This window comes from Ornithodoros turicata, chromosome 2 (genome assembly GCF_037126465.1).
Source record: "Ornithodoros turicata isolate Travis chromosome 2, ASM3712646v1, whole genome shotgun sequence".
Lineage (NCBI taxonomy): Eukaryota > Metazoa > Arthropoda > Arachnida > Ixodida > Argasidae > Ornithodoros > Ornithodoros turicata.
Window position 1 is genome coordinate 76,594,184 of NC_088202.1, and position 72,089 is coordinate 76,666,272.

The 72,089-nt window shown below is 46.4% G+C and overlaps 2 protein-coding genes across 2 annotated transcripts; both read right to left on the minus strand.

Annotated features, from left to right (window-relative positions):
* Positions 1-9,109: 9,109 nt before the first annotated feature.
* Positions 9,110-10,129, minus strand: LOC135384797 (uncharacterized). Its single transcript, XM_064613983.1, has one exon. It carries the CDS (start codon positions 10,127-10,129, stop codon positions 9,110-9,112), a length of 1,020 nt encoding a protein of 339 aa, XP_064470053.1.
* A 2,071-nt stretch (positions 10,130-12,200) lies between these two features.
* Positions 12,201-15,788, minus strand: LOC135384799 (uncharacterized). Its single transcript, XM_064613984.1, has one exon. The coding sequence runs from the start codon at positions 15,786-15,788 to the stop codon at positions 12,201-12,203; it is 3,588 nt and encodes a 1,195-aa protein (XP_064470054.1).
* Between the last annotated feature and the right edge of the window lie 56,301 nt (positions 15,789-72,089).

Consider the following 72,089-nt stretch of genomic DNA (forward strand, 5'->3'; position numbering starts at 1 on the left):
GACCTTCCTCGGACGTTGATGGCAACAAGACCATAATTAAAGATCTAGTAAGCTATATTTTATTGCATATTGAATTCAGTACATGGAGTACCATTTGAAGTCATCATGCAATCTGTATTTGTGCCCCTGTATCTGTTTGTATTTTCTGTTTGCAGTATATTTGAAATTTATGCATGATTACTTCTAGTCCGGTAGAGTTTAGTTATGACAAACAAACGGGAACACTAATTAATGACAGCAGCCATTAAAATGTACAACGCAATATGAAACTGATTTTCTTCTCAAATGACCTTCAATGGAAGATCCTATGATGGCACTTTCTGGATCGCCTCCGGACAACCCATCGCGGACGAGGACGCGATCACAATTTGAGGACGTCCTGAGGACCGCGAGTCTTCTTGGGGCCCTACTATATATTGAGGAGGTAAACCCGTGTTGGTCTTCACACTACGAATTGACAACGAACTGGGTGCAGTGGTGGCTATAAAATGTTATGCAACAAAGCAAAGTCCCTTATCAGCGAGATTTACATTACCTAATAACGGGATGCGCAAGCACAATGTGTGAAATCCTAGGGATAACCCGCATGTAAAGCAGTGATATAGAAACGTTGGGCTTCGGAGAATGTTATATACATTTTTACCTTTCCACCCTCTCCTTTTGCTGGGTGATGAGGCTATAATTCCTTTTAACAGAGTCGTTGACTTTCTTAGAAGCCATAAAGCTTTGAATCTGCTAGAGTCATGAATAACAGTTTCATTCCACATTATAGCTAAACACCATCTCTATTTTTAACTAGTCACATCATCACCACTGTTTTGGCGCGTTATGGCCTCAGTTGTAGACGCGCCAATTAAACATAAATGAACAGCAGCAGCAGCAGCATTCACCTTACCCAGCCATGATAGGCATACCTGAGTTAGCAGCAAAGAAACAGTCCATTTTGCTGTGCTGCAGACTCGCAACTGAAAACATCACGATAACAGAAAGCAACCGAACCTTCCTAATCGGAGTGCAGCTACAACGCTTTACTTCGACTGTAATATCTTCCATTGTTCCCTGGCCTTGAAGCCGGTGAGTGTGCGCTATATGATGTTATAGGGCCTCATTACGGACGACATCAAATGTAGAGGAGATGTCATATCTTCCCACACAACCATGATCAGTTCTGCGGACGTAGACGACATGTGCGACGCGGAGATAGCCACCCACACAACCACGACGGAACCACGTACGTCCATACTTGAGCCAAACGTCTTCGCCGTTCTGGGACCAGCTGTGGACGTCCGTGTTGAATCCGGCTTCGTGCTATCTCAAAAGTACGGCAAAGGTACCTCGTGAAATGTACCCCGTGACGTACAAGGAATGGACGGCGCCCGGTATGCCGCCGCTCAGAAGATGACGCTCGCAGAAATATTTCGGATCACGTGATTTTCGTAGTGTGCGCATGCGCGCCAGGTTAGGCGTGCTCGCCGCAGTGGAGACGTAAGACAATTCAGCGACTTGCGTCGTTTTCGAGAGCCCGCGATCATCAACTTGCTCTTGTGCTCGTCTGAGGTCTGTGTTCCAGTTTGATAGGAAGTATTGGTTTGGTTTGGTTTTAAGAAAAAATAAAATGGAGATTTTGGCTTCACTAGTGCACAGGAAGTATTCATTTACGTTATTTCTACAGTTGTACCGTGTGTGGCACGCAAGAAACGCGCACAACAAAATGTGTAAAAGCACGCACTATCAGCAGTTATAACTGACTCGGGAGAAGGCGTTTCTTAGCTGCATCTTTGAAGTAGACATGTGCGCCACCGCGCCACGCCACCGACGGTGGTATGTTCGGTACACCTAAGTCGACGCCGTTTCCAAACCGGCGCGCCGAGCGCCTCTTCGCACCTGTTTTCCGATGCGAAAACGCGCATTGCAGCAAGGTCATGACTTTTTCACGTTCTTCTACCCACATTTCTCCACCTTACTTACTGAATGGCTCTCAACTACTTTGTGTCCATATATACAAATTCCTTAGCCTGCATTTGGAATCGACCATGCATTGGCCTTATCATATTGATAAAATTGTCTCGGAAGCCAACAGGACCCTTAGCTATTTTCGTCGCCGTCTAGCACTCGCTCTATCTCATGTTTAGCTTCTATCATATCCAGCTTTCGTATTACCCAAGCTAGAATATACGCCTCCACTGTTTGGGACCCACACCGGGAATATCTAGCACATACTCTGGAATCAGTTCAGAACAGTGCCGCATGTTTCATCACTTCCAATTATTCACCCGACTGTGGTGTTTCACAGTTAAAACGGGACCTTGGCATTGAACTTCTTTCCCGCAGACGAGCAGTTTCACGCTGGTGTCTTTTCGTCAAATTATTTCATAACACAAGTACACACGACCGTTTTTCCCCCCTGCTGATTACATTTCTTCACGCCGTGACCGTGCCCACAAGATCAAAATTCCACACTGTCGCACAAATTTCTTCATGCAGTCATTCTTTCCTAAGGCGATTCCCCCCTGGAAACACCTGCCGGAATCTCTTGTCTATATTCATGATGCGGCAAGTTTCAAGGCGACGATTATTCAACCTTACATAGCGTAACGCATTGTATCATATTCAGGTTCAAGCGGTCACACCTATACCATTACAATTCTCTCTCGTTCCTTCTGTCACACCAGCCACCGTCATCATTGCTTTTCTTTCCGTTTAATGTATTTTGTTATCATTGTAGCCTACCCTTATTTCTGGTGTTATTCCTGTCTGCGTTAGTCACATTATTAGTGCTGTTGTTTACGATCTGTAACGCCAAGTGTCCGTCACAACGGAAAAAAGAGCGAAGGTTTGCCCCTCCGTCATGTATAACCCCCGATGGGGGTCCTTAAAGGGACTATCGCATCCATCTCGGTCGATTCCGAAACTTCAGTACCACAATATTTCTCAGTGACCTCTGACAAGGGCCGCGAAAACCCCAAGTGAATAGGTCGCGTATGTGCTGAGCAATCTAATGAAATACATCGAGATAGCAGACGACGCATAATGAGGTCCCTCTCCACCGTCTCTCCACAACGCCTTGATAACGTCACGCTCAACAGCGCCAATGAGAGCGCTTCTTCCCGCAGAGCTGATCGGTGGGGCCGCGGGGCATCTGGATGCGAGGCGGCCAGCAGACACCAAGCGTAATGTCGGAATCGTCGTAATACGAAAGTGACGTCGCGTCGCTTCCAAGCGATTCTGGGGATTACAGCGTTGAAGAAATTGTGTTAGATTACGACCCTTACTCCACAGACCATCTGCCACTTGACCCTGCCGCAAGTGAAAGTGCAGGCAGTGAAAACGAACCGTCCGATGGCGACGACACTTTCAGGTGGCTTACCTGAAAGTGTCGTCGCCATCGGACGGTTATCCCATATCCCGGACGCCATATCCGATCGCTCATGATGATTGTGCACTGCCGGGCATTTTGACATTTGTCCACTTGGAAATGACAGATGCCTCTGCACTCGCTGTACTCCAGTGGAACCTGACGAACACAGGGTGTCGGTTGCCTCGGAAATTTCAGGGACAGTTGTATCGCCGATCACCTGCTCCTCAATGGCGTTTGTCTGCGGAGGGAGCTCGCTGGTTGACGCACCCATCTTTTGTCGTGATGACCGCCGCGTATTTTTGAGCGACTTGACAGTAGGTACAGTGTCAAAACACTTCTCATATAAATGGCGTGATTTCATTCCCATTTTATTCCGAGCACATGGATAATGCTTTACAAAACTTTACTGCTCCTAGTCAAATAAATAATTACTTTTCTTCTTTATTATTGTTTTACACAGGCGCCTCCGATTCACTGCGTATTGTTTCTTCACAAGCTGGATTTATGGGTACCTTGGCATAAGAAACCGAAGGCGGATACCAGGATGTCCTGTGCGCAGGATCAGGACGCTGTACCCATCAACTTCATATAGTGGATCATACGAGCAACATAAGTGTCAAGTGGGCCACTGTATGCAGACCAGGCATATCCATTGTAGGACTTATCGTTATTGTCATTGTTGTTTTTGTATGTTCATAAAAGCTGGTTTCCTATTGAGAAGACGTAACTGTGTACACTATCAAAACATTATCGATGGTTCCTGCTTTTCATAACCATATGTGGTGAAGAAATGTTGCATTGTGAAGTCACAAATTAGTGAGCGGTTATGCTGGTCATAGTGTTAGTCATATGTGCATGCAGTGACCGTTTCGAAAGTTTTAACCCTTTGTAACAGTTCAAGAAGCATGTCTCACAAGCAGTGGAGACTTGTAGTCAGATATTGCAAGTACAGTGGAATGTGTAAATAATTTTTATTGCAAATCATTCTGGAGTACAAACCAAGGTTATCACACGACGAGGACAAGCAGTGGTACTTGTGTAATGCATATTTTGAATACCACCTTTCAGCGTCACCATGGAGAGGTTTCTTTTGTACTACGTTTTGCACCTATGTTGGGAAAAAAAAAAAGAAACTGGTGCGTTTTGCCCTGAGCATGGATTTATGCTTCATTTCTAAATGGAGGATAGAGGTTAGTGCCAATGTGTGTATTACCACAGTTTTATCTCCTCCTGTGTACATGGAAGCTTTGTGAACATGATACAAATATTAAATGTGTCAAACAAAAGCTGATTACATTATGTCAGTAGATTTTATTTCCCTCCTCCGTGCTATCTTTTCAGTTGCTGTGCGGAGAGCTGGCATTTAGGTTCATGTTGACAGGGTGGTAACAGGGTCTTTCCTTCTATACAATATACGAGCAGTGCAGATGTGAAGCTTGATGTGCTGAAACAAGAAAAAACTTACTATCATGCACATATCAAAGCCCAATACCACCATATTCTTGAACCCTTGGAGTGTCCTCTGTGCACTGTAACTGGAATTGTACTAAAAGTCACAGGTGTGCATATATAGTTCATTAGACGCCGTTCATAGCCAGTTACTAAAATTGCATTTTAAAAAAGTTCATTAGAATCACAAACACAATTCAGAAAAGTGTTTGCAGCTGGACCAAAAACAATAATGTGCATATTGGAGGGTTCATAACGCAGTGTTTGTCTCTGCATAAAACGTGGTGGCCCTGGAAAGGGTCTTTTTTTTTTACTTTAGTTTCTCTGGCTCATTCAGTGTGTGACGCAGGGGGAAGCCTCACTACTAGAACCTAAAAATAAAAATTCGCTATATAACAACATCAAGCCTTCACAGTATGTGAGCAATATATATCACTCGTAGAGGCTGATACTCCGCATGAGCTGCCGGTTTCACAACATGAACGTTCACTCTGACTCAGAATTCAATTCATTCACTGTACAACACAGATATTAAACTTTCCTAATGAATAGAAGCTTGTGATACTCACCACCTGAAGCAGATTGCTGCTACCATTACCATCAAGCTGCTTCTCTCCACCTGAGATAGAAATTGAGCACTTGATGTTGGACAATATGATGCATAAAAGTATAATGCCGAATGGGGCCTTTCTGTTGGAAAGCTGCCTCATTGGCTCTCTCTTGCTCACAAAAATGATGGTGAGTGCATGCTGGGTTACATGAGCAAAGAAAGATGGGATAAACTTTTTCTTAAACTTTAGTATCTTTAATTGATAAATAGATAATTTGATAATCTTTTGAATATTGCAACCGGAAAAATTAGAGGGATGCCGTCAAAAAATTACGTGACGTGCTAGTGGGGCCTAAGGGGGTCTGGTACATCATTGCCGGCCGTGGTTTATACATATTCCGATGTACATTCGGAAACAACATCTGGAAACAAATGCTTACCTGCTCATCCGGTACGTCGGTGGTGTCCATTTGCTCATGGAACAACGTGGGCACAGCATAGGGCTTTAGCCTCTTGCATTTCGCTGACACTCCCATACGGGATTGCAATAGGTCCGCCTCCATGTACGCTTCGTCGGCAAACTGCGGGGAACAAACGTGCCGAACGTGCAATTCTTCTGCCACAACAAGAAGCCTGCCGGCAATTGCTGCTTCGAACTTTCGTTTGGCGTCCCTGTCCTTGGGTTCGTGAAACGTCATTTCTGGGTTCGCCCCAGACGATTTTTTGCAGTCAGGAACACCACGACGCGTTCCCGAACTCAACGACATGTTGCAATTTCACCACTGAGCGACATTCACAGCACTTTCGAAGAAATAGGTTGTTTCATACACGTAGCCATGCACGACGCCATCTCCAAAGCAGACGATGTCTCCGAGAGAAAATGGGGGAACGGCGCGCCGCCCTCGCATTGGTCCTGTTGGCTTCTACGTCACAATGATGTCATCGGAGGTTTCGCTGATCGAAAAAGCTCGTTTATTTAAAACACAAACATTTCTGCGCAGTGAAACTCGGTGACATCGATTGTCGAATGATGCCAAGCATTCTCGTAACCATTTCCTACCCATGTCTCCGGATGCGATAGTCCCTTTAACGCAATTAAATAAATAAATAAATAATAAAATAAAATAACAGAAATCAAATCATTTTAATAAGAGCACTAATATTCTGAATGTATTTCTGAAAGCATAAGCCATTTAGAATGGTTTATGAAACGCTTGGGGCATATTCTTTTGCACTTGTTACACAAGAACCAACATGTCAGTCGTTTCAGTCAACTCCGCGGTGTGATGAACAGCAGAAGGTTACGCTGCAGGCTACTTGAGAGATGCAGCTTAGGAAACGCCTTCTCCCGAGTCAGTTGTAACAGCTCTTACACATTTTGTTGTGCGCGTTTCTTGCGCGCCACACACTGAACAATTGTAGAAATAACGTAAATGAATACTTACTATCAAATTAGAACACAGACCTCAGTCGGGCATAAGAGCAAGATGATGATCACGGGATCTTGAAAACGACGCAAGTCGCTGGATTGTCTTACGTATCCACAGGGGTGGCATCCAATGTATTGCTCCGTAGACGAAAGCGTGCCGGGCGAACGCAATGCATCCTGGACAGGTCCTGGTCGCACGTCGCAACAAACGTCAAGGCACACGTGACCTTAAAGATGGCGGCGCCCGTGATCGGCGGTCAAACCGTTTGTAAACAATGCGGTTGTTGTTTCTGCACGACGTTTTGGATGTCAAGGTTGTAGCATTCTCATAGTTGAAAGTGTGTCCCGTTTTGCAGCAGTGGTCAACGAGTTCCGTCTTTAGCCTTGTTGCATTTGTCGCTCTTTCGACGTCTCGCCGGTGTTCCTTAATCCGGGTGCTGCGTTTGCGGCCGGTCTCCCCAATGTATATTATGTCACAGTCGCGGCAGTCTAACTTGAGCACGACACCGGTTTGGGATTCCGGGGAAATCTTGTCTTTGGGTTTGGAAAGGAGGTCACGCAATCTGATGTGAGGTTTACAGGTGGTCCGAATTCCTAATGCAAGAAGAGCTCGGCGGATGCTTTCGGACACACCGCTGACGTAGGGAACTGTAACAACCCCTTGTTTGGAAGTGCCTTCTCTCGGTTGATTTTTCTCTTCTATTCGTTTCCGCGTGTTTTTAATGAAATTTCTAGATAATAATCTAATCTAATTTCTAGATATCTCGAAAGCGTTCGATACTGTGAGTCACTCATCGTTGCTTTACAAACTAACTTTACTCAACTTAGACGCAAATGTATTTGCGTGGATTAGAAGCTACCTGACTGGTCGCTCGCAAGCTACGTTAATTAACAATTCTCTCCTCTTCTACCTGTGTCCTCTGGCGTACCTCAAGGGTCCGTCATAGGTCCCCTCCTTTTTCTCATATTTATTAATGATATGCCTAATAATATATCGCCATGCGTTCGACTCTTCGCCGATGACTGTGTCATTTATCGCGCCATTTCTTCCTCTGCCGATACTGTCCTCCTACAGCATGACTTAGACGCAATTAACGCATGGTGCTCGACCTGGCTTCTCTCATTAAATGTCTCCAATTGTGCTCATATCACATTCAAACGGTCTCTACCACACTTGGTTCGTAGTTACCTCCTAGGGACGTCGCCAGTCAGTAAACTTTTCTCATATAAATATCTCGGCGTGCACGTCACTAGCAACCTCTCTTGGTCGCACCATATTAACGCTATTACTAATGAAGCAAACCGATGTCTCGGGTACCTTCGTCGTAACTTGAAGTCAGCAACTAGTTCGGTTAAACACCAGGCGTTTACTACATTGGTCAGGCCGAAGCTCGAATATTGTTCATCTGTCTGGGATCCTCACTACGCCAACTTAACCAGTCTTCTTGAATCGGTACAAAACCGGGCCGCTCGATTCATCACAAATACTTATTCGTTTCCTTCCAGTGTATCATCCCTTAAACTCTCTCTCCAATTGCCGGAACTCCCTACACGCCGAAGATATTTCCGTCTTTGTCTCATTTTCAAATTCTTCCACAATCCCCAATTGCACCCTAACTTCATACGACCTGCCTCATACATTTCCGCCAGAGTCGACCATACCTTAAAAGTCACCCGACTCCGGTGTAGAACCCTTCATTTCTCGTATTCGTTTTTCCCATGGACCATAACCGAATGGAACTCTCTTCCCCTACTAGTTCAGGGGTCGAAGCGAGGTGCTTCGCACGGTCAAGTAACGTGTTTACCACGCTTCGTTTATGTTCGGGGGGATGGTGGGAATTGAAGTGCAAGAAACTGCCTGTGTCACAGGGTTTGCGATGTACGGTTGTCTCTATGTGTCCAGCTTCGGCTCGGCGCACACTAACATCCAGGAAAGGAAGCACGTTGTTCTGTTCTACCTCATACGTGAAACGGATTGAAGGCTGCACGTTGTTTAGTATAGAGTGGAGGTCATGTACGTGATTCCGGTTTAAGATGACAAAGGTGTCGTCCACGTACCGCCGGTAGAACTTGACCGGGAAAGATGCCTTTTGTAGTGCTTGATCTTTCACGTGTTCCATGTTCCATGTGTTCCATGTTCCATGTGTTCCATGATCAAGTTTGCCATGGTCATTGACACTGGACTGCCCATAGGGCAGCCTTCGATGTGTTGGTATACCTGTTCTTTGAACGTGAAGTATGATTGTTTCAGACAAAAACGTAGTAAGATGATGATGTCCTCCACCGTCAGTGATGTACGTGATGGGAGGGAGGAGTCATTACGCTATCGTGTTTCAGCGACTTCAATCACGGTCGCAACATGGACGTTAGTAAAGAGCGAAACGACGTCAAAAGACACCATGATGTCTTCTTCACCGATAACTTGATCACGTACTAGTTGTATGAACTCACGGGAATTACGTACGGTCATGTTTTTATTGCCGGTTACAGGTGAGATCAGTTCAACAAGGTACTTTGAAAGGTTGTAAGTTCGTGATCCAATGAATGACACAATCGGACGTAGCGGGCATTCGGGCTTGTGCACTTTAGGGAGGCCGTACAGTCTAGGAATGGAGTCATCTGAGGAAAACAAGCGGCGATAGGTTTCTTCATCCAAGCAGTCTTTTTTCTTGAAATTACGGAGGTGGTCGACGAGGGAGCGCTCCGATTTTCGGATCGCGTCGTGTGTAACTTTCTTAAAATGCGTGGGGTCGACTAGGATTTTGAGCATCTTGCCATCGTAGTCGATTTTGTCCATTACTACAGTGCCTTTCCCTTTATCTGCTGGGAGGGTGATAATCGACTCGTCAGATTTCAAATCCCGTAGAGCTGCTTGTTCCTGTTTGTTCAAGTTCGACGGTTGAACTTTTAGATTGGATAGAGTGGTCGCTATGCGGCTACGTGCTAAGTTGACTCCGGTGGTATTCTTCAAGTGGCGGAGTTTGTCTTCGGCTTCAATAATGAAATCAATAGTAGCGGGAGCACGTGGAGTCAGAGCAAAGTCGAGGCCCTTTGAAAGCAAGCTGACGTGATCGTCCGAGAGCCGCTTCGAGGAAAGGTTGAACACCGTATTGGGATTGCTTGGTGTGGAACTCCTGGGTATCAACCGTGATAACTTCTCATTGTGAATGTTGGTGCGTTTGGTTTTCTCTGTAGTCTCAGCATGCTTGCGTGTGACGAACACGCGCTGCATGTCATCTGGTTGTAAAATTCGTCGAAGCTCCTTCTCCGCTTGGTTCTGACGCAGCCGACAGATAGTTTGTTTCTTCTTGTTTTTCAGCACGCGTGCTTTTAGGCATTTCATGCTGAAATCCCGTGCAATCTTGTGACCGTAGGGTGTGTCGACCCGAGGTCGACAGCGAAGAGGATGAGGAATAGCGTTGCGTTGTAGACACTCACTGTTGAAACGTTGGTGACATTCCAGGCGGATGATCGTTGTGGACTGGTTGAGGTACCCACGTAGGTACCCTGCTCAGGTACGTGCTTACACAGCTTGCCAATTCACCAAGCCATTTAACCCACTTACACAAATGGCAACTGCATTCTGAAGTACATAACCTAAAACCAGAATCCTTACGTATTTAGATATTCGCTCTAGTTAAGTATGAAGTCGCGTTATGCTTTATATAGGTTTGAAAAATATCACATCAATGAGCATAGCATCTAGTGCATCATGAGCATTTTACACATAAAGCAACTAAAAACAAACATCGAAAACTATAAACCCCATGAACAACTGCTGCATGAAAGAACTACACGTGAGTCCTTGCATTAGAAATGATGAATATCCCAAACTGTGGAAGAACATTGAATGGAAAGTTTAAAGGAAAAAGTTGTTGGTTAAAAATGCTTTGTAAACGTGACATGAACAAGCTAATGCAATCTCAATCATGGTCAGCCGATGTAGAAAAAAAAACTAAAGTAAACAGCAAGCAAGACAAAAGCCCAATGTTGCAACTTGCATTATAAATGATCACTTCAAAGGGCACCAAAATTAAATGGTTGAAGCAAACAGTCGTTTGTAGAAAAGTAAATGTTTGGAAAAATATATGGCATGAACTAGGTGATCCTATTTCAACCATATTGAGCTGGCACACAAAAACAGCTGCAGCAAAAAAGCAGAAGTTTCACATGAGTAAATAGATCTGAAACATGACTGTTCCTTTAGTGAAAGAGCGCTATTACTGTGTTCAAAGCAAAAGGGTAGAAGCAAAATTTGGGGTACATTATTATTCCAACAAAAATTAGTGTTTGCCAAACGGGATATACTTTTACTATAAAAAGAGAAGGAGAACAGTTACGATAAAAATAGAACAGTTTTCCAGGTATTCACCCTGCTGTTACATGTAAGAGTGGCCGTGAAGTTTTACTTGAGGTTCAAAGGCGACTGAAAAGCATGGTAGCTCCACAACGTAGCAGCAGGGTGACGAAAAAGGAGAGCGATGTTCTCTTACCATATCTTAAAAGCTAAGTATACAACCGAGTGTTGGTTATAGTTAAGCATGATGAAGGCATGCTAACAGGAACACTTGTCCGTTCTATAGAACGGACAAGCACGCACGTACGCCATTCAACTTTAACCGACATGTGTTAGCCTATGTCTCTCCCAAGCTCTTTGAAAAGATTACTTCACTTGGAATCAGGATTAGTGAGTGGTGGCTAACGATATTCACGGCCACATCAACACGGAAGAGCGTAATGGCCTCCCTTCTGCATCATGTCATGGAACGGGCTATTCTGTATTGGGATGGCTGCGAGTAACGTTAGCCACTATACAGGGTGTTTCACCTAAAATAAAAAATTCCAGCTTGCGACGTACTCGCCGGAGGATTTTGGGGCTTTTGGCAATTACCTTCTGGAAACCTTTGCCTGCATTTAGGAAGGCTTTGGACCATTTTTAATTATGCAACTTTTTTTCAATCGAACTTTGGAAAATTACTAAGGGAACCTCACTTTTTTACAGAAATGTGAAGTCCTCCATGGATAACCACATACCCAATAAAAACTGCACAGTATTGCAACAGAGATAGTCTAAGAAAATTGGTAAATATTCTACTTTAGCCCGCCTGCTCGATTGCCACAAAGAAGAGCGTACAGGAGATGTGGGGAGAGGAGGAAGGGTTCCCGCCTCTTGCTTTATTATTATTTCCCCTGCTCTGACGTTGACGGTGGTGACAAGGCAAAACAAATGAAGGTAGGGACACTTCCTTCTCAAGGCATTTGTATAAGGAAGCAGGAGACGTCCGTAAGGATCGGTGGCAAACCTTTTAATGACAGTAATGGCGGAAGAGAAGATCGAGGGCGGAAGCTCACGAGCTCCCGTGTCCCTGCAATCCTGTCGTCTTCCTTAACACTCCCCGGCGCGGAAGTACAAGTCAATCAGCTTCCAATTTGTAGAGAAGTTGTACTGGCCGGCTTACGGTTTTCCCTCCTGGCAAGTTGATCCTACAGGATCTAACCCTTCCATCTGGGCTCTGTGTTACGTGACTCACACGTCCTAGAGGCCACGATGTTCGCGGCCTTGACTCCGCAGCAATGAGTACTAGGTCCCCGACGGCGACGCTGTGTGATGGTACGGCCTTGCAGACGTTGGCCGATCTCAGGAGGAGGATGTACGTTTTAACCCACTTCTTCCAGCATTGATGAGTCAATTCTTCCCTATACGTCCACCGGCGTCTCAACTGTTGCGTTGTAGATGTTGTTCCTGCTTCGGGTTCGCGACACGGAAGCGCGGTGAGCCTTTGCCCAATCAGAAAGTGTGACGGCGTGACGGCAGAAAGGTCGTCTGGATCTTCGGACAGATACGTCAGAGGCCGAGAATTCATCACCGCCCCCACCTCTGTGAGAACGGTAGAGAGTTCTTCGTAGCGGAGGGCGCTTCGACCCAGGACTGTACGCAGGCAGGTTTTGGTACTGCGAATCAGGCGTTCCCAAAACCCACCCCACCATGCTCCTCGCTCCACTATGAATTTCCAGGTGATCCGTCGTGCAGTCAAGAATACGTTTACCTGAGCGTTTTGTGACAACCAGGCAGGGGTGAGTTCGCGACTGGCTCGCTTGAATGTCCGAAAATTGTCTGAATATATAGTGGCGGGTACGCCCCGTCTTGATACGAACCTTGTAAGAGCCATTAGGAAATCCTTGGTAGTCATAGACTTCGTCAGCTCTAGGTGAACAGCCCTAGTGACGGCACAGGTAAAAATCAGGATGTAGCACTTTCTTCCGCCGCCTTTTGAACACTTGTAGTACAGTGGACCCGCAAAATCGGTGCCTGTCACTTCAAATGGTGCGGACTGTGACAAGCGGTCTCGTGGTAGCGGAGCGGTAACTTCTGTGCACGCCTGAACCTTTGCTCGTCGGCAAGTGCGACATCCATTTAGGATCCTCTTCACAGCCTGACGACCACGGAGAACCCAGTACTCTTCCCGAAGCGCGGCGAGTGTCTCCTGAACTCCAGCATGCAGAAGCCTGACATGAGCCCGGAAAACTAAAAGAGCGGTGAACGGGTGGTCAGCGGGAATGACGATGGGATGCCTCTGGGTTTCTTCAAAATCACTGTACTGAAGGCGGCCCGTCAAACGGAGAACACCATCGTCATCATGGAAGACAAACACATTTTGTAAGGACTTGTGCACCGCGGGATGAGAACCGAAATTTTGACGCTGTGCCGCTGTGACCCAGTATGTTTCCGCTGCAACTACCTCGGCGGCCGTCAATGGTCCCCTCCTTTCGGCTGTGGTATGCCTACAGTTGTGCAGGAATCTTGACACCCAAGCGGTAACTCTCAGCAGACGGTGGAGTGAACTGTATTTGGCAACATCCATTAGGGTAGTAGTAGCCAAGATGGGTACGCAGCACGCCGTCTGGGCCTTTGTTTCGTTTCGTACCTCGACGCAGGGTTCATCCGGAGTACGCCATGCTGGCGGCCAAGACTTTTGAGCCATAAGCCACGAGGGCCCCTGCCACCATACACTGTTGTTCAGCAATTGGAGGCATGAAGTGCCTCTCGTGAGAAGATCCGCGGGATTTTCTTTGCCGGGGCAGTGACGCCACTGACTAGGCTCCGTACCAGCCCGTATCTCCGACACCCGGTTCTGTACAAAAGGTTTCCAGTCGTTCGTCGATCCGTAAATCCAGTAGAGTGTTATCTCAGAGTCCGTCCATAACACCGTGGGTACGGTGGACAGAGATAACGTCGTCTGTAAGAATCTCATAAGCCTGGTCGCGATGACGGCACCCATTAACTCGAGTCTCGGTAAGGAGACCGTTTTGACCGGGGCCACCCGAGACTTTGCCAAAAGAAGATCCGCACTGTAATGACCGTCCCTGTCGAGCGTCACCAGGTATGCGGCCGCACCGTATGCTCGCGGACTCGCGTCGCAAAACATATGCAGCGCGATGCTGCCCTCCGACATCTTCCCGCCGAGCCGCCGTGGTAACGAGACGCGAGACAATAAAGGCACCTGCTGGCACCAAGACGACCACACTCCCATCAGGTCTTCTGGTAGTTCTTCGTCCCAACTCATCTTGGAGAGCCAAATCCGTTGTAGCAAAATCTTGGCTGTCAACACGAAAGGCGCCACATAGCCCAAGGGATCATAAATGCGAGCCACTGCTTGCAGTGCATACCGTTTGGTATTCGACCGTTGCTCCAGGAACTCCGATATTGACTTCAACGGATACCGAATTTCATCTGTCTCGATATCCCAAACGATTCCTAGGACCTTCCTTAGTGGCGACGTGGTCGAACTTCCTGTCCCATCGGCGTCAAAGGTAGCCCGGAGATGAGCATCATTGCTCGTCCACTTAACCAGTTTCATGCCCGCGTCGCGGAAGATTTGCCGCGACTCGTGGTAAACAGTAAGTGCCTCTTCCGGCGATGGCATACCAACAACGAGGTCGTCCACATAGAAATGGCTGGAAAGTAAGGACGCCGTGCGTGGGTATGTCTCTTCTGCTGCTCTCAGGTGGTGACGTATAGTGGCAGCGAGAAGAAAGGGACTGGACTTGGCTCCAAAAGGCACTCGTGTCATGCGCCAAATTTCTACTGGGGGCAACGGTTCGCCTGCTCGTGGCGTCGTGGCATACCACAGAAAACGCAAACAATCTCGGTCAGCACTGTCCAGCACGATCTGTAAAAACGCCTTCTCTATATCCGCTGTGAGAGCCACATGATAAGATCGAAACCGCAACAGCAATTGCAGAACGTCAGGGTTAAGGTTAGGGCCGGCGTGAAGAGCTTCGTTGAGAGAGAGAGAACCGTGAGCCTTCGACGAGGCATCAAACACAATTCGAACCTTTGTTGTCTCGCGGTCCCTTCGGATGACTGCGTGGTGCGGCATATAATAGAGAGGCCCGGCCACCAACTCCGGTTGTAGGACCCGTTCAGCGTGTTGAAGACGCAAATACTGACGTATGGAGGAATCATATTCTTCCAGCAACGTTTGGTCTCTCCGTAATCTTTTGATGGTACTATCCAGCCTCTGGACCGCCAGCTTCTTGTTGTCACCCAATGCTTCAGGCGCTTCCGACTTCCAAGGCAAGCGCACGGTGTAACGACCGTTTAACAACTGCGCTGTGGACCAGAACTTGCGCAGGACAGTGTCACCGTCGGAGTCGGACTGGTGGCGATCAATTATGCCCAAATGCTCTAACTCCCAAAAGGCGGAGAGTTGCTGGTCGATGACGTTGGTATCTTCCTGGTGCACCTCAACATGGAGAACATGAACCGACGGGATGTGACCGTGACCACCGCTGGCATTCCTGCCTGAGCCTTGAATCGTCCACCCAAACAGAGTTTCAACTGCCACCAGGTAATCTGATAAACGGGCGGTTGCTCCAGTCACAACTCCCCAATAAAAGTCCGCTCCAATCAATAATGAAATATCGGTGGGAGATGAGGGCTCGTCAGCAAGCTTTCTTGACGTGTTGCGCTGAATGCGAATCGAGAACAGGCAATCCATCGGAGCAGATGTCGGGGTATTCAACCGCCTCGATTGCCATACATGACGCCGAAAATTGGCTGCGCAAGAGAACCCGCACGCATCGATACTTCGTGCAGCTTGACGCAATGTTTCCAAGGGCCCCAACATGCAAATCTTCGGATCGAAGCAGTGTACATCCGAGCTTCGTCGACACATCCTGTCGAATAAAACTGCGTTGGCTGCCGCCATCCAGAAGTATGCGTGCGAGACTTCTCCTGCCATCAGTTCCTTCAATCCACACCTTGGCTGTTTGCAGAAGGACCGCCGCGCCTGGCAAAACGGCAGAGGATGAAGAAAGAGACGTCACAACAGTTCCCGTAGACGCATGCACCGTCGACGGCTCTTGTGCTGTAGAATGAGATGACTGCGGGGACTAAAGGTCCCTGGTTCGGTCCCGGGTTTCGGCACCAGTGTATAAGGAAGCAGGAGACGTCCGTAAGGATCGGTGGCAAACCTTTTAATGACAGTAATGGCGGAAGAGAAGATCGAGGGTGGAAGCTCACGAGCTCCCGTGTCCCTGCAATCCTGTCGTCTTCCTTAACAGCATTTATTTCGCACACATTCCTTTGAGAACATCATGCAGGCCTTATTTTCACTAAACCGGCCTCGGTGGCTCAGTCGGTAGCGTGTTCGCCTTCTGATCCCGAGATCGCGGGTTCGAACCCGGCCGAGGACGCCAGCAACTTGGTGGCAGGGTACAAGTTGCTTAGACACGCCGTCTTCCGCGAGGGACGTTAAATACGGGGTGCCGTGTGATGAGCTTTCATCGCATGTTAAAGAACCCTCAAGTAGGCAAAAGCAATCCACAGACCGACCGCTGTGGCGTCGCTCATGGTCTCAGTTGTCTCGCGACGTAAACACCCAATTATAAAATATATTATTTTCACTAATTTTTGTCGACTATTTCTGTTGCGATATTGTGCAGTTTTTGTTGGGTCTGCAGTTATCCGTGGATGACTTCATATTTCTGTTCAAAAAAGTTTCGCTTGCCGATTTTCGTAGTTCAATTGACAAAATAAATTTCCCACAATTAAAAATTGGCCAAAGACTTCCTCAATGGTGGCAAAATTTCGAGCAGGTAATTGCCGAAAGTCCCACAATCCTCCGGCAGGTACATCGCCAGTTAGAATTTTTTGTGACTTTTGGTGAAACACCCTGTATAGGCCCACCTCCTTGTGAAAGTCATCTTTTCAAAGAAATCGGGAGAGACATGGCCTAAGTTACCCACATTAAGCTGTTTGTGCGTGCTTGTCCGTCCTAGTGTTACACTCCGCATTCTTTCATCATGTTCACCCCTTGAAGCATTTTGTAGTTGTACAAAACCAGCATGACTGATGCATCAAGGCGGTTAAGACACTGTGAAGGCACTCCACATTTGCACGCAAGAAAACTGTACATAGCTGCCACTCTTGCTGTGATTTAGTCCTTCCACTCTTGCCACTTATTTAGACGTCCTGTCGTGGCGCTCTTTGGCGTGCCTCAGCCATGATTTTATGTTGTGCTCCACTTCGCTGCTTGTGGCATTCTTAAGCAGCCGGTTGGACATCACGATGCCTAGAAGAATTATGACACAGCTGTTAGAAAAATGACACGTCACTAGCGCATGTACTGTTTAACCTGATTACAGTCAAATTTTCTAGCAAAAACATTGCGTAATACTTACCGCAAATTTGCTGAAAAATATAACTAGGCCTGTCTTTTTCGGGTTATATTTTTTACCAAATTCAGGAATAAAAGTTATAACTTTCTTCAAAAATTCAGCACGAGACTAAACCCAGATTGCGTTCAATCGTGTTGAGTCAGGTGTGGACTTTCAGTTTAGTCGTCATGATGTTTTTATTTCGACGCTCTTCATAATCATACTGGTGTATTTACAATAAGGGTTTCTTTCACTGCTTTTCTTCGGTTATTGGGAATTTGGTATCCCCTGGTCCAGCAGTTCTCGAGGAAACAGCGCTACCTGATAGTCGCTCATTTGCTTCAGGGTGTATTGAGCGTAATCGGGTATAACTGTAAAAAGCCAGCTCGGTCATGTTTTCAAACGGATTATCCCACATGTTTGGAACGTTTTTGATTGATTGATTTTTAAAAGAAAAAAATGGAGATGTCAGTCTCGAGCCACTCGGGACTGGCTACTCCAGGACGCGTTTTAAATGAGCAGAGACAATAACCTCTTGTATGCTGTATGTATATTCAGTGACATCACACAACAAGCACTATGTTATCACAACCTTTTCCTACCATTCTTCGCGACATTCTCAAAATAATGGGGTGACATACCTTTCGAACTCATGGTCACTCAAAGTGATCGCCGGCACTTGGTCAACGCTCCAGTCACCGATGCCACAGTAACGCTACGATGATACACTGCAACCAAATGTTTTCCGTATTAATATTTCAGCTTTCATATCCCTGCCCACATAGACACTGCCCACATACGTTGACTTTGGTCAGACTTGGTGGGAATTATACGCTGTACCATATGCGAACTGGGGGAGACGCCACATCACTAATGTTACACATCCACGCGAAAACAAGACATTTTTATGACAATCTTTGAAATAATCGAATTATGGTTGTCCGAGCTTTCGAATCGGACACATTTAACAAATCAATATTGTTACATGCGTTCACTGTCGGCAATGAAAATCCCTACAAACCGCGCTTCTAACTAGACGAATTCTCATATTGCTTACAGATTCCACCGATGCTGTGCCGCTTCTGACGGCGACCCCTCCGAGATCCTCGTACCCTTGGCGTCGCTATAGAGATGAATAAACAACATATTAATAGAGACAAATTAACTTAAATGGTGAGCTTACCTGACAAAACGCGTCCTCTACGCGCTTCGCGTTCACCAGAAATATGCTGCATTGGATTGGATTGGCCAAGCAGGTGAACGCCAAGTACCACGACAAGGTTGTTGGACTGTGTGCAGCTAAACGCTCCAAAAGCGTAGTACGTGCTGCAAGCAAATTTACGCTGCGGAAACAGTCGGCACAATTAAGTACGCTGAGCCAATGTCCGTTCATGAAAGATAAGTTCTCTGTTTCTTTTTTCTTCAACCGGATTGGCCCGCCTGATTCAGGTTATACCTCTGGACACATCGTTTCACCGCGTAAACGTCAGCTGCGCCATCAAAATGACGGTGACCGGACACTGAATGCTTTATCGCAGACATGTGGATATTGCAAAGTGAAGATCGCACCACATGATGCATCTCTTGTCCCCAGCATTTCCGGTGCGGGACGTGTATGGGATGTACCATATGCGGTCCCGCTAAGATGTCCAGTGGACATCCATACAAAGTTTCAACGGGACGTCTTGTCGTTTCGGACATGATGGGAATGCGAGGATATCCTAAGGACGATGTGTGTTGTCTGGGACGTAGCTTTCGTGGTACTACGATCCTGAAAGGGTTGCCGCCGACCTCCTCGTCGTCCTCCTGGGGGATGTACCTCACCAGAAGACCATCCTCGCTCAGCTGATAGGAGTTGAACCTCTCTTCAGCGTCTCCGGCGTCCGCTGGGCCCGTTCTTTCCAGCCACCTTACTACTCGCTGACAGAGTCCGTCCGTCCTCTGGGCTTCCACGATGTCCTTCCGGCTCACGATGTGTCCCCACGCTAGCTCTCTGTCCGTCCCGGCTTGTCCAACCGCGGCTACGAGCTCCTGCGTGGTAACGACGTCCTCCAGGGGCAGAGGTGCTCGAGACAGCGCATCTGCCACTTTGTTAGAGGTCCCCCTCCGATATTCGATCGAGAAGTCGTACCGTTGCAACGTCAGACTCCAACGTGCAAGTCTTCCGGCGGGATTTTTCCATCTACTCAGCCAGGTGAGTCCCTGATGGTCAGTCTGGATTGCAAATTTCGCACCATCCAGATACATGTCAAACTTATTCAGTGCGAACATGATAGCTAGGCACTCTTTCTCTGTCACGGTGTAATTTCGTTCAGGTGATGTCAGCCCCAGACAACCACCAACTTTCCAGGAACATCCTGTGGACGTTCGTTTTGGAACATCTGGACATCCTAGGGATGTCCACAAAAATCCATATGACGTCTAGTGGACGTCAAATTTTCTCTCAAAGTTGCATCCATAGAAGTCCCAGGTCAGTCCACTGGATGTCCTTACTGACATTTCAAGGATGTTGTACGGTCATCCTAGCCCACCCTCAGAAATGTGATTTACAGCTACTGTCAAGCTGTGTATGTTGCCGAATTACATGCTGGCTCCACTGGACTACCCCTAGGTTATTCGAGGAAGTACGCTCTAGTATTACACTCCTTATATACACGAGCTCACTTATCCTGAAACAAAGCACAATTGCCGATCGGAATACTCCCAGACAATCATGTTTCTGTGTATAATGTCGTAATGTCTGCAATATAATGTTTTGCGATATAACTGGTAGTACAAGACACACCAAAAGTATTTTACGAACATAGTCAAATTTATTCAGCAAACACATGAAATCACATTCCTAGGAATGTCACTATAGCCTTGTGGTCTACTCCTATAAACTTAATGGAAGTGAGTAAATATCACAGCTTGTGCTTACATGAAGAAATAAATAAATAAATAAAGTACTTAGGGATTGTAATCATAAGGAGCACTTCAATTAAGTAAGTGTAACATAGTGCAGAACTGTAGCTTGTTTATCACAGCTCGATAAAACAAAAAAAAAAGTTGAAATGATGTGAGCATATTAGAACACATTTAGAGATATACACTCTAAATATTTTCACACCTTTAAAGGTGTAAAATTGGTGTATTCTCATGTATTACACCTATTTGACACCCTAGAACCTTGGCTTGAAAATTTTCGAGGGTGTAACTATAGGTGAATTACACCCTTTTATGAGACATTGTCAGGAGGGTGTGATGAGGGTGCAACAGAAGGTGTATTTGGAGGTGGGACAGGCTCCATTACACAGGCTAAATGTATTCCTGTTCCTGTACAGTGTTGGAGTGCTTGTGGTACTCAGAACTTAAGCTTATGATACAAGTTGTGATATCAAGACCAAATGCACTGTTACTCAGCATTTGGTACACTGTCATCTAACCCCTCAAGGTTAGATGACTGGAAAATATAAAAGTACCACTATGTGATAAAGCTGTATTAAGTGATACGTTTGAATACCTTCATGCCTACGTAATGTAGGATATGTATGCTGCATGGCATAATGTCAACCGAATAAAAGCATAACTATTCAGTTCCTGTGATTGTGTCTGATATGTATGATGCCCGCATATACCCACATCAATCACCTATAACATGTGTGCTGTGCAACATGTGTCTGCAATGTCCTATTTTTGCTTCACACAGGGTACAGCTGAGTAGTATACCTGGAAAGTATTACAAGTTCAGTGTGAGAAAAGTATATTCTTGGCTTTTTAAAGAATATTTTGCATGGCTGTGATCGAAGAGTGATGCCAAGATAGCCACAATGACACTCCAAAGTACCAAGCATGTGCCTTCTGTAAAAACTAGAAACACTATATTTTCGCAGTGAAGCTGTAATAATTTCCAGCTGCCTCTTCTATGGTTTGCGGGTTACATTACACCCTTCCATACAATTACACCCTTGATTTCTTGAGGGTGTTCTGTCACACCTTAAAAGGTGTGCGCCATGCACATGTTCTTTTACACCCTTTAAGGTGTAAAATTATTTAGAGTGTACACTCTTAAAAATGATCTTCGCCGCATAGCACGCTCCTAGCCAGCCATATTCTCAGATGATATCGTTATCTGCCCTGATTCGTTGAAAATGGGAGGCGTACGCCTTTTCTTGTGACATTTATGATGTTCATAATTGTCACAGAAAAGGAGTATGCTTCCCGTTTTCAACAAATCAGGACAGATAACGATATCGTTCGAGATGATGGTTGTCTAGTAGCGTGCTACGCGGTGAAGTTCATTTCTAACAGTGTAGGGGAGTCACCACATCATGACGGTACCCTACGTCATTGCCTTCTCTAAAACTCTACAGTCCAAGCTAGCATTCTCTCTTTTATTGGTGCGTGTCACAATACTGCAAATCAAAAATTTCACACAAAAAAGCACAGTTGAAAGGAACACAGAGTGGACACGGTTGTGTTTCATTTTATGTTTTCCACGTCTTAGTAGACATGGTAGAAGTGAGAACGTGTCGTGTTATCGTTTTCTGTTCCGTGTCTCTGGTTTTTTATCGTCGTTTTCACATTTTAGTAGACATATTCCCTTCCGCTCTCGAATAACATCCCTTCCCCGCGTAGCACGCTCTGCTCCAACCATTGCTACGAATGATAGGGTTGTCACTTCTGATTCGAGGAGAGAGCGGTACGTACGCCTTTTTGTGTCAAATTGGACATATGATAATGGACACAAAAAGGCGTACGCCGTCCTCTCTCTTGGAATTAGAGGCTAGTCCTATCGTTCGTGGCCATGGTTGGTGCAGAGCGTGTTATGTGGTGAAGTTCTGTGTGGCCAACAACGGTGAGCCTATTCTGCCATTACCCCCCCCCCCCCCTTCTGTCTTTAACAAAGGAGTTTTTCAAATCAGATTTTACGGTACAAACTTCGCTTGATAGCACGCTCCCTTGCCTAGACAGGCTCCAACTGAATTTTGTCAAAAATTTCAATCCACTACTCACAGAACATCGGTTCAAAATATGATTACGATAAAATATCAACAAGAATTTGTCTTGAGCAGACTGAAGTAAATCTGACACAAGATTCTTAACAGCACACTCTTAAAAACGAACTTTACCTCATAGCCTGCTAATCCCGAATGACAGGGTTCCCGCCCCTGATTTGTTGAAAACCGGAGGCGTAGACTTTTTTGTATCAATTATGCAATTGATAAGTGGTACAAAAAAGGCGTACGCCTCCCGTTCCCACCAAGTCACGAGCGAGAACAATGTCATTCGGGTTGATGGCACTGATAGCATGTGCTTTAAAGCATATGCTATACACTCAACGGCCCACTTCCTCAAAGAAGTCAAAATATGCGGTTCTTCATTTAGATTTGGCGTGAACGCACCATGTACGGCCGGGCTCGATTCTCTTCTGTCTTGGAAATCGCATTGAGTACTTTGTGCTTCAAACTGTTGAGCAGCAAACTGTTTGGGCGCCATTCATCATCTCACAATCAAGTTGTTGTTCAGCACTGTCTGACCTCGACGAATAAGTTTCCTCAATCTCCTCGGCGACGAGTGGCTGACTGGAGGGACTGCTGAGAACACAATTCTCATCACTTTCAACCAACATGTACACAAAGGTCTTGATCTTGATCCCGTGAACAAGACGCACGACACTCGTGTTGCTCGCGTAGCGTATTCAGGGCGCCAGCCGAAATCGCCGTCTTTTTTTTCAGCCCGTGTAGTGCCTTCATGTACACCCACCTTTTACCCTTAACTTTCTGCATCACGGCAACTTCGTGCACATTTAATAAGCCCACCTTCAAACTTAGAACTGCACAACGGAAAGTGCCACTGGAGAAAGCACACCGGCACAGGCAAGCGGATGATGATGATGAATGTGGCGCTATTGTCGATATCCATGGCGCTTTCCGCCTTGGTCGTGGCGGTGCAGTTAGTATAGCAGACGATGCTCAGCAGTGGACAGCAGGCAAGATTTCTTGCTCTTTGATTCCAGCAAACCTAGCGTGTATTCCGATTTGATACTGTCGCAGTTATATGCACATTAATTTAGGAGGTATTGAATAAATGAAGCTGGAGTAATATTTTCTCGCACGACGCCAATCCAAACTGAACATAACTGCTAATATTGAGCAACAAAAAGTTACGTCATGTAATTTCAGGCACATAGTGAATATTAGCTGTGACCAGAATGCACCACACCTTAAAACGGTTCGCCTCGTTGTCAATTTCACGACACGTCTGAAATATATATCTAGAGGACATCCAGGAGACGTCCCGCTTGCAACGTCACCCCTGGATGAATGTAGGAAATTTATGGATATTTTTGGATATCCATGGAATGTCAGATGGACATCCTTCATGGATCTGGACGTTAGGACAAAACATGGATGTCCTCGGGACGTTGGTGGTTGTCTGGGGTGCGGCTTGCAAATGCCACCGGCCGAAGTTCACCTTCGTGCTGTTGTAACAACACTGCGCCCAGTCGTCCATAATCGCTCGCAACACTGCGTCCATAATCGCTCGCGTCTGTCTGCATTACAAATGGGCGATTAAGATCTGGGAGATACAGACAGGTGATCTGCGCTATCGCTTCCGTCAGGGCGGAGAATGCATTCTCCTGTGCTTCTCCCCATGACCAGCGCGCACCTTTCCGCAATAGCCAGGTTAGTGGCTGCGTCATGTCCGAACACCGCGGTATGAATTGTCTATAAAATCCAATCCTACCAAGGAAGCGCTGCAAGCTCTTTACATCCTGCGGGCGAGGGTAGTCTAGGATAGCCTTTAGCTTGTCCTCGTTCGGGTGACCGTGCCGGACTCCACTGCAAACCCGAGCAGGTCGATGCGGTTAGTCGCCAACTGCATCTTTCGAGGATTGACCGTCAACCCAGCAGCTTGCATACGTCCCAACACCACTTTCAGGTGTGAAAGGTGTTCCTGGAATGAACGTGAAAAAATTACTACGTCATCCATATAAGTCATGGCGAAGTTGTACTTCGCATCGCCGAGCACCTCGTCCATCATACGCTGAAAACTAGCCGGGGAATTGGACAGTCCGAAGGGAAGCCGGACGAACTCAAACAGTCCCATATGACAGGTAAAGGCTGTATTTTCGACATCATTAGGTGCTATCGGTATCTGCAGGAATCCTGGACTGCAGTCCAAGATTGTAAACACACGGGTTGATCCCAACGTGTATATCATCGAGTCTATAGAGGGAAATGGACACGAATCTCTCACCGTCACCTTGTTCAACCGGCGGTAGTCCACGCACAATCTTGCGGTTCCATCTTTCTTCGGAGCGAGTACCACCGGAAAGGCCCACGGGCTGCGCGAGGGTCTCACAGCACCCGTCTCGATCATTTCGTTCAGCGCAGCATCGAGCAACTTGCGCTTGTGGACGCTAAGCGGCCGCGGGTTGCATCTCCAAGGCCTTGCGTCGCTGGTTTCTATGCCGTGTTCCAAGACTTCGGTCAAACCTGGTTTTTCCGTAAACATCCGGGAAAAGGGTAGCAATGCTTGCTCCAGCATTTCTCGTTGCTCTGAGGTTCCTGGAAACCCTTGCAGACCCTTATGCAAGGCAGCAGTTGCAACTACTGGCGTTTGGTATCCCGTTCCGTGATGCTCTCCAACGGGCAGTGATGATCCAGCGCCGCGAAGTACTGGGGCGGCTTGCTGCTTAGGTTCATCGCTGTTGCCAGTCGGTTCCCGGTTTCGCTTTGAGCAGTCGTCCTGGGTTCCCTCACCAGTCCGGTGTTGGTCCGCTCCAGGGGTTATCCACTCCAGGGGGCTTAATCGCTTCATCGTCGTTACAAGCTAACGAGTGGCGGGAAATTCAAAAAGGTGGGCACGTGACACATTGCGCGTGACGTGTACCACGGCCTTCACGTATCGCGCGAAGAGCGCCGTGCACGTGTGTCATCACGTGCCCACTTTTTTAAATTTCCCGCCCGCCTTTTTGAATTTTCCGCCACTCGTTAGCTTGTAACGACCGTAACGACGATGAAGCGATTAAGCCCCCAGGAATGGGTAGAAGGTACTGCTGCATGCATGCTGGTAGCCTCCGCGACGCAAGTCCAGGACAAGTCCCATCCGGATAATGAAGTCGCGTCTCAGGATCATTGCTCCTGCCAGCCCAGGAAGGTAAACAAAGCGTTGTCTGACCCGATGTCCATCGACAGTCAAGGTAAGGCGCACCGCGCCACCGGCAGGTACAACCGCATCAGAGGCGAGCCTTAGGCGAGTCCTGGTCGTCCGTACCGAGATGTTCCGCTCCCGGCACCAGTCGTGGATGGTGTCGCCGATAAGGGAAACAGCTGCTCCGGTGTCCACCAAACCTGCAACGGTTTGCCCAGAACGCGCACCACGATGAACGGTCCAATGTTGCAGATGTCATCTTGCAATCGTCACGCAAGCGGGACCAAGGCCACTGTATTATCAGAAAAGATAGCACGGTTAGAAGTAACCCAAGCAGCACAATGTACTCAAAATCGAGTGCAATAGGGGTGGACGGTATGTGTCTTATCAATGTTCTGTAGTTTCATGAATCTGTTCAAGGTCTTTCACCTATCCGTCCACCCCGATTGCACTCGACTTTCAGTGCATTTTGCTGCTTGGGAACTTGCCTCTTATCAATGTTCGCTCCGGCCGACGACGGGAATTCGTAATCTGCGGTTACCGCCGTCGGCGTTCCGAGTTTCCCTGGGGGGTTCTTTCGGGGGTGGCCGAAGTACGATGTGGGCAGTCCCGACGGATGTGTCCGTGTTGCCCCCAACCGTAACAACGCGGTCTCCCAATGTTTAGTCCATTAGAGCGCGGTGGGGTTGATCCCTCAGTCCTGTCGTTGCGCCGGTATCCTGACGTTCGGCGACGTTCGCTACCGGTCTGTTCTGCGCTCGAAGTCTCCTCAACAAGCCTCGCTCGGTTCCTTTGCTCGTGCGCAAAAGGATCGAGTGAGCGGTGTGAAGGACCTGCCGACGCTCCGCTATTCGGTCGTGCAGGCCATCGGGCATACAGCTTCGTTGCCTGTACCGGTCCGCCCCATGCACAACTAGGCTCAAGAGTCTGCTCCGGTCTAGGAGGTGGGCGGTAACGCAGTTCAGCTAGCAAGTCGGCCTGAATGACGCGCGCTTCTGTAGCTAACTCCGACAGGGAAGTAAAACTTGAATGGCTTGAACCGAGGCTGGCAGTGCCATATAACGCGTGCCACCTTCTCTTTTTCGTCTACGAGAGGGTCCGCTCTCCGATACAGTTCCCGAATCGCCCGAATGTATTCCAAAAGGCTCTCATCACTATGCCGCGTTCGGGCTGCAAGCTCTTCGCGCATACGCATTTCGTAATCCGGGGGCAAAAGTTCCTCCCGAAACAGCCGCTGAAATTCGGTCATAGACGGAAATGCGGGTTGATACCGGCGCCACACAGCAGCTGAGCTTACCAATGCAGCGGGTAGCATCCGGCGCAGGACGGCTTCGTCGGTTGCTCCAACGGCTGTCTGGTAAGCTTGCAGGTCCGCAAGGAAATCTTCGACGGACTTGGCGTCGCTGTAGCCCGAAAATATCGGTACCGTCAGGTTCAGGCGTAGCGGCGTGACCGGGGACGGCTGGGCGGCTGGCGTACTGCTACAAAGCTGCTGCGTCAGTAACGTACAGAGGGATGCCATCTGTCGAAGCAAGTCCTCAGCCACTGGCGCAGGCTCGTCCTCGTCACTGTCTAGGTCGAGCTTATTCCTGGGAAGCATCTCCGGTCGAAGAACCTGCGCTGCAACGCAGACGGCGGCAGAACGAAAAACAAACAAAGCAAAAATATAAACTGCCGGCAACTATGCTGTGCCCTCCGGGGAAAACGGTACGGCGAGTCGCAAACACCACTGTTTGCGCCAATTTTGTGGGAACCGCGGCCCACAAACCCGGGGTGGTTCCGTAATCGACCCGGCACAACCCCGAAGAACACGAACACCGCAATTGAACAAGAGAAACAGTGTTTATTGTCTTACGTGTTCAAGTGCAGAGTAGCGTCGGTCGAGTCGCCGCAAGACCCAGTCCAGGCAAAAACTCGGTCCCGCTGCCTTCCACCGTCGCTTAAGGCGGAATCAACCCAATGTATTCTCTATGGGCATTGCTTTGGGAAGTTCATCTCGAAAACTACTGCAGTAATGGAGCAGTACGCCGAGCTGGTAATACATGGGCAAATTCTGCACGTCATGACATATTTTTTATCTGAATACAGCAAATAGGCGAATTTAGACGATTTTTTGTTTCTGTGAATGCGAATACATGGAGTCCTATGGGAGCAGCAGAAATTACTTCCTCAGACCTTTCAGCGACGAAATAAACGCCTGAAAAATATGTCAGGACGTGCATCTGTGTCCCCTGCTGACAGTACAAGCTAAGTTGCAACGTTAACATTCGTATTATTCAAGATGAACGGGACAAATGTGTGGACATTTGTCGTCTGCTAGCATAGGCTGCATTGTGCTGCCCCCAGTGGGCTTCCGCTCCGGGAGAGGGGATACATCGAGATGGGAGGTGCGAGAGCGAGAGGGAAGGCAAACAGCTACGTGGCTACGTGCACTGCGTGAGGTTGTTGTTTCAACCTGCCTTGGCGACGGGCCAGAACGGCGCGTGTCTTATCATGGTGAATGACTTTGCCTGCTCTATCCGGCGTCAGCGTCGTGCATCGATATTCCTCACGCATGGCCTGTTACTGCGACCTCGGCTGCAATCAGTAGGACATAAATTGGCGTAATCGTGGCGTAATGCACGATACAAATAGGTGTTGAAGAGAAGGTACGACTTGTACTTTCTGTGTGTCAGTTGCGTGATGTTTTCGGGAGTGCGCTTGTTTTATTACAGTGGTTCACGACCCAGTGTATGCTTCAGCCCAAATATGGAGCGATATATTTTTCAGTATTCATACCTGAATCTGGCATAGTCAAGATGTGCTGACATGTCATGCAACCAACACAAGTCGATGTGTGGGTGATGAGGTGTCGAGGATGTAACTAAGCGGCCGCTACGGGAAGGATCGCCGTGAAATGTGGCTTGAGAACGAGAAGACGTGCCTTGATTTTGAACAAGTGTGTCGGAAAGACGCGTGAATTGTGTACCATTATTATTGTGTAGCATTCCACTCATGAGGACTTTTCGAACGCCGTGTGCGGCTGTGTTATATACAACAGCAGGTTCTGTTCGTCATAAATCAGACCATCTGTTTATGGAATTTTATCGTGCATGTGCTTCTCTTCGTTCCTAAGTCCATTTCTATGTACTCTGGGTCATTCCTAAGTGTCGGTGCGATCTGTACTAGTTGTCAGAGGACAAAATTAAAGCCAATCAAATGGATTGTTCATCTGCATAGACAAGTGTTATTCATTTCTGCTTAGTTGCACCACGTACACACAGGTGAGCGCAAATAACATGCATGCGGGTGACCGTAAGTACAAGAGGTACAAAAAAATCCAGCTAAAGTTGTTGACACTGGGCATATAAGACGACGGTTGATCTTGCTTGCGCCTTGCTCGTTATGGATGTCCGTTGAGTTTTTCCGGGTCTAGCTACAGGATTTGTGTGAGACCAACCACACGACTTCATCCACAGTTATTCGCATCACAGTTATCAAATTTTCGGCCGTGAACTTATGTTGAATTGTGCGATTATGATACGTGAAATAACAGACGCAGGCAAGTCATGGGGATATTCCTGCCGTCACCCTATCTCCATGGTGTTATTTGCACAACATTTCGATTGGGGGATGGGTGAGGGCGGATATATTTATTGCAAAAAGAATGAAAGGGAAGCGCCAGCCAGGGCACAATCCGATTGCTCCCGCAATGCGCTCACCAACAGGAGCGTATGAAGTTGTGCATGCATTAGATTGCATTGCATGCAGACTGAGTCAGACGTGTACAAGGTACTCGAAAATGTATTTAAGTAAATACAATAAATACTAACGTTAGATTGTAATTAAGATAGAGTATAAGTACACGAAAATCGAAGTAATTAAGATAGAGTAAAATACTTCAAATGGTATTTGAAATACAATTAAGATACTATTTATCCTTGAACGCAAAAAGTCACTGGTCAATGCGGCAAGTCGCTGCTATGTGACATGAATCACCTAAACCCCGCGCAATACGCTAGCCGCCGCTGTGTGATAGAACTCGTTTAAAGACAAGTCCCAAAAAGATGACAAAGAGGTACCACATAACTCCACTAAGTATACGTGACCAAAACAAAGCAAACTTCTAGCAGGTCCCTGCCCGGCGAGGTCAGAATTCGGCGTCAGGGCACACATAATTGAACCCTCACCCGCCAAGGATTAGTACACACAGGGCAAGATCTCTAAATGGAGGCTTCCAGGAAGGGCCAATGTCCGGGTCAAGCCCTAGGGACTCAGGAAATTTCCACTGAACAAGCAAGATAATGAAAGACGAGACACAGAAAGTTTGAGAGGGAGATCCAAAATATGTAATTAGGTTATTGAGTAAAAAATACCATGAAATCCATTTTAAATAGCGTACAAATACACAAAACAAAACGTATCAAGTAGAGTGCCAAAATACCGCTAATTGTATTTAAAAGACAGTATTTTAAGTACAGTACACCAAATACGTATAGGTCTAGACTGACTGTATACACACACGATATCTACACTCGCTGCACGCGAATAACATTATTATGCAGCTTGCCAGGATGATGAAGTTGACACACAATTAAAAAAGTTCGTCCAGTTCGCTTATGTCCACTGCTTTATCCCGTAGTTCCATGTGTATCGTGACTCATGGATCAACTAGCTCAGGAATCATATATCCTACATAAAAGTTCTTAATGTTAGGCAATATTTTTTGCCAGAACGCAAGGTTCCTCTCGATGGTTACAACTTGCAGGTCCGTCGGCGACCACACTGCGAGTTTGCAGTAGCTCCTCTTCGCAATGTTTAGCTGAGCTTGTATTTGATAGAAGTAGTACTTGTGTGATTCTGGAAGATATAAGCTGCCGTCTTTCGATCTTTTTACGCCGATGGAATGGTTGCGAGCGGTTTCTGCGATGGTCATGTAATTCTGTGCTGTTGCAGGGCATTTTATTTCGAGGATTCCGTCGTTGTCGATAAGGCGGTCAGGAGTGGTGCATACGTAAGGTATATCAGGGTCGACGAAAAGGCCACATTTTTTCACTTCAACGTTCGGGTATCTGGCTTGGAATGCTGATGCTGCGTCTTCCTCGTGGTCGATGCCGTACTGACAATCTTTGCTGCGGAACGACTTGGGATACATTATGGCCTTCACTAAAGAAGAGTGCTTGAATGTTTTTCTATGTGGGCGACATATACTATGTATTGAGGGTGATGGTATCCTCATCTTTCTTTGTGAGTGCCATAGATCAGACTTGTTCTGTTCTAGTGTAGACTTCTGCAGACTGTCAGCTTCCTGGCTGGTCATCTGTATGCCACGCACAAAGTCTTTGGCTTTCTCAATAAAAATTGTCCTGTCCAGATCTGGCTTTTGAGATTGTCCTCCATAGTCCTTGTCCCCAACGGTGCTTGCGAATTTGGGTGTTCTCGATATTGGAGCCCTGTCGAACCGCAACGCTCTTTTGCATTTTCGTTCGTTGCGCTTTTGTCTTGATGTTATTAGTTTCTTCAGAGCGGATGATGGACTTTTCGCGACGAACTTGCGCAGATAGAAGTCGTGCCATCTCGCACCTCTCATGTTGTATGCAACAGCTGCGACGCGACATCTGTTACCGTAACTTTTACCCTTTGCATAGTCAACGCGTTTGCCACCGACTGTACGCGCCACCATGCTCATGTAGGTCTCAGCGGCATTACTTGTTGCGTCGAGGAGCAGCATATCGGATCTGTCTGCGAATACGTCTACTGCTTGCTGGATTTCAGTCATCATGTTGGATCTCAGAAGAAGATTGCCCTTTTCCGTTCTGCTTTCAAGTTCCACAGCATCGCCTCTCTTGACGGAGCAGTGCTCGCTGGGAGAGCCGCTGTGGATACCAAATACGTGGTATGGGCCGTTCTTCAGTTGATGGCGCAGGCTACTGACCGCAGCAGGCGATACTGCAGTGTTCTCTTGTGCATGACGTCTTATTGTGGATCTGGCAAGACCTTTTAGGGCTTTGATGTTAGCAGTAGACAATAGCTTCCTGGCGTCTTTGCCTTCAGCTGTGGCGAATGTTTTAGTATCCTTTGCTAGATTATACAGCCGTTTGGTATAGTTTTTTACCATGTGATTGACGCATTCTACCTTTCTCACTGAACGGCCGTAAGGAACCTGTTCCTGGACTGCAACGAAAACACTGCTATCTCCGTCTCCAATCAATGTAGTGTACCTAAGGGCATACATTTCTTCACTTTCTTTGAATCCCTGGACAATAATGTCTCGCTCCATGGACGTTGAAGACGATTTCCAGTTGCAAGAACACGAGTGGGGTAGAGGCTCCTTATGCTCCGACTCAGCACGTCGACAAGTTGTGCAGAACTTGTTGCGTACTCCGATGTAGAGAATCTTGCGCGTGTAACGACCGACAATGACAGCCACCCGGTATTCGCATTGTACCCATGGCCGAAGGATCGCTTGCTCCATCCTCCATCTACAATGACTGGGATGTTCCAAAAGCCGTCGGGATCGCGACACTCTTTCCGTTGTTTGGCAAGCTCAACCTCTTCGGCCGCGGCTCTCTTCATAGAGTCTAATGTCGCTGATTGAAGGTTTTCCCCAACTTTGTTCTCACATTTCTGGTAGAGCTTATGCGAAAGGAATGGGAGGCCGACTGACGCTGTTAGCTCTTGCGCCTGCGTGTACCCGATCCCGATGGAAAGGCACCCTCTAACAAAATCAAGATTTATGCTGTCGTTTGTGACGGTCATTTTTTCCGTCCGCACGAAGTGAGTGAAACTGCACAGAGGTGACTTCGAACAACGATACTCCAGAGTGGCGATAAGTCCAACTCTGACTTCTTTGTACAAGTGTATCTCACCACAAAATAGACAGTTTTGCTGGTGGCGTGTGCACCCTAAGTAAAAAAAAATTGCTTAGTATTAGTTAATAATATAAAAATATGTATGGAATAAAAGAGGTCACCCTGTACATTGTTCCAAAATGCATTGTCGAAAGCAGAGGCTGTCCGCGGGAACAGGACAAATCTCTCGCAGGCGCCTGTTGTTCTTCCATTCTGACCTTTGTGGTTACATATGCGAAGTGGGCTTACTTTTTCCAACCTCTTCAACCTCGTTTATGAACCATTGATGCGTTTCATTAGTGCAAAAACAGTACGGAAGAACAAGATTACTTCGTGTTCACTCATTTTCCAGTGCACTTGAAAACGCTCACACATTCCGTGAACTTCGCATTCCATCGTCATTCCATTATTACGTGTATGCGTGAGTGTATGTGTCAATGTGTGTGTATTTTATTTTTTATTTATTTGTTTTGTGTTCCACTATTCTTAAACAGGCACGCACACTCAGAATGAGGTGAGGCGCATGGCACGTGAAATCATAGCGATAATGCGCCGCTGTGCAGCATGTACTGTGTGTCCAGCCGTAGTCAGAATGTGGTGGTTGTTTGGTTCCCCAAATTCGCTATCTCCAACTCGTGGGCAGTTGAAGAGAAAGCCGGATACCAACATAGACAGGAGACATGGCCAGCGACTATGTCCCTTCCTACCTTTATCGCTGCTCACCAACTGGGACTGCAGCAGACAGGTAGAGAATACTGGGCTTTCTCTGTAATACGCCACGCAAAGCTACTTGATAGATTTGTACCGCCTAATCCGCATGCTGTAAATGTACACAACGTTATCACCCAAATTGCGAAGAACGAAAAATCAGACACAAGTTGGTCGCTCGGTTTTGCTCAGTTCCGCCTTCCCAATTAGCGTCCCTCATTCTGTAAGCAAGTCCAAATGGATTATCACTTCAAGCCATTCGCGAAACTGTCAGCAAATCTACGAAGCGATGACAAACCAGCCGAGACGATCGAAGCAGCTGAGCCACACGCCACATCTCAAACACGCGCCGCCGCTAAACACAATAAAGCATGGACAAATATAGCAGCAAACCATACGTGATTCATAGCTCATTCATAGCTCAAGGTCAGGCCGAAGCCCGCGTGCTCTGGACGGCTCCGCCCTTACGAGGAGGAAACCGTCACTTACGTAAAGGAGAGCAAGGAGGGTAAAAAAAAAGCAAAGCATAAAAATTTCTCCCGCGCGCCATCTAGTGAAAGAAGAAGACGTCACCAAGCCGGAGCATTCCCCCTTAATAACATCTCGGAGACAGGGGCGTCTCCCCCTATCGCACAAACCTTATCTCTAGGTGTACACGTGTCTGAACCGGAAGCGGCAGCCCACAACACGACCCGATCCGAAAATCGGAGCGCTCCCTCGTCGACCACCTCCGTAATTTCAAGAAAAAAGACTGCTTCGATGAAGAAACCTATCGCCGCTTGTTTTCCTCAGATGGCTCCATTCCTAGACTGTACCGCCTCCCTAAAGTGCACAAGCCCGAATGCCCGCTACGTCCGATTGTGTCATTCATTGGATCACCAATTTACAACCTTTCAAAGTACCTTGTTGAACTGATCTCACCTGTAACCGGCAATAACAACATGACCGTACGTGATTCCCGTGAGTTCATACAACTAGTACGTGATCAAGTTATCGGTGAAGAAGACATCATGGTGTCTTTTGACGTCGTTTCGCTTTTTACTAACGTCCCTGTTGCGACCGTGGTTGAAGTCGCTGAAACACGATTGCGTAATGACTCCTCCCTTCCATCACGTACATCATTGACGGTGGAGGACATCATCATCTTACTACGTTTTTGTCTGAAACAACCATACTTCACGTTCAAAGGACAGGTGTACCAACAGATCGAAGGCTGCCCGATGGGCAGTCCAGTGTCAGTGACAATGGCCAACCTGATCATGGAACACGTGGAAGAAAAAGCACTAGAAAAGGCATCGTTCCCGGTCAAGTTCTACCGGCGGTACGTGGACGACACCTTTGTCATCTGGAATCGCGTAATAACCGGAATCACGTACATGGCCTCCACTATATACTAAACAACGTGGAGCCTTCAATCCGTTTCACGTATGAGGTAGAACAGAACAACGTGCTTCCTTTCCTGGATGTTAGGGTGCGCCGAGCCGAAGCTGGACACATAGAGACAACCGTACATCGCAAACCCTGTGACACAGGCAATTTCTTGCACTTCAGTTCCCACCATCCCCCCGAACATAAACGAAGCGTGGTAAACACGTTACTTGACCGTGCGAAGCACCTCGCTTCGACCCCTGAACTTCGCGCCTCTGAAGAAAAAAACTGTCCAACAGTCACTCACAAAACGTGGTTATCCGCCACATTTCATTAAAAACACGCGGAAACGAATAGAAGAGAAAAAGCAACCGAGAGAAGGCACCTCCAAACAAGGGGATGTTACAATTCCCTACGTCAGCGGTGTGTCCGAAAGCATCCGCCGAGCTCTTCTTCCATTAGGAATTCGAACCATCTTTAAACCTCACATCAGATTGCGTGACCTCCTTTGCAAACCCAAAGACGAGATTTCCCCGGAATCCCAAACCGGTGTCGTGCACAAGTTAGACTGCCGCGACTGTGACACAACATACATTGGGGAGACCGGCCGCAAACGCAGCACCCGGATTAAGGAACACCGACGAGACGTCGAAAGAGCGACAAATGCAACAAGGCTAAAGACGGAACTCGTTGACCACTGCTGGAAAACGGGACACACTTTCAACTATGAGAATGCTACAACCTTGGCACGGGAACAACGGTGGGGGCCACGAAAATACCTAGAATCGTGGCATATACAAAGAGAGCCTACCGCATGTAACGCCAACCGTGGCCCACTTCCCGATGTATACAAATACTTAACTGGTTTTCGGTCACTCATTCCCTCCCGAGGGTGCACTGATGATGTCTCCCGTATGGGAGACGAAATGTCTGAATAAATTGGTTAGTTTGTTGTGTTAAGTCGGTGTTATTGTTTCCATCTCCTCAGGAATATAAAATGCAGATGATGAACCATCGGATGCCACCGAGCCGTCAGTGTAAATCTCTATTCGATTTGCAGGGAGTGGAGATGTTACAGCGGGAGTTGTCATGCCACAACAGCTGGGACACGGCTCTTTTTCGGAAGACCAGGAACGGATGTGTGCACGAGGGGCAGACTTAAGGTCCACAGCGGCTCTGTATAGGAGACCAAGGTATGCGATGGTGGGATTTGTCCTTGTAGGCAATGCTGGGTAACATCACGAAGGTGGTGACATGGGTGCCATACACGACAGCGAGGGTAAGTTTGGAGGGTTGCGCTGTCCCGGATGATAAGCACGGAAGGAACCCACGCTTCGGCGATATCAGAGGAGGTTTCCGTGGTCTTCGAGACTCCCAAGCAGGTGCGCAGGCTACGAGCTTGCAGATTAAGCAGTTGCCGTTCCTTGAAGGGGAAATACCGTGCAACACCGGCAAGTAGTAGCGTAAAGTGCCCATAACAAGAGAGTTGTGTACTTAGAGGAGGTCGGTGCAAGAAGGACCCCAAGAGGACCCACAGAGGCGGCGTAGCAGGTTAATATAAGAGCCTGTGGTGGCACAGTAATCTGTCGAGACCATGTCAGACCCCGATCAATGATAACGCCAAGGTACTTGCACCAGGGAACAAACGGCATACTGTCAAGAAGGGAGGGTAGCTGCAGAATGAGCGCCACGTGAATGCCACGGTTTTCGTTGGCGATACCGATAGCCCTCGATCAGCGAGATATGACACAGCGTCCAGAGCAGATTGCAGGCGGCGTTGTATGGTATCCCGCCGCACAGCAGAAGTCCATATGCAAATATAATCCGCATATATGGTGATGTGTGTCAGTGGTATGGCAGTCCCGGTCCCTGTGGTGAGGAGGGCACAATAGTCGTTCGAAACCTGGCGTTCCGAGCGAGGCCTGGCAATTGCAAGGGTTTGAAATGGGTGCCGCTTGGCCACGGGTGTCGAAAGCCCCTTAATCACGTTCCATATTTTTGAAAGTTTCCGGATAACACAAAAACCTTGCTACGTTTGAGAGAATGGGGCGAGTGGACTTCCCCAGTTACACACAGCATTATGTCACTGAAACAAACAATCGTATTCTAAAAATGTCCCCACAGAGCCATTTCTGTTTTTAATTTTTAATTATTAGTACCTGAAAGGAGTACAGAGGGTTATCTAAAAAAATTCAGATTAAGACGTCTGATGAAAATGTGTGTGCCATTTTTCCATGTAGCGGGAAAGGTTTTTATGTGCGCAATTTGTTTCCCAGACAAAAAAAAAAAAACTCATATAAACATGGCTCAGCGCGTTCACCCTGAACTCGCCACTCCGAGTATAACGAGGAGGGGAAGGTATGATCCCACGTCACCAATGACGTTACAGGGGGTACTCGTTCTCGTTCCCTGGTCAGTTGGGGTCAGCGCCCTGTCCCTTTGCCACCGTAAACCAGTTTTGCCAGTTCCCCCGGAGGAATTCGCAAAAGAAGGAGAGGGAACCGCCGAGTAGCAGACGACAGCTGAGCATTCCTCTGGACCAATCAGCGAGCGTGGAGTCAGCGCGAGGTCCCGGGCAGATCACAGGCTACACTCTTAAAAATGAACTTCACCGCATAGCACGCTCCTAGCCAACCTTCATCTCGATTGATATCGTTATCTGCCCTGATTTGATGAAAACGGGAGGTGTACGCCTTTTCTGTGACACTTATGCTGTTCATAATTGTCACAGAAAAGGCGTACGCCTCCGGTTTTCAACAAATCAGGGCAGATAACGACATCATTCGAGATGATGGTTGTCTAGGAGCGTGCTATGCGGTGAAGTTCATTTTTAAGAGTGTACTACTGCTCTCCACCGCCGTTGCGCACGGTCGCTTTTTGCGGCGTACTTTAAATTCAGTTTCTGCGGTAATTATGACTGTGGTGTGAATTACTTCTCATGGTGCATCTTACTGACCTACTTAACAGTTTTATAGGAAGAAAACAGGGTGTTAAAAATGACTTCTGTGCTACTTTAAGGGGAGACTCCGCAAGGATTAAAAAAAAAAGTACATAAAAAAATTGGTGAACCTCATACCTAACACGAATCACCCCCTCAATACGGAATACTGCCTTCGCGTTGATTTTGCGCAAGTAATTCATTCGTAAATGGTGACAGTAGCAAGCGGAAACCGAATTGCGGAGTGCAGAAACCAGAGCTCCTTACTGCGGCGGTTCGTCTAAAAGAGGATACCGTGACGTTACCTGCGTCGTAACCGCGACGTCGTCTACTTCGAAACCTGCATTCTTCCTTGAGTTTTGAACAAAACAAAAAGGATACTCCACATAGTTGCGGTTTCCGTCGTGTAACCAGATCTCTTTCCGCAAGCACAAATACAACATATTCCACCGACCATTAAGGTAGAGATTCCGACGGGATCGAATACGCTTTAAAAAAATGTGTTCTTCGAAACCGCTATCAGGACAAAATAAGCAATGAAAAAATGGCTAGGAAGCAAGCGAGCTGGTGAAGATGATGCATAATGTAAAAACCCCGAGACTAGGGAACACGAAGGGACAGACACAACACGAAGTCTCAAAAGAAGCAGATGTTGAGTATGAGGGACGAAGCTTGCATGAGGATATGACAATGAAAAAATGGCTAGGAAGCAACCGAGCTGGTGAAGATGATGCATAATGTAAAAACCCCGAGACTTCGTGTTGTGTCTGTCCCTTCGTGTTCCCTAGTCTCGGGGTTTTTACATTATGTAAAATAAGCAGTTCCTGGAGAAGGAGCCGGGTGATGTCAGCCTAGTGTTGCTTTCAGTAACATTACGCTTCATAGAGCCAGCCTGCCCGCTTCATAATAAATTCGTTTGAATAAACTCTCAGCAGTTTTGGAGGGATACATTTCGTGCACATGTTCCTGACAGCTGAAAGGTTACGGATATACCACAATCTTTGCGGTGGAGTCGCACTTTAAAGGGTCCTGGTTTTCGGCGCTTTTTCTTGCAACTTTGCGATTTCTTAAACATACTTTGGGCAATGGGAGAAAATTTGGAAAATTTCGAGGCTGTTCACGGGAACGTTTTCTAGAAGACAGCATGTTTTCAAAGCCGTCGGGGTTGCACTTTTTGCCGCAATACATTTTGAACCTACCAATTTTCGCAAAGTTGGACGTTTTGAGGGCCAATTTTGATAATGAAGCGTTCGACGGAGAACAGTCGTAAGGTATGCATCTGGTAGATAAAATGTATCAAGTCTCACATAAAGAACTGAAAAATTACTTTTCGATAAGCGCGAGAAAATATTTTTCCGTTGAGCATACTATGCGAAGGCGAGCGCACTGGGCGGAAGGGGTGCGTTGGTGAGCTTCACCGGCTGCAACGCGCAATGTCAACGTAATGCCACGGCCTCCCACAATAACAAAAACGATAATGTCGACCTTGGTGCAACATTCTAGTATGCTCAGAAATCTTCATGAATATGACGACGGGAAAGAGCACTGCCTCCAAGGCGAGGTGGCCACGTTGCCTGAAAAACAGTCCTGTGTTTTATGCTCAGTTGTTTACACTTTCACTCGGTCCTTACTGAGTGTCAGTGTAACCTCATGAACACGCTTTTACTCTTTTCATTTTCCCACGAGTTGGACGCAACTACTGCGCTTGTAACGCTAATAGATGGTCGTTCTCAGTATGTCAACACGCTGGAGCCACTCAATATGACGTCGAGAGGTTGATATGATGTGTATGCAGCTATGCATATTTGGCCTTGGTATATTCTTTGAAAACCTGAAACACCCGGTGCATTTCTAAAAATGATGTGTTCTCCACAGCGATTTTCCGGCTACTAACGGGTTCGAAGTAATGATACTTCCTTTTTTTCCTTCAGGCACGGCTCTTGCACTGTCGTAGCGGCTCTTTAGCGTGTCTTGCAGACGCAGTACCTGCTCCTCGGACACCCAGATCGATATATTAGCGTCGAGATTTGCCTCTCTCCAGGTGTACAGATCCATGGGCTTCAGTATTTGACCTTCTAAAGGCCTCTGAATGCTGGCTTTATCAACAGACTTGTCTTGCGGCTGTGGCAATAGTCTTCAACTGTCTCTTTGAACTTATAATAATCGAGAAGTCGCTATCCTCGAAGGTGCTACTTCAAATGTTGAGCACAAACAAGTCACTGGGAGCAAAGACAGGAGAATACGCTGGGTGGTTGGCGACTTCAAACCTGCATTACAGTACAGGGGCTTATGCAACGTGGGACGTGTGGGCTGGGGCATTGTCATGAGGGCGTTTTCTTTGTTGGCCTCAGGCAACTGAACTACCACTTGGGCATAATAGGCCTCTGTTATCCTTGTTTTTGGTGGCAGGTATCAATCAGCAGAACACCGTAAACGGAATATGTCATCCTTCTCAAACGTTATCACCCTCATATGATGGCGATGGGAAGAGTTTTCTGACTTCCCAAACAGCACAGTATATGCCTCCTATTTCTTGGGCCAAGATAGCCCGAGATTCAGCTGGGGAACGGCAAATAGGCAGTAAACGTTAGACAACTGTATGGAAAGCGATCCTTAAGACTGACATGTCAACCTTAAAAAAGGTAAAAGCGCTAAAAGACACCTTGTGCCATAGAATATTAAAACAAACGAACTAAAAAAATACACCGGACATTAACACAAAGAAGCGACATATATACCAAGTACGCCACCAAAGTACACTTGGTGTGTGTGCGTCCCTTCTTCGAGATCATGTCCTATGTATCTGCTAGCACTTTTGCCCTTTTTAATATACTAGACCAGCATGCACAACAAGATGTTTGATGTAATAGGGTGCACGCATTTCATATGAAATACAGCACAAAAGGAGGAGACAGACGTGGAATTGCATGTCTTGAGTAGTTATATGCTGCAGCCAAGCACTATTTAAATTTGATATGCAAAGAGATTGCTACTAAAGATATGTGCACATACATGTGCTCCGGTTTGCTACCTGTGGATGGAGCTTGGGAATGAAATGGGAACAACGACAACAACATCTTCATTTTGAAGATGATGAATGGGGAGTTTCATCGCCAGGGGCGATACTCTATCACATTGCTCGTGGTGACGTGGGGAATAAAATAATGAGCCCCTTCAGAGTAAGGATCGAAGTCCTATTGTGTCAAAGAAGGTCAAAAGAGCTTTGAGCCCAGAGAGTTGGTGTGCTGGATTCGGCCAGGGGCCAAGCAATTTTGACAGAGAGAATGGGGCTGAATGAGAATGGGGGAATCCAGCTGACTCAGGGACCCGGAGAGTGCGGTTTCGGGCAGGGGGGGGATATGTTTAATAGAATGAAAATAAGAAAAAAATGGAAATGTGGAAATGGTTCGGGAAGGTTGGTAGTGTGGGCAACGAAGAAGAATGTGCTCCAGATCCTATAGAGCACCACAGTGACAGCATCTGGGAGAGTCAACTTCTCTCAAGCGGTAACACCACTGATCTGTAAAAGCCACATCGAGTCGCATTCGATCAATTAGTGCAGCATGGAATGGGATTAGCCCGAGTCGGAACCAAAAACCTACTTGCTAAGGAAATCATCGAGCATCTACAAAGTTGTACAACGTGATTTTCACAAGTCTTATGCAGGAAGCGCAGAATATGATGCGGTGTGTAGTTTGATGGTGGTACCACGCTGAAAGTTGTCACTTTTCAACGCGGTACTGGTATAGCTGTGCATCTGCACAAGCTGTTAGGTTAAAGAAAAAGGCACAACCTGGATGGCTGCGTACTTTCTAGCTATCATATGAAAGCGAAAACCAGTGACACCTCCGAGAAATTGAAAAACCTCGTCACTGTACCTGCTGTCTGTTGGAGGCATCCGGTGGGCGTATGGCTGCAGCAAGCGGTGCATAGATCACCAGCAATTTCCTCCTCATGAGCAGGTCGGGTAAAAAAAAAGAGGATGCTCCGTAATGCACTGCAACAATGCGCTAGTGCAGGCCCTCGCCACCGGTCCCACTGCACGGCAACACAAATATTCGTCCGGCCCCTCATGATTGCAAAACCCGCAGGGCCATCTGTTGCAGTGGTTTACTCAGAATTTCATCCTGAGGGGGGGGGGGGGGGCTCCGCAAGGGGGCGTATTTACATGCATTTGGATAATTATTGTCCAACTTCACAAAATTCCAGGGGGTCTCCTCCAAATCTTGGTGGTGTTGGGGGGTGTAGGGAGGGGTCTGGATAAATCACTGACGCGTTGCTTTTGAAGTAGGCGTCTATCAAGCACTGAATCGAGAAGTTGCTCGTGCTGCTGGTCGTCGCGACCAGTTTCGTCTGCATCTTGTACAGTGTCGTGGCAACGGATGTGTGGAATCGGTAGATCATTGTCCTCTGCTACTGCATCACTGCTGCTGCTCTCGAGGAAATATCTGCATTGTGACAACAGATAACTTTCCCTCTCGTATGACATGTTGGCATCCCGACGCCTTGCAGAGCTTGCAGAGCTTTCAGACAACGGCGGATCAAAAGTGTCCCGATTGTCAAGGCAGCACCCTGATTGTTCTCAGATAAATACATTTTCTAGTTTTCCCAGAGAGGGATTGCCGGAATACTCTCAGGATACGTCGTCTGCTCTTTTCATGCATTCCATCCAATAACAGCCGAAGTACGCCATTATTTCGCGTGGGGTTTTCGACAGCGTGGTCAGCAGTCCATAACCAATAAAATAACACTACACTCTCACAAAGAAACCGCATAGTAAGGGTCAAAACTCGTCAAATTTTTGACCGATATCCTAAGGGTCAACACCTTCCGCATAAAAGTATGACGGATAGTAAACGTAAAAAATCGTCAAATTTGTGCCCCCTATTTTCAGCGGTGTTCGATGCCGGTTATTCTATCGGCTGTTTGGCTACCCTTGTGATACCGCTTACTGCACCTAAAAATACCACATAGTATGCGTCAAACCTGAGCACCATAGACGTCACGTGACCTCACGGTCCTTGTACAGGCAACGGCTGCAATTCTGAAATGACCCACAATGCGGTTTTCCGGCGGCTGTTCTGGAAAAGGGTATGTGGCTCCCGATTGCCAAAAGCATCACAAAGAAGTTTCCAGAGCAGTAGACGGAAAATCGGATGGCCTGTCAATTTTGCATTGCAGCTATTGCCTGCCCAAGGGACGCTGACATCACGCGGCGCCTAAGGTTCCCAGATCTGATGCGTACTGTGCGGCATTCTGGCGGTGCAATTCTCTGTGCAAAGACGGCATACCATGCGAAATTATTTCATAGGAAGAAAAGAACAACTGCTACAACAGGATCTCGATGATACGAATCTCACAGGGCATGAAAAAACAGTTCGTATCATCCGAGACTCGTCAGCAGTACCACATAGGTGCACCAAGCATGTACGGACGGAAGTCTGTTCACTTTTATATGTTATCGCTTAAAAGATATCCATGGTATAGGCATAGCTTGTTGCTCATCCAAAAGACTTGGCAGTTGACAGTACGCCACAATAGCTAGGCCCACTGCACTGCAAAATCGTATGACAGAGACAAACGCATCCATCACGTGAATAACAGATATAAAAGGCACGTTCTTGCGCAAGGCAAGCAATATACAAGAGTTCTCGCGACAGTCAAAAGAAAAATAAGAAGCACGAGTGCATCACTTGAACCGGGTTCATCGTCTCACTATAGCCCGCGTACGCCGCTATCTCATTTAAATTAGAACATCTGAATACATGGAACGTAGATGGGTAGAAATCCAGCGAACCGGTAGAGATGCAGGAAGGGAGTTGCCTCAGGACAGAAGCCGCCGATATTTCGAACAGAGACTGTTCTTCTTCTGGGCACCGTCCTCATCATTGGCATGGTATTTAAAGGGTTAGGTGTGACGTGTTTAAAGGTTCGTGCGAATTGTGGGTCAACAGCCCGGAGGGAAGAAAGGTCCGTACGGGTTTTTACGGCGGGAGTGAATGGCTGCTTTGGTAGAGTGTGGAGGGGATTATGTGAACGTAGTGATCTAGGCTACAGACCGGTTGCAGAAAAATGGAAGGTTCACGAACACGTGGACGAAACGGGACAACAGGCAAGAATTCGCAAGCATAGCGAAAGATAAGGAGGTTAGTGGTTACGTGGGGAAAATTCCAGAACGAGCAAATTTTTTTAAATATATATTTGTAATACAAAGTTGTGGCATGCAATAAAGAGAGCAGAAAGCAGTGGCCATGCAGAACATAACAGATGATAATGGAGGTAGATGGGAAAAGCATATTTTATTTGTGAAGTGTTTCTAGGGTGCCTTGTGATTTGTTGATACCGGACGGGTGAAGAGCGTTGAACTTGTATATGAGATAAGACTCCCTATCACGTCTGTCACGTGTGGATCTAAACCCGGTTTCTAGAATATATAGTTTAATGTTGTCAAAATTGTGACCAGGAACGTTAAAGTGTTCGGCGACTGCTTTGGGGAGTTTGTTGGACGTGTCGGTTCTGTGTCCGGTAAGGCGGTTGTTCATTTGTTGGCCGGTTTCACCAATGTATTGCATAGAGCAGTCGCCGCATCCAGTGCAGTATATAACATTGGAGCTTGTGCATGTGAATGCGTGGTTAACGGGGTGGGTGTAATTGCTCGCAGTGCTTTTGATGGAGTTAGCGTGTTGAACGTGCTTGCACGTTTTGCAGCGCGGGAGGTTGCAGGGTCGTGTTCCCGTGTACGGGGCGCTCGTTTTGCTGATTTTGGCATTGACCAAGGAGTCTGCCAGGTTTCTTGCGCGTCGGTATGTCACCTGTATGGGATTTGTGAATATGTTGTTAAGTCGGTCACTGCTTTGGAGGAGGCGCTCGTGCTTCTGTAGAATGGCTTTGATGTTTGGAAGTGCGTTGGAATATCTTGTGATGAAGCTTATTTGGCACGCGTCGGGATTTTTTCGGTTTTCCAGAACCTCGTTTCGATCGAGTGTGAGTGCCTTGCGACGGAATTCGGTTAGGAGGGAGTCTGGATAGTCCCTTTGGGCAAGTGTACTGCAGAGTTCGTCAAGCTTCTCAGCGTAATCTGTGTCGTTTGAACAAATTCTGCGTAGTCTTACACTCTGCTCATTAGGAATTCCAACCTTACAGTGACGCGGGTGGTGACTCTTGAAGTGAAGGTATTGTTGTTTGTCAGTTGGCTTTTTGTACAGGGTTGTGACGAGGTTGCCGTTGTCTAGTGATATCGTGGTGTCGAGGAAGTTAATTAAGTGAGTTGACTGTTGTGATGTGAACTTTATGTTGCTATGCGCGGTGTTCAGTAGATCTACGAACTTTTGAAATTCATGTTCCCCGTGTTCCCATATTATCAGTATATCATCGATGTATCGAAGGTACACCGTGGGTTTTAATGAGAGGGCGCTGAGAACTTTGTTTTCTAGGAACCCCATGAAGATATTTGCGTATGTGGGTGCAACAGGTATGCCCATACTTGTACCGTGTACTTGTAGGTAGTATTCACCATTGAACTCGAAGTAGTTCAGTTTAAGAACCAAGTCCATTAGAGCGAGTATGGTTTCCGTGTCTTTTCTGGTGTTTGTAGTAGAAAGGGTATTGCAGAGGGCTGTGATTTCCGTCGTTGTGTGGGATGTTAGTATACAGTGATGTCACATCCAGCGTGGCTAGTATTGTGTCCCTACCAAATGTACGAGTGTTGTTTATATCTCTGATTATGGCACACACATATCTCTGACTATCGCACACAACATCAAACACCTAATGGTCCATAGATGCCGTCCTGCACTGACAAACGCTCAAACACAACATCCTCAACCAGCTTACACTTCAAGTGCCAGCACCGCAAACACGCCAGAACACACGATGGCATCAAAGGGGACCACAACGACCACTGCACCCACGCATACACACGCGGCAAACGACAACACTCCAAGCACAACCCGCACACACACAAAGTTCACGCAAACTGTGACACGGAAAACCACAAGCACGCAAACACAGACAGATGTCATCGAGGAACACAGCGAGTCTCCCCAGCCACTGACCCCACAGCCACCGACCCCACAGACACGACGCACGCGCACATCACGCAGAAAACACCGTTGACTATCTAATCACCAGCCTACCATGCAGTCAACGAACTTTCTACGAATGCGAAAACTCATGGAGAAACGTAGCCGATACCTACATCATCTACGGATCTACACCTACCACCTGGCTCACAGCACAGTACCTAAAGGCCTCACCCCTAAAACAGTTCCTGCATTAGGAAAACTGACACCTGAACTAGAGCTAGAGTGGGCATCAGCCTAACAACACAGCCCGTACGTTTCTTGAAATATTAAAGAAACAGTGCCACGTGCAACTCGCTACGATCCAGGCCCATATGAACAATATCAGTCTCACCGACGCGGAGGCAAACACTCTCGAACTACACATTCAACAACTGAACCGCGAGCTAGCTAACAAGGAACACTCAAAACTCGGAAAACCTAATTCCAACAACGACACGGATACCGGACCCACTAACACGACACACGCAGCAGCCGAACAAATCATTTCCAGCACCACAACCACAACTCTCCGCAACATCGCTGAGCCACCCCGAGAAAACGCTGACGCAAGCACCGTAATAGATATATCACGCTCACTAACCAGCGACGAACTACAAGTCCTCTCTATGGGGTTAACATTCTGCCCTACACTCAATTCCGTTAACGAATACGAAATCCACAAAGACATATCAGACTTTGCGAGACGGCTACGCCTTAGAGAATTCTTCGCTCATACAACACAAGAAAACAACAACGACCTCCGACTACCATCAACCTGGACACCAAATCACGGCCGAGAACCCGCACTAGACCTGTACATTAAACAAGTAAGCAACGACATCCTTCGCGGTATTTCCCAAAGCTCGCGTGGTCACAACCTCACTAAAACACAATGTGACATCATCAATGCGCTAGCTGACAGAGATGATATCATTATCAAGCCCGCAGATAAGGGTGGGAGTATCGTCATCTGGCCCACAGATAAATATATCTCTGAAGCACATAGGCAACTCAACAATACGCAACACTACCTCAAACTGGACCATGACCCAACAAAGGAGTACACGGCGCTAATAACCCATACCATACAGGACCTCCACGAACGAAAGCTCATCACACGTGATGACCTCAGATATCTCACCCCATCAAACACAGACGCAGGTCGTTTCTATTTACTGCCCAAAATCCACAAGGTACACGCCAACGAGCTCTATACGGCTGACATCCCCGGCAGGTCAATTGTATCTAATAACAACACACCAACAGAAAGACTCTCGAAATTCCTGGACCACTATTTAAACCATATTCCGACAACACTGCCATCGCATGTACAAGACACACCCCACCTCCTCAGAATAATCAGAGATATAAACAACACTCGTACATTTGGTAGGGACACAATACTAGCCACGCTGGATGTGACATCACTGTATACTAACATCCCACACAACGACGGAATCAAAGCCCTCTGCAATACCCTTTCTACTACAAACACCAGAAAAGACACGGAAACCATACTCGCTCTAATGGACTTGGTTCTTAAACTGAACTACTTCGAGTTCAATGGTGAATACTACCTACAAGTACAGGGTACAAGTATGGGCACACCTGTTGCACCCACATACGCAAATATCTTCATGGGGTTCCTAGAAAACAAAGTTCTCAGCGCCCTCTCATTAAAACCCACGGTGTACCTTCGATACATCGATGATATACTGATAATATGGGAACACGGGGACCATGAATTTCAAAAGTTCGTAGATCTACTGAACACCGCGCATAGCAACATAAAGTTCACATCACAACAGTCAACTCACTTAATTAACTTCCTCGACACCACGATATCACTAGACAACGGCAACCTCGTCACAACCCTGTACAAAAAGCCAACTGACAAACAACAATACCTTCACTTCAAGAGTCACCACCCGCGTCACTGTAAGGTTGGAATTCCTAATGGGCAGAGTGTAAGACTACGCAGAATTTGTTCAAACGACACAGATTACGCTGAGAAGCTTGACGAACTCTGCAGTACACTTGCCCAAAGGGACTATCCAGACTCCCTCCTAACCGAATTCCGTCGCAAGGCACTCACACTCGATCGAAACGAGGTTCTGGAAAACCGAAAAAATCCCGACGCGTGCCAAATAAGCTTCATCACAAGATATTCCAACGCACTTCCAAACATCAAAGCCATTCTACAGAAGCACGAGCCCCTCCTCCAAAGCAGTGACCGACTTAACAACATATTCACAAATCCCATACAGGTGACATACCGACGCGCAAGAAACCTGGCAGACTCCTTGGTCAATGCCAAAATCAGCAAAACGAGCGCCCCGTACACGGGAACACGACCCTGCAACCTCCCGCGCTGCAAAACATGCAAGCACGTTCAACACGCTAACTCCATCAAAAGCACTGCGAGCAATTACACGAGGAGGAGGAGGAGGAGGAGTGTCGTTGGGAGGAACCCGAGAGGTCTGCCTGCCTGATTAGGCGGCATGTTTCTCGGGAAGGGAGGTGGAGAGGAGGAGGAGAGGAAAGGGTGAAGTGGAAGACCGAGCGGAATCCGCTCGGGGGGAGGATAGCTGCGTCCATGGGCCGACTTCAGGGGAACTGTGCCGGCATACGCCTATTACACATCTGAGGGAAACCCAGGAAAAACCCCAGACGGCACAGCCGGCCCGCGGATTCGAACCGCGGACCTCCCAGTCTCCAAGCGCACGCGTTACCGCTGCGCCACCGGAGCTGGTGAGCAATTACACCCACCCCGTTAACCACGCATTCACATGCACAAGCTCCAATGTTATATACTGCATTGAATGCGGCGACTGCTCTATGCAATACATTGGTGAAACCGGCCAACAAATGAACAACCGCCTTACCGGACACAGAACCGACACGTCCAACAAACTCCCCAAAGCAGTCGCCGAACACTTTAACGTTCCTGGTCACAATTTTGACAACATTAAACTATATATTCTAGAAACCGGGTTTAGATCCACACGTGACAGGGAGTCTTATCTCATATACAAGTTCAACGCTCTTCACCCGTCCGGTATCAACAAATCACAAGGCACCCTAGAAACACTTCACAAATAAAACATGCTTTTCCCATCTACCTCCATTATCATCTGTTATGTTCTGCATGGCCACTGCTTTCTGCTCTCTTTATTGCATGCCACAACTTTGTATTACAAATATATATTTTAAAAAAATTTGCTCGTTCTGGAATTTTCCCCACGTAACCACTAACCTCCTTATCTTTCGCTATGCTTGCGAATTCTTGCCTGTTGTCCCGTTTCGTCCACGTGTTCGTGAACCTTCCATTTTTCTGCAACCGGTCTGTAGCCTAGATCACTACGTTCACATAATCCCCTCCACACTGCAACAAAGCAGCCATTCACTCCCGCCGTAAAAACCCGTACGGACCTTTCTTCCCTCCGGGCTGTTGACCCACAATTCGCATGAACCTTTAAACACGTCACACCTAACCCTTTAAATACCATGCCAATGATGAGGACGGTGCCCAGAAGAAGAACAGTCTCTGTTCGAAATATCGGCGGCTTCTGTCCTGAGGCAACTCCCTTCCTGAATACATGGAAGTATTTCCCACAGCGTTAGTAGCACGCATCTAAATCGTAATGCAACAAAAATTCGCCAAATAATTCCACTTTATTGCAGGAAAGAGCCCAGGATAATAGATACATGCATGTGCTTATAGAATATTGCACCTTGGCCTGAAAATGATGTGGCATAAGGCGCACATGACCAAACATTAAATAAATGGGAACAGCATACTAGCCATAAACCAACAGATTACAACAATATTTTAGAGAATTATGAAATGACATTTGTGCATCTTCACAACACTTCAACACAAAAATATAAATTGTAGACTAGCTATATGAGCTAGTAATTGGATTAAATTACGTTTATAATGGAAAAACATTTAATAAGCGTTATATCACAGGATGAGGCATCGAGGTACACAGAATATCAGACATACACAAAAAGAAATCCATAGCAGACAGGTCATAAACTAATTATCTATTCCACGCCGGATCAGGCAGGGTGGTCCCCAAGCAGCACAAAGGACCGGGGCGAAGCCGGTCCAGCATCGGGAAAGAATCCTACAAAGTCGGGGGCACGCCACCAGCCGATACCGGTCCTTCCTCCAGTTTGCAACACCGGGATGATTAAGGACCGACATCGGCAGCAAGTATTCGGTCCCAGCAGGTCCCCGACGGCTCCCCGATAATGCTGGCAGGGGCTCCACTCATGCATATTTACCCCCCCATGCATATTTTAGCATTAATATGCTTATTTTTATGAATTACAATAATTTCGAGTGTAAACAGTGTGTGTGTAGAGCCCAACACTTTATTTTCGGAAAGGAAATAGACTGACACAACACTTGTAGCACCTCAATAGACTAAACGACGAGTGGTGCATACCAAATTAGCAGCTTGCCTGCATCACCCAATGCATGCCAATTGTGTCTGAAATGAAAAACAAAAAAGAAGGGTATACAGAAATATGCAGCCTGTCCGCATAACTACTGTCATTGGCAATGTAGCATGAACAGAAAAGGGTGGAAATGGTTTACAGTAATATCGAGCCTGCCTGCGTAACCACTGGCCCTTCAATGGTGTCTCAAAAGGGGGACAAACGTACAGAGTAAGAGGTGGTCTCTCAAAGGAAACAAAAAAGATATGCAGTAGTAGGCAGTCTGCCTAACCACTTGCACTTCGGTAGTGGCCCAGGAAGAATCGAATGGCTTGTAGCATTAACATTAGATGTAACGGTAAAATTGCTGCATGGGGGGAAATGGTATACAGTAATATGCAGCCTGCCTGCGTAACCACTGGCACGTCAACGGTGTCTCAAAAGGCAGACAAAAGTATACAGCAAGAGGCGGTCTGCCTGCACAAGTGGTGGTGTCTCAAAGAAAAAGTTATGCAGTAATAGGCAGTCTGCCTATCTGCTCTCGCTTCAACTGCCCAGACACAAAAATGAATGGCATGTAATACTAGACGTAACACAACAATTGCTGCATGTCAGCACAAAATAGTCTGTGCACGGTATGTGGAATGAGCTTTATCAAAAATGGTAAAATGCACAGCGTAGCGATTATGAAACTCGAGAGTTACCAACAGAAAATTTAAGTTATGAAAAAATGTCAAAGCCAACGACTAGGGAGAAATGCAAGTCCAGGAAAGAGAAAATAGTTCACATCCAGCACCTTTGGTGCAAATGACTAGCAATTACTACAACGAAAACTGTCAAAAACGACAGCTGACCGGGACTAGAGCTGACAGTCAATGGTGTGCACATATCCAGCGTTCCTTCACAAAAACGTCAATAAGCAAAAAAAAAAAAAAAAAACATGGTCAAGGAGAAGCATCCCTATTGAAAAAAAAGCGACATCAGGTCTGATGTGATTTGGGACACTGTCTTGATGCTAGCACCAGCTGATGTTAGCATCAAGACAGTGTCCCAAATCACATCAGAGCTGCCCTGGCTGATGCTAACATCAGAGCTGTCTTGATGCTGATGTTGACATGAGAGCTGCAATGATGCTGGTTATGGCAATCTTGAAAATGCTGCAGTCTTGGTTTCCTGAAATGTTCTGCAAAGAAAGCCCCTCATGCCTGCGGTATACGAGTACCGACAAGAACCCTCACGAAACAGGAGATAGCAGCAACAAATCACCTTATTCACCACTCCGGAGTACGTACCTTTTAACGCATATTCATTTATCATCAACATACCTGAGCGTTGAACTCACGGGGGCACAAAAAATTGGTAATGATCGAACGGTGAACAACAACGCAAAAGAGCACGCCTAGGTCCTCATTTCCGGTCCAACTTGTCCTTTCGAAAAAGCACTTCTAAGCGTTGTCATGTCGAGCAAGAGTCCCCACCACATTTGAACACGGTGCTTGAGTTTCTCTTGCTGGAGGCCGCTGCGTCATACACGCTGAACCTGCAAAAAATATCGTTCCAGAAAATACGATGACAGGACACCTATATGTAGAGCAGTGTAGGGACATATGACATACCGTCTGCACAAAGCATACAGTCGACTTCACTTGGCGTTCTATCTCCCTGTCGTTGTGCAAATCCCTGCAAATAGAGTAAAACGGACAATGAGAATGCATGGCGCAGTCGAACACATTACTTCACAGTTGTATTAATTACACACCTGAAACGGCAAGAATCCTGAGGGCGAAGAACGATTTGGCTTCACATGCAAGGCAGCGTGGCAGCGTCTTCACTCTTTGACATGTCAAACGAGACCGACTGGTCTGCTCGCGGTTAGAAGAAACGCTTCCACTTACGGACAGTTGCAATATCAGACGGGTTGCAAGAACGACAGCATCAGGTGAGAACAACAATATAAAGGCTCTAAAACGCTTTAGACTTGCTGGAACGCTCGCAATTACGCGAACTACACGCGGGACGCGGCGACGAGAAACGACCGTTACAGCAGTTGAAGCAAACCCAACAAAAACAGCGCATGCGCGACAGGCAGCGCTGGCTGGTGGCATGGAAGAGAAGCCAGACAAGCGACGACGCGCGAGCGCGGGCGAGTGCGGCAAGTGCGGGTGAGCCTGTGGTGAAATGGGCATGGAGCCAACATCTCCGCGCAATGGCTTGGCGGACGAAATATGACGAGTAGAATCGTACTACCTCTTGAGATAGTGGCCGTTCCAGGATCTTTCGAGAAATGCTGCTGTTTTCATAAGAATCACTGAATGTTGTGTTTGAAGCAAACTTGCAACATGAGATTGGCCAAAGCTAAGCTATTAGTTCGTTATGATTGTCAACAGATCGGCAGTGCAATCTGACAGCGAGAGATCGATAGAATCAAAAAACAACAACAAAACACTCACTGTTTTGCCCGACCCTTTCTCTAGCGTTCTTTCTTTCTTTCTTTTTTTTTGTTATAATCAAAGAAAGCAAGGTTAAATGCTACAATTTTCTTGACTGTGTGCGATCGTGTACATCACAGGTTCCTTATGTGCCATGAATCTACTTAAAAGCTGCTGGTGGTGTCAGGGACACACACTTATAACAGTGACCAGAATGCGGCAGGAGTATTTTTGAGGCACTCTGGCCACGTTGACCACAAAACGGCGTTACATACTCCCTCCGAACCAAACTTTGCAAAACGGGTTTTCGTCCGATCAGTTCGACTTGCTAAAGCTCTCTTCGTTTCGTTTCACGTGAGTTTTTCGTTTCGGGGGATTCGGTCATTTCGTTCGGGCGTGGCCGACTCTTCCCGGGTATCTTGTACTTGCCTGCTTTGCAGTGAGGCTCTATTAATACTTCTGTTCAGGCTGCTGGGTGTGCATGTTTTCAGTCATTGAAACTGAGCGAACTATACAACACATGAAGTGAACTGCAGCCCAATGTTTGAAAGAGGCACCTCATACCGGACAGCCAAATTCCTTCCTGAAGGGATGCTTGACTGTCTCGTACAGCTTGGGACAAAAGTTTCTGAAACACGGGTGTTTTGTACTTCACTTCTCCACGCCTCCCCTGCGGCCTAAGGGGAACACTTGTTGAACAGAATCCTTGAGCAGATTTTTCCCAAGGATTCTGTTCAACAAGCATTCCCCAAAGGTGGCTGGGAGAAGTCCAATACAGAATACCTGTGTTTCAGAAACTTTGTCTCAAGCTGTACTATCCGAACACGTGTTACCGAATCTGCACAATCATCGGGAGAGGAGCGGGAAGAAATACTTAGCCAGTACACCACAGCAGATCGGGACGTTAACGGGGATTCATCAGGAAAGAATCCTGGCCGGGACGCAAACGGGAATCTATCTGGAAAGAATTCTGACCGGGACACGAACGGGGATCTATCGGGAAATAATTTTATGTATTCTCCCTCTCCCTCAATTCTTCCCCCTCACATAGTCGGGAAGCAGTCGGGCTCGTGACGGCGATATCGGCCACCTCGAACCCATCACTCCCGTTACGTTCCCAGCCGAATCCCAGTCCTTTGTGCTGCTTGGGTCCGGTCGACCTCCTCATTTTTTTTTCTTTCAAACATACGTTAAAGCCTTGTCCCTAGCAGGCATATGAAAGTCCCTAGCAGGCATATGGCGCTGAAAGTAGTTGAAAATAATTGGGTTATTTTTTTAATGAATTATCATTCAGATGTGAGCTTCCTACGCAGCTTTACACCACGCATCTTTATAACCATTTGATATATTCAGCTTATCACTTTTTCTTTCTTCTTCTTTTTTTTTTTCATGTATTTTCTGGGGTGGGTTGCATTGCATCCTAATTTGTGAAGATCCTAAAATTTGCCTTCCGGGAGACGAAAAATCGCAAATTTGCCTCATTTGTAAAATATGGTACGTTTTGGGAACCTCATAACTTCTCCCCCAGTTGTGATACCCGAAAGTAATCACATCATTGTGTTCGTCTCGAAATGCCCTTTCTTCGCATAGCGAGTACGTCGTATGGTGAATTGGGGCAACGGCCCCAATAGGCTTTTTGTGAGGGATATCTACGGAAAATGCGTAAATTCGACACCGCGCATCCCATATATTCCTACTCGTAACATCGTTCATTTTGCTCACAAGCGTTCATCACGGCTATTCTTAGTTGTCGTACCCCAGACTAAATGGCAATAGTTTAGGTGAGACATGAACAGTAAACGGTATAGTAGTAGCTTAATTCGAAAAGGAAACATGTGTCTATGCCTAGCGGTCATGTCTAATATTTTACACAGTTTATTCTGAACGTATTCAATGTGAACGCAGCGTGTCTCTCGTGTTTGTCCTCGTTCCTGTTTCGATGCATCGAAGGATCATGTATCAACCTGCCCATCTACTCACGAACGCATTCGATGTGTTCATCCCATAGCAACTGTTCGTTAAAGATGACACTCAAACATTTGATGTATTTTACAATATCGACAGGACTATTAAGATATACTATATCTTTATTTCGACTAACACTCCTGTTTTTGGTCGAAATGTGATTGCTTCAGTTTTACTACTATTAACGCGTGAAGAGTTTAAATTAACCCCTTTTTCCAAGTTGCAAAGCATCTCGTTAGCAGTAGTGGCTATTACATCAATATCAGAGCCACTGGAAAACAGGCTTGCATCGTCCGCATACGAAATAAATTCACAATTGACATCAATGTTAATTATGTCATTTAGATCTCGGGTATCAGATCCGGGTATCTCAACTGGGAGCCGAGTTGTGAAGTTCCCAAAACGTACCATATTTTACAAATGAGGCAAATTTGCGATTTTTTATCTCCTCAAAGGCAAACCTTAGGATCTTCACAACTTACGATACAATGCTACCCACCCCAGACAATATATAAAAAAAATGTGTTAAATAGTTATGAAGATACGTGGCGTCAAACTGCGTAGGAAACGCAATGGTCGAAATGTCCACATCAGAATGATAATTCATTAAAATAGAACCACCGATTATTTTCAGCTACTTTCAGCGCCAATATGCCTCCTAAAGACGAGGTTTTAATATATGGAAAGAAAAAAATTCACCACCGTGCATGATCCGGCGTGAAATCAAGTAATCTTTACAGGTGAGTTGTACTGGTTGTACATGCGTGAGGGAGTAGAGTCTTGTGTACTTCTTCCCAGAATGTGTCGCACAGTAGAAATAGTCATAAACGTAACATTGACTTCAAAAACCACTTACTATAACTGGAAACGCTCTAGTCCTTTAAGATAACAGTTAACTGAATAATGTTAGACGCGTAACTCATTTCAGCTGTCTAAGAAGTGGCGTTCCACACGTGTTTTGCACCACCACCACAATCACCACCTGCACCAAGTTATCGAAAATCGTGACCGTCAGGAAATCGATTTGCTTCATGTCAACACATCATGCTGCGGTATAATCAGCAATAATCATCCGAACTCTTATTACAAGAACGAATTGAGGAATCGTTAACACAGATGCTTCAACGGGGAGAAACGCACATCCGAGAAAAACGAGAACGAAAGAGTCTGACCTGGAGGACAATGGGCGTACGCATACGAATTTGTAGCGCGGAGAAAGCTTGGAGAATCACAACTGTTCAAGCAGAGTCGTCCGCGTGCCTTGCCCACATATCATGCGACGTTGTCTCGTTCGATGGCCATCTCTTCCTGTGATAAGTTTGACACAAATAAAATACGAAATTAAAAAACTACAGACACCCAGCGCAAACAAAATGTGGCAACTTACATTTGCTAGACCGTGCATGATGTGAGACCGTGAGACGCCAGAAGCCAGAGTGACCGTTAACGAAGCGAAAGAAAAGACTCTTTCCACACGGAACCATGCACGTGTTCTCAGAAGGCAGGGCCAGTGGAGTGCAGCTGTAGCTTCCACAGTTTCGCCACGAAAACCACCGCCCCCTCCGCCCACGTGATCGTGAGTAGCGAATGGTGCACAAATAGCCGGAAATTGGCGCCAAAAGGCGCGCGCCGGCTTGATCGAACTGCGCATGTGCCCTGTGGTCCCTCTCTGCTCTCCCTCTTTCCCTCTCTCGTGCCCTCTCTCTATTCTCGGCGCTTGGCGCGCCGGCTTCCCGTTCCGACGCCCATAAATTGTCGTCATGGAGAAAATGAAACTCCAAAGTACAAGTGAAAACAGATGTACAAATTTATTTTGTCGTAAATATGCGTATGGACACAATGCACGGAAAACAACTTGGCTGAAAATTACAGACAGCAAATTTACACAATGATCATGGAACATAAATATTTCCGAGCACTATAAATGCAAGCAAAACTTGACATATGCGGACTAGTAGGTGTCATTACATACCCGGTGCATTGGAATGTGCACGTCGGATACACCAGTTAACATTGTGTGGTCGAAATCAAGTTAAAATGGCTCTTGGCATAAATAAATGAAGACTGAGCAGTTCTAGCTGTTTCAACAACATGACTATCGTAAGGCACACAACATTTAAATAAACGATATATCTATTCACTGGAACAATCATGGCATTATTATGCACATAGTACTTAATGAGCGTAGTGAGCTATTCTATTAATCCTGAAGCAGAACCGTAGGGCTTCCGGATGACAGTCTACAGGATCCAGTGTGGAGTGATGCATTGCAAGGATTGTCACTGATGCCATACAGCACCTGCACAAACAGCAAAAAATGTGTTTAGTGCCACATAGAGGCATGGCTGGAAAGCTCCTATACCTCAAGAAATCTCTGCTACAAAGCACATTTGAAAAACAACACACTAAATGCTAGATGACACACGCTATAGGACACTGTATATAGACGCACTCAGTCTGAAAAACTAACATTCTAAATGTCTCTGATCATATGTTAATGCAACTAATGACAATACTTTTATAATGTATGTATAGCTCATATTTGGCCTACATCAGCCTCTGGGCATCACAGGTTACTGGACATCCGCTATGTGACAAGCTCACTTGCTCTCAGTGCTCGATTGATTTTGGTGCTCTAGAATGAGGTTTCGTGAGGTCAGTGGAGCAGCACTTTGTGAGTTCAAGTAACTACAAACAGATAATCATGTGCTAAAAGAAGAGCGTCATGTGGAGATCCTTTGGTACAGTTCTCATCATTGGTAGGGCAGTTAAAGGATTAAGGTTGGAGTGCTAAGTGTTACATGGATATTCTAGATAAACAGCATGCTTGGATGGGAAGGATACAAGAAGGCTTTTACAACTGAGGTAGACAGCCAATGTCACTGACATGCACGCTTTGTTTGGGTTAGGTGGATGGACGCCTTTTAAAACAAATGTCAGCAAGAAAGATAAGACGGTTAAGTCTGTTAACAATGTTAAGAAATGGTGAAGTTTCCAGAGATGAGTCTTCTGTAGTACCTGGTGCACAGGAGTATGTGTTACCCTTTTTTTTTTTTTTTTTGCATGCATAGCTGTATACACTGTTACCCAAGACAATGCTTCAGTTTTCTGACGCTTAAAATAACGCTAGCACGGCAGATGCCAAAGCTTTCAAAACTTAACTGAAATTTACCAATTTGCTACACGGGCTTCGAAATAGAATGTAAAAGTCATATTTCGCTAGAAGTAGAGCAACAGTGAGTAATAAGCTTTGAAATGGTTAAAACGAAGGAAATTGATATTCCAAACAGTGCAGATGTAAAGGCTGGAGGCACATGAGGCTCTGCAGATGATCCAATAGGAAGCATTGAGAGGGAAACATTCTTGTTCCTTTCATTTTTCGCTTTTGCACCTTACCAGCGAACAAGTGAAGGAATAATGAAAAGACAAAAATATTTTAGCATAACAACTTTCCTTCTCGTACTGTATAACTTTGAAACAGTGTTTCTATTCATTTGAGCAGTGTTACAAGTCCCATATTTTATCTTGGATAACTTTGTATTATTGGGTAGGATATATAAAATTTCCTGGCTAATATACAATAACCATACAACAGTGTACTCACTCTAGAGATGGTATTTTTGGTGCAATCACTGAAGCAAGAGTTGTCAAGTAACTTCACTGAGTAAGAGATACATTTTCCTGGCTAATACACAAGAAGCATGCTATAGTAACTGAGTCTGAACTAGATACATTTACATATCTTCAGAATATATCAGATACATTTTCATGTGCACGCTTCGTCGGAGCCAGTGTCTGCCATGTCAGGTAGGCAGCACTCAGCTTCCAAAATGTGAGGTGCACAAGAGTATAATGATAAAACAGAACTATGTGGTAGAAGTAAAACCAATTATGCGTATACAACTAAGGAGCGCATTACCACAGCGGTAAACCAAGAAAATCTGCTCAATGATTTTGTGCAAGAGACAGGTACGTAACTGCATAAGAATCAATTACTTTTCAAGAGTACTTGCAGTAGTGTCAGTATATGTATTTTGCAAAGGTGATCCATAATTTAACCTTATAGACATGTTTATACCTGTATAAGTAACTTGGATGCTTCTTAAAAGGAACTTTAACAACCATTAACAAAAGTAATTAACATACATCCATAACAAAATCAAAAGGCAAAATGAAAGGCTGTCCACAAGAAAACAGGAACATAGACATTTTCGAAAAGACAATTATGGGGTCCGCAGCGCACACACTCCTCTACCAAAGCTTACAGTTTTGTATTGTCCTCTATTCATTTCTTTGCGTTTACACGAAGAAGACATATCAAGACATTGTTTTCATCATGGTTGCCATAAGATACCCACTAATAAATGTTATAAATTTCAAACTCCCATACCACATGGCCATTTTGTCAAGTTTGTATTTGCAGCATCCAGACAAGCACTTGCTGAACACAGTTAGGAATGGCAATTTTGCTTTGCTTATCTCTGACAAGTCCACCCAAACAATATACTGCTCTGTACTTGCCATCGCCTTCCGTTATTGAGAATTAGCTTTAGTGAGAGCTAACTGCTGTGGTTTTGAATCTGCAGTTCTAACTACGAAGAAGCAGAATTTGCATTGCAGCTTCACAAGAAAAAAAAATTGCAACATCAAGGGTTATCAATGACTGTAAAAAATTCCAAGGTTCCAGTTACCAGAATACCAACGCCCAATTAGAACCTTGTGTATATGCTACATTTAATATCAAACATTAGAATACCTCCTGCCAATGTGAGTGGACTATGCATAAGCTTTAAGGTCTATTCGATCTTGTTGATTGTGTCCATGTCTTGCCTATTTGTTGTGGACAACCTTTCAACTGTATAAGCAGCATATCACAGTATGTCAGAGGAGCACATGTCAGAAATGTTGGCACCATTATGAATTTGCAAGTATATCTGTGAACGTGGCAGTACTTCGAGCCAACCTCAGGCGAGGGAGTCGCCAATCCTCCTCTGTCTCAAGCGAGACTTCGAGGAAGTCTCAGGTGGGGGGCACACCTTGCTCCTTACCAAACTGGATTCCGAGATGATCCTGGGCGAGGGAGTCACCAATCCTCCTCTGTCCATAGGACTTTAGGATTCAACCCCGGGCAGGAGCTACCCCTGTATACCACATTCTTTTCGTACATGTTGTTAGATGATACTAAAGATCTGAGAGGACACTATTGGTATCCCTGGGGAACTGAATTACATGCCTAGGGTCTGATATTTTCAGGTGAAACCCAATCTTTCCCTCAATCAATTTTGGACCAGTTCAAGCTAAACTGCTCAATTTCTCCCCAAATCCCAACTACATATTACTATTTAGTAGAAGGTGAATGTATAACATGTGGTGCTTGTGACTATCTTTTGCATGCAATACATGTTTGACAAAAAGAAAGTAAAACCAACCCATACTTGCACCGTAACGGGCCAACTGCTGGACAGAAAGAGCTGAACTAACCCGACAGAACCTGATTTCACCCACAATTACAGATTTTGAAGTGGCACCTACTCTTTCCCTCTCAAATCTGGGGAAGCCATTTAACCCAAAAAGTCAGAACCTAGATACGCTTCCGATTTTGCTATCCCAGTTTCTTACGCTTTCTTTGGTGAGAACGCTTCTCTGCTGAAATTTGCTTGTTTTCTGCGTTCTTTACTCTTAAGTGGTACTCAATACGCAGTACGGCAAATAGTGAGAGAAATTTTGTCTTGCACGCTGAACTACAAAATGGTTCACATTCAGGTGATTGGAAGGCTTGTAGTAGTTGTGACTTAACATCTTTCTTATGAAGAAACTTGCCAACATTTAACTGAAATATGTGCTCAAGGCTCTGATAACTGTCAAAGAAAGCACTTGAGGGAGCCTGCTCCTGGCCACGCAAGTACAAAAATAGACCAGATGGCTCCTGAAGGTCATCTTGTGTAGCTCTCAAGTGGTCTGCGCAATTCTCACATTTTGAAGCCTTCAGAAACGACTCAACTAGCCTTCCTGCATATGCAAATTGTGCATTTAGTTCTACAAGACCCAGAGGGGAAGTGTCGGACCCATCCTCAGGAGCCAAATCACACACTTGAACCGTTTCCTCATGTGGAATGGATGTGCCAGAGGAAAGAGGCATGCGTTTCAGTTCACTGAGGAGCAGACCCAGCTCAGCAGGTTCACAATTGCCTTTATCTGACACTTGTACGAGCTTGCTTGCCAAGGTACGTTTTAGCCCAGCAAGGAACTGAAACGCATTTGGTGTTTCATTGGCCCCATGCATCTGCCGAAACTGGCCAAACATGTTTTCCAGGGGGTCCTGGTTGAGTCGTCTCGTAAGGAGGTAGGCAAATTCAAAATTCTGGTGAAGGTCCTCCCACAACGCAAGTACTGCATTAATTGTTACCTGCCACCCAAAAATCGTTGGGGGTGGCCTCTGACAATCTACAAATTTCCAGTTGCGAATTCGCTCAGCAGCCGATTGTAGGATTTCCCTGTGGCTAGTGGATGCTGACATTGCGTATCTCATTTTTTTGTCGTCACCCTGCACAGTTGTAGAGCTGTTCAGTGTGTCGAACAAAACATCCATTTGCTCTAGGAAATGAGATGTCGCAGCAGCAGCTGGCGGCATCTCCCCCAATGCAATGAGCATTGCAATGCCAGCTGACACACTGTCACTAAGCACTTGCGTAGCAAGTTTGACCCGCATACGGCTGAAAACAGTTGGGTTGATGTGGCTGTCTGTGAGCTTTGGTGCCAAGCGTACTTTGAATGGGTTGTTACTGTGATAGAATTGCTTGATGAAAGACCATTGAACCTTATTCTCAGCACTCCCATTGAGAAGGTCATACTTGAGAAGGAGGTTCCTTGTAGTCTTCATCAGATGTGGAGGGTCAAACATAAAGTAGACCTTCGAGTCACCTACACAAAAGTACGGCTGCGAAGGGGATACTTGCAAATTCCTGGCCAATGCTTGGTTGCTGGCACCCTGATCACAAACTACCACCTTTACAAAAATATTCGCAGAGTGCAACCTCTGGATGAGATCTACCAGAAGGGTCTGCAATGTATCTGCTGAAGCGGTGGCCCTCGAAAACACGTACGAAAGTGGTTGTACCCAGGAATTAGAAATACCCGACAGCATCACTAGAAGGGCAGAATTTGCGAACTGTGGAGATCTCTCAAGGCCATTGTCCGCAAAGCCGAAAACAACATCTGAACCGCGATCGTACTGGAGGTGTTCCTTGATGGACATTTCGTCAAACATTAAAACACAAGTACGATCCTTCAGAGGCAAGTCACAGAGTTTCCGCTCAAGTTTGTCAAGAACTTCAGGCTGAACTCCAGGATCAACAATAATATCTTTCAGCCATGCTCGCAGTGACCGTACAGTTGGCAAAGTCAGGAAGCTACTCAAGTGTCTGTAAGCTCTAGGACCCATGGAATACAACTTTAGTGCAAATCCCCGAAAGTACGGAGGCCAACGCCTGCCATATTTGCGCAGAGGCCGCAGATACAATTGCACTCTAAACATTTCAAGTGCTTCCTTCGACAGATACTGTGATGCACTTTGGACAAGCTGCGCTCTTGACAAGGTACTTATCTGTCTTATAGCTCTCTTTTTAGCATGGAAGAGCCTTTTCCTAAGCTTGTCTCGAGTTGTCCGGAGGCCCTCAATGAGTGCAGTCGTTCTCGGAGTCCTCACAGTCTTTGGTCTACCACCCTTGTGGTGTTGCGGTGTGAGAGCTGTAATCAAAGTGGAAGTGTCACTTAACAGGTCATTGAGCAATTTAATTTTGCAAGCTTATTGCACCAGCATAACGAGCTCTGAATGACAATCAACATGACATGAGACACTTCATTACTTCATGTCACACTGAACTGACAAACAATGTGAACACGGGGGGAAAAAAAGGAAGGGAATGAAATCAGCAAGAAAATCAGCAATCTGGTAAAAATAGCAAACTGGTGCACCTTGCACCTTTTTCTTACTTTTTTTTCTGCCAATAACCCCCTCCCCCCCAAGGGAGGACCATGTCCAGTGCACAAGTAAACTGAATTTCTGGATATCACACTTACCTGGTTGCAACCCCACATGTGTAGAAACTGTGGCATCTGCGTCAGGAGCACTACTGGGACCAGGAACAGCTGCACTGCTCTCAATGCCTGAATTAAAATCATCTTGTTAGCAGAGCATCAGCTAGACATTTTTGGAAATTCCGAAGGCAGGAAAGCAAAGATAATCACAAAAACAACGAAATCTGTGTACAAAATTGCAGGAACGAGGGCTTACTTGGAAGAGGTGGCGGTGTGACGCTTGTAGGGGCTGCAGCACCAGGATCACTGCTGTCGATGTCTGAATTAAAAATTGTGTTGTTAGGAATGTGCCCGAGGCATATTCAGCAGCTAATCTTGAATGTGGAGGGCAATAATAATCACGAAAACAAGGAAATCTGCGTACAAAAGTGCAAGAACGAGTGCTTACCTGGAAGAGGTGGCGGCGTGGTGCCTGCAGCGGCAGCTGCACCAGGGGCACTGCTGTGGATGCCTGAATTAAAAATCATGTAGTTAGGAATGTGCCCGAGGCATATTCAGCAGCTAATCTTGAATGTGGAGGGCAATAATAATCACGAAAACAAGGAAATCTGCGTACAAAAGTGCAAGAACGAGTGCTTACCTGGAAGAGGTGGCGGCGTGGTGCCTGCAGCGGCAGCTGCACCAGGGGCACTGCTGTGGATGCCTGAATTAAAAATCATGTAGTTAGGAATGTGCCCGAGGCATATTCAGCAGCTAATCTTGAATGTGGAGGGCAATAATAATCACGAAAACAAGGAAATCTGCGTACAAAAGTGCAAGAACGAGTGCTTACCTGGAAGAGGTGGCGGCGTGGTGCCTGCAGCGGCAGCTGCACCAGGGGCGCTGCTGTGGATGCCTGAATTAAAAATTGTGTTGTTAGGAATGTGCCCGAGGCATATTCAGCAGCTAATCTTGAATGTGGAGGGCAATAATAATCACGAAAACAAGGAAATCTGCGTACAAAAGTGCAAGAACGAGTGCTTACCTGGAAGAGGTGGCGGCCTGGTGCCTGCAGCGGCAGCTGCACGAGGGGCGCTGCTGTGGATGCCTGAATTAAAATTGTGTTGTTAGGAATGTGCCCGAGGCATATTCAGCAGCTAATCTTGAATGTGGAGGGCAATAATAATCACGAAAACAAGGAAATCTGCGTACAAAAGTGCAAGAACGAGTGCTTACCTGGAAGAGGTGGCGGCGTGGTGCCTGCAGCGGCAGCTGCACCAGGGGCGCTGCTGTGGATGCCTGAATTAAAAATTGTGTTGTTAGGAATGTGCCCGAGGCATATTCAGCAGCTAATCTTGAATGTGGAGGGCAATAATAATCACGAAAACAAGGAAATCTGCGTACAAAAGTGCAAGAACGAGTGCTTACCTGGAAGAGGTGGCGGCCTGGTGCCTGCAGCGGCAGCTGCACGAGGGGCGCTGCTGTGGATGCCTGAATTAAAAATTGTGTTGTTAGGAATGTGCCCGAGGCATATTCAGCAGCTAATCTTGAATGTGGAGGGCAATAATAATCACGAAAACAAGGAAATCTGCGTACAAAAGTGCAAGAACGAGTGCTTACCTGGAAGAGGTGGCGGCGTGGTGCCTGCAGCGGCAGCTGCACCAGGGGCGCTGCTGTGGATGCCTGAATTAAAAATTGTGTTGTTAGGAATGTGCCCGAGGCATATTCAGCAGCTAATCTTGAATGTGGAGGGCAATAATAATCACGAAAACAAGGAAATCTGCGTACAAAAGTGCAAGAACGAGTGCTTACCTGGAAGAGGTGGCGGCGTGGTGCCTGCAGCGGCAGCTGCACCAGGGGCGCTGCTGTGGATGCCTGAATTAAAAATTGTGTTGTTAGGAATGTGCCCGAGGCATATTCAGCAGCTAATCTTGAATGTGGAGGGCAATAATAATCACGAAAACAAGGAAATCTGCGTACAAAAGTGCAAGAACGAGTGCTTACCTGGAAGAGGTGGCGGCGTGGTGCCTGCAGCGGCAGCTGCACCAGGGGCGCTGCTGTGGATGCCTGAATTAAAAATTGTGTTGTTAGGAATGTGCCCGAGGCATATTCAGCAGCTAATCTTGAATGTGGAGGGCAATAATAATCACGAAAACAAGGAAATCTGCGTACAAAAGTGCAAGAACGAGTGCTTACCTGGAAGAGGTGGCGGCGTGGTGCCTGCAGCGGCAGCTGCACCAGGGGCGCTGCTGTGGATGCCTGAATTAAAAATTGTGTTGTTAGGAATGTGCCCGAGGCATATTCAGCAGCTAATCTTGAATGTGGAGGGCAATAATAATCACGAAAACAAGGAAATCTGCGTACAAAAGTGCAAGAACGAGTGCTTACCTGGAAGAGGTGGCGGCCTGGTGCCTGCAGCGGCAGCTGCACGAGGGGCGCTGCTGTGGATGCCTGAATTAAAAATTGTGTTGTTAGGAATGTGCCCGAGGCATATTCAGCAGCTAATCTTGAATGTGGAGGGCAATAATAATCACGAAAACAAGGAAATCTGCGTACAAAAGTGCAAGAACGAGTGCTTACCTGGAAGAGGTGGCGGCGTGGTGCCTGCAGCGGCAGCTGCACCAGGGGCGCTGCTGTGGATGCCTGAATTAAAAATTGTGTTGTTAGGAATGTGCCCGAGGCATATTCAGCAGCTAATCTTGAATGTGGAGGGCAATAATAATCACGAAAACAAGGAAATCTGCGTACAAAAGTGCAAGAACGAGTGCTTACCTGGAAGAGGTGGCGGCCTGGTGCCTGCAGCGGCAGCTGCACGAGGGGCGCTGCTGTGGATGCCTGAATTAAAAATTGTGTTGTTAGGAATGTGCCCGAGGCATATTCAGCAGCTAATCTTGAATGTGGAGGGCAATAATAATCACGAAAACAAGGAAATCTGCGTACAAAAGTGCAAGAACGAGTGCTTACCTGGAAGAGGTGGCGGCCTGGTGCCTGCAGCGGCAGCTGCACGAGGGGCGCTGCTGTGGATGCCTGAATTAAAAATTGTGTTGTTAGGAACGTGCCAGAAGCAGATAATAAGCTACATATATTATGATAAGCAGAAAGACAACATACAAAAGTACAGAAAAGCATGCTTACTCTGGTGTGACAGATGTTCGAGATGTGTCGGGACCAGGGGATCAGGATCAGGTAGACTGCTGTCGGAGCCTGTATTGAAAAATATTTTTAACAAAATTAAATCTTAGGGTACATACCATGCTAAGCTGAAAGGTCACAGTGCTAAAAAGACACTACAGAATAGTAATAACTTCAAAAACTGCCACAAAAAGTGTCGAAAAGGAAGCTTACTCAGACGTGGTGGGGATAGTGTATGCATAGAGCCTGCAGGATCATGTCCAGGTGCACTGCTCTCTTGACCTGATTTGAAAAGCTTTCTCTTAGGAAAATGTACAAAAGTGGAATACCAGCCAATTACGGTGAACTATTATGCCAAAGTTAAAGGTAAAAATGTAATGGCAATGAAAACTGCAACTACAAAGAGTGAAGTGATCTCAATTAAAAGTCATGATATCAGAAAAAAAATTTATCTGAGCAAAAGTTAAGCCATGCATCTGCTAAATCTTGTATGTTAGGTCAGAATCGCTTTTCGTTTTTTTCAGAGCACCAAGCTGATGTGTATGCACATGATTGTGGTAACAAATCATAATAATACCTGGTATATATCCATGTGGGCTCAAACTGACATTTCTTTGTAATTTCAAATATGTGTGCCAATTTCAAAAACCCATTATAAAGAGTAAGTGGTTCCAAGTCATTACAGCTACTCTAAAAATAATGCATTCAGAGCACAAGGAAGGAACCTGAATGATTCAACATACCTTCAATTGGAGCATGTAGTGCAGCTGGTGGTCTTTGCACGAAAGTGCTGAGTCGTGCTAAGAGAAAGAAAAATTGCACATAGTATATAAATACTACTGTGAAGTTACAAAAAGGAAAAAAAAGTTACAAAAAAGGAAACTCAGCAATATGTGTAAAGTCTTTCCATTATTACGCACGCCAGCATACACCAAAAGTCATACAGGAACCAGGAAATCACACTGACCCTGACAGGCGCGCCCTGATGTCGCGCGTCCTTCACTATTTATTACCGATGGAGGTACACTTAAATTAAGACGACCTTGAAGGACGGCAGGGGCAAGGTTCGAGCGACAATATTCCCACGGTCCTCCCCGCAGTTTCTACCGGATTCAACTGACTGACATTTCCTGACTAGATTGTATACGTTACTGGGATTAATTGACTGACATTATAGCCTATTTAGTGACTAGTTTGTAATCAGGCTCCTTCTTTTAGACGCGAAATCTCGGGAAAATCATACCTTGCTCGTAAGGCAGAGGGATTGTCGGGCAGGCAGTTTTCTTTAACCAGGTCCTGGCACGAGAAGTAAAGCACTCAGGTGCAAAGTGGGCATCGCAAAGACGTTTGCTACGCAGTGACGAGGCCGGCAAATGATGAAATTCCGGATGCTGGGCGTAGGAGATCCATGCAGCTTTCCTATTTGTGCATGACAGTGCATCAGACGCATCCGAACACAAAACAATACAACACAACACCACTTATAGCACGATTCGGGTAAAGTATATGAACATGAACCACTTTACGATAGGCAAAGAGTGATCGAATGTGTTCCAAGACGCGTATATCAGCTGCTCAATGTGATGTGGCGGTATCAGACGTCTCGGAAGTTTATGCTAATGCTTAAAGATCGAAGCACTGGGTCAGTGACATGCATCAGATGTGAGTTTCCTTACCTTTCATCCAGGGGGAATCGGAAGAAGGAACGAGCACTACTATCCGAATTATTTCTGCATCCTTCCGCAGCACAGTACGTCCGTGGACGGCTGCGTTTCTTCGTTGTGTCACTGCGAAGGTCCGCCATGGCATAAAGGCACAATCGCCTTCGAAATTCACGAAACGAAACTGCCGGCGCACATGGACGCTCGCCCGCTCACCGGTCACATAGTCGGTTGTGGTGGTCGTCTGCGCGAAGAAACGGACGCGAGCGAATCCACCGCTTAAATGAACCTCAGCCAATCATGATCGAGAAAGGTCACGTGGGGGACCGGAACCAATGAAAATCAAATAGCCGGAATTTGGCGGGAAATTTCAGAGGCGACGGCGGCGACACTATTATCGCGGCGGCGAAACTCGCTTACTGTGACTCCTCTGGCAGGGCCCGTATAGACTCTTTTCATCTGACGTCACTGTCGCAGACGGCATAGCCTTTTCCCCTGCTTGTGGCAGCCATACTTTTGTGCATGGCGCGTGCACGCTACCAGCTTTAACTGTGGTGCGAGCGCGTGCGAAAACAAAAGTATGGCGGACGGAATGAGGTCAGTGAAAAGGGTCTATAACAATTGAAAAACAATAAGCGTCAATATAGGCGTAAAGAGCTAATACTCCAACGCAGATCCTCAGTTTATCCGTCAAGACGTGCGTGGAAAGCGCATAATGTTCACGGACGTACGGCATTTATATTTGGCACACCAAGTCTTTGGGGAGGTTGATTTATATTACGAAGTAAAATAAACATCATTTTTAGTCCAGAGTGGCACTTCAGTCACAGAACGGGCTTTGGACGTTTCATTTTACGTCCCCTTGGAGCATAGAATTCAGGACATTGCCCCTTGAGACGCACCCTGCGCATGGCATGGTTATGGTAGCCTGCAATTGGACTTGTATTCTGTTCGTTTTTCAGCCGATTAGTGGTGCGCTCGGTGCATTCTCAGAAGTGCTGTTGCTCGTACATCCGGTGTGTCAGTTGTACACAGGTGAGCGTTTGGCCTTGAGATACACATGACCCAAGAGATCCTATGAAACGAACGGTTTAGAAAGTGTTCGAACTAGTCCGTACATGGCAGCGGCAAATTGTGGCTAACACCAGTTGATGGACACAGTAATGGCAAGCTATGATTGGGATTGTTCATTAGTTTCCTTCTAGTTTACTTTATTTAGTTAGTTTTGGTTACTTTATTTCTTTTTGTATGCTTGCGAAACAGCAAGTCTACACACTGTCTGGTTGACCTTTCCATTTTTCATTACATTTCTTGTTCTCTTCTAACGAATTTACCTCCCCCCCCCCCCATATGATTGGGCCAGGTTTATTCAAATCACTGTTGCCAAATCTCATTCACAGGAAGTCGCTAGTGGCGACCCGAAAAGTCGCTAAACGTCGCTGAAATTTAAACTGAAACTGGCTAAAAAAAGTCGCTTCCCGTACTGTGCACCTTTTGTTCGTTGCACGTTATGAAACAATTAATGTGGTGACAGGCCTACCGGATATTTCAGTGAATGAGCGTGGTAGACGGCCAAGAGAGGAAATTACAAAATGGATGGAGTGGATAAGAATGAGAGACATGGTGAGTCATCGGACTTGGTATTGGAGGGACTTGCCCTCTCTAGAGACTATATAAATAGGCTGTCACATGCCTCTGCGTTGAAGTTGTGATTTGTGTTTTTTTTTTATCAGTTTTAGAGCACTTTGTCTCTCCTTACTTCTTTTTGTTTGTTTGCTATGTTGTGCTTTCTAGAAGCCCGCACAACATAGTTAAGGGGGGAGGTGTTAAGTTTCTATTATCATCGAGAGCACTTCCCTGTGCTGTTTGTATTACAGTCACTAAATAAGGAGCGTTTGTTGACTCTAGTTTGCATTATATTTGTTTGCCAGTAACTGTATACTTGGTCACCCCTTTCTGTCCAGAGGGTTTTGTTCAGAGTCACTTTCACTAATGCGTTCCTCCATAAATAGCTACAGCCACCTTGCGTATGAATGAGCATTGTGGCACGCGGAACAATGGAGTTAATATCCCTCGGGGACTCTAGGAATGTGGATTGGGGCCAAACTTGTCATCTCTGGGGAACTCGTTTCCTGCGAGCCATTTCGTGTATTTGTATACATTTCGCTTTGAGCCACTAATGGGTTTTGGATTTCTAACATTGTTTGTTTGTGACAATTATCTACTTCCGGGAACTGTATTTTGTAATTTGCTGGCTTCAGGATTGGAGGATTTTGGAGACCTTCGGTAACGGACGAATCCTGGGGATTAGATGTGAGAAATTTACATGTTTGGTTTTGTTTCTGTAATTTGTGGACGGCGCCCTGATTTTAAACAAAAAGGCCCGTCGTCCATTGGAAGAGGTCTTTTGATCTAATATTATTCTGACTTTCTGCTGTACAAACTGCACATAGATGTAAATAAACTTCTTCCGCTGCGACCTGAACTGGCCTGGCTCTCTCCGCAGACCGGACTCGCGTCGTCCCACCGCCACCTCTCACGACAACTCTTTTCCCCGGGATCCAAGGAAGGAGCTGACTGAGAGAAAGTAAATGAAATTCGGAACCCTCAACATGTTCTGCATGACTCTCCCTCGTCTTGTCATCGGAGGCAACAAACATGGTTTGTTTGTTGCATGCAAAATGTTTCGATGCCTCCTTGTGTTTTGCGACCTACTATGCTTCTTTATGTCTGACAGCCTCCCAAAAATCCCACATTTGCAATAGATGCACTGTGCCCTTGTGTCACAGTCTGTGACTGGACGCAGCTATCCCTCGAATACGCTCGCAGCACCAAACAGCTCTTGCGGTGCTTAGGACACATTTCGGAAAGTGCATGCGTCTAATCTACGCGGCGCGTGAGAAAAGGGGCAAGCTGGTGGTGGTGGAGATGGTGAAAGGGACTCTCCGCAAACTGGAAATAGTGTTGCGAATAGCAGCAACGACACTGCACGCTGCAGGGAGCACGCTGGAGCTGACTGGAGCTCTCCGTGACAGGTGATTGACCCTGAGCAGTTACGGTCGGCAAAAAGTTGCCCAACTTCATATTATTCTCCGCGAGAGCTTGTCGTCCACCGAAATGTGTAAGGAGAATCATGATTCTTTCTGACTTCATGAAGGAATATTCGTGTCGCCAGAAAGTCACCGAACATATCGGAAAGTTGCGAAAAAAAAAAAAAATCTGCTTATCCCAAATACAAATTTTTGTCGCTAGACAGACCCCGAAATTCGCTAAATTTAGCGACTTTTCCCCAAATTTGGCAAAACTGATTTAAATGGAACAGATTCGCGAACCAAGCGTCGCCAAAATAGATGTTTCGGAAATTGAACAGAGAAAAAGGAAGCACGTTTTTCAGTGAGCCAACGGAGCTAACAAAACGATAACGCATCCAGACGATAACTAATGCAGACGAAAGAGTGTTTAACGAACTTCTCCGACGCGTGCTAAATTGTTCCATTACTGGTGTCAGGCTAGGGATATTTCAAGAAGTGTGTAGCCAGAGGACTACTGTCTGTTTCTTTCTTGGCTGTTTTTAAATACATCTGTTGGAAAAAGCCTCGGTGTCCTCGGAGACATTGCAGACTGATTTCTGCTTCAGAGTGGAGGCGTGAGAGTGACTGACATGGTAAGACACTTGCAAGGTGACTTTGTCCACCTTCACCTTTTCATATCTTTTTTGAAATTTCTGGTTGGAATTCTTGCTTGAGATACTTAAAAGTCGTCGGTGCTGTGCAAGACAAGAACGATGATATTGGAACAACGTACCTTGTGCTATTCGACAGGGATCTCTCAAATGGGTTTGGATGTGAGTGTCGCAGATTAAAGCCTCTTCTCTTCTTAACATTTGCGGTCCGATCCACAAAAAATGGCGTGCGATTCTCGAAGGAAGGAGGCCGAAACAGACCAAAATAAATGGTACATATCAATATACGAGCGGCGTTCAAGTCGAACCGGGACTTTTCATTTTTCGCAAAAGTAAAATGAACTTACAGGCGAGAAATTAGTTTTATTTTTCGACGTAATCTCCAGCTGCACTAATGCACTTGTCCCAGCATTTCACGAGGGCTTGGATGCCAGCAGCGTAGAAATCCTTACCGACGCGTAGCAGCCATGGTCGGACCGCATTCTTGACCTCGTCGTCGCAGCCGAAGTGGCGGCCCCCAAGGAACGCCTTCAGTGGCCCGAAGAAATGGACATCGCTGGGAGCGAGGTCTGGACTGTAAGGGGGATGTGGCAGCAACTCCCAGCCAAGTTCCTGTAAGGTGCGTGTCGTGAGATGCGCGGTATGCGGGCGTGTATTGTCCCTGTAGGAGGAGGACTCCTTTGGTGATGAGGCCCGGCTTTCCGAAACTGGAGGTGTTCATGAATGATAGTGTCCAACGTTCCCACAGAAAGGTCCGTCTTTCGAGCCAGTTCGAGACATGTTATCCGTCGGTCCTTGAGGATCAGGCGCTACACAAGTAGGATGATCACAGGATCTCTGACACTGGACTTTGAGCCGCCCCGGCCGGGATCGTCCTGCACTGATGTACGGCCGTCTCGGAACCGTTTGCACCACTCAAACGCTTTGCTGCGGCTAAGTGTATCGTGGCCATAATGAGCATGAAGTATTCTGTGAATTTCAGATGACTTTACGCCTTCATTCACGAGAAACATCATGACAATTCGCTGTTCGATGTGCGCGCTCACCTCGTTGCCTGCCATCTTGTCTAGCACGTGTCTTCTGTTTTGCACAAACTTTGGACCACTACGTGGTGAACGCGGAGGCCTGTCACGTCTGAAAATGATGAAAAAGAAGTAGCGCGAGCCATTTGTACACTCAGGTGGCAGAAAGTCCCGGTTTGACTTGAACGCCCCTCGTGTGTACTAAATGGTATGTATAATGGTTTCGTGTATTTACACAC

What these genes read in the sequence shown, in the direction of transcription:
- LOC135384797 (XM_064613983.1), bottom strand. Translation starts at nt 10,129, where the DNA reads ATGAAATGCCTAAAAGCACGCGTGCTGAAAAACAAGAAGAAACAAACT.
- LOC135384799 (XM_064613984.1), bottom strand. Translation starts at nt 15,788, where the DNA reads ATGGATTGCCTGTTCTCGATTCGCATTCAGCGCAACACGTCAAGAAAG.